This window comes from Ovis canadensis, chromosome 21, assembly GCF_042477335.2.
Source record: "Ovis canadensis isolate MfBH-ARS-UI-01 breed Bighorn chromosome 21, ARS-UI_OviCan_v2, whole genome shotgun sequence".
In the NCBI taxonomy this organism is placed as follows: domain Eukaryota; kingdom Metazoa; phylum Chordata; class Mammalia; order Artiodactyla; family Bovidae; genus Ovis; species Ovis canadensis.
The window spans coordinates 53,484,396-53,556,484 of record NC_091265.1 but is presented as its reverse complement, the minus strand read 5'-3'; the positions used below and the strand labels follow the sequence as shown (position 1 = coordinate 53,556,484).

Genomic DNA, 72,089 nt, shown 5'->3' with positions numbered 1-72,089 from the left:
CATGAAACATGGCACCACATCATAAATGCTGAGAGAAATATAACTGACTCAGAATTCTATACACAAGAAAATTGCATATCAAAAACAAGATAAAATACTTTCTCAGACATACAACAACTACAAGACTGCATCACCACCAACAGATAATGTAAGAAATATTTTTTAAAAGGTCTCAAGTCAGGAGGAATTTAAAACCAAGTGAAAATCTGGATCTACAGGGGAAATGAACAGTACCCAATATGATAATCATGTAATATGTATTAAAAAGTAAATATAGGAACTTCCTTGGTGGTCCAGTGGTTAAGGATCTGCTTTGAAATGCAAAGCATTTACAAATGGAAAAAGTTTGTTCCTTTGCCAGAGAACTAAGATCCCACATGCCACTGAGCAACTAAGCCTGCATGTCTCAAATAGAGTTTACATGCTGCAAGTACTGAGCGTGCCCTCCTCAAATAGAGAGTCCATCCCACAAGGAAGATTCTGCATGCCACACTAAGACCCAGTACAGACAAAGAAGTGATAAATAAATAAATGATTTAATAATTATCATAATTAATCATGATAAGCTGGCAAGTTAAAGATGCATACCGTGGATCTTAAAACTACTTAAAAACAGTTCCAGTTAATAAAGTGGCAAAGGATATAAAAGGGAAATCTAAAAACTAGCCAGTCACAAAGAAGTCAGGGATAAAAAGAGACATGGAAAGAAAGAACATGGGACAAACTGAAGATAAAGAATAAGGTGGTGGAATTAAACCCAACTAGAGTTAACCCCTCAGATGTGAACCCAGACTGAAGATACAACCCAGGGCCCAGACGACAGCAGATCCCCATACACTGCACTGTGCAGCTGAAACAGAGCCTGCCAAGCCCCAGAGCCCCATGTGTTTGGGCACAGAACAGCACCAAAAGTTTATATGGAACTGTAAATTAGAAGACTTCAATCATACAAAGTACATCCTCTGTTTATAAAGAAATGGCATTAGAAATCAATGTACATATATGCAATGGAGTATTACTCAGCCATTAAAAAGAATACATTTGAATCAGTTCTAATGAGATGGATGAAACTGGAGCAGATTATACAGAGTGAAGTAAGCCAGAAAGAAAAACACCAATACAGTATACTAACACATATATATGGAATTTAGAAAGATGGCAATGATTACCCTGTATGCAAGACAGCAAAAGAGACACAGATGTGTAGAGTGGACTTTTGGACTCTGTGGGAGAGGGAGAGGGTGGGATGATTTGGGAGAATGGCATTGAAACATGTAAACTATCATGTAAGAAACGAATCACCAGTCTATGTCTGATGCAGGATACAGGATGCTTGGGGTTGGTGCACGGGGATGGCCCAGAGAGAGGTTATAGGGAGGGAGGTGGGAGGGGGGTTCATGTTGGGAACCTTGTCCTCTGTCACTTGCAGCCATGTTCCCATACACCAGGCCTCAATCTCACCCAATGAAATTGCTATTCAGAGTTGCGATAATACATACAAAAAGGGAAAGAACAGCTCCTTACTCCCCTCTCTTGTTCCTTCACAACATACATTCACTGAAAACCTGTGTAGCAAGTTGGTTACATACAGACGTTCAAGCTGAAAACATTCAAACATGTAAAAGCGCATTTGCATGTGCAATCACATGAGTTAGTTCACAGATCTGACAAACATTGTCGTGGGCGCATCCAAGACAAGTTGATGTGCATTTGTGTACTTTACTGTACAGAACTGTATGGAGTAAAATAGTGCAGGACTTTTATTTCAAGCCTACGCTGTCTGAAAGGAAGCATAAATTAAGTGGTAATGGAGATGGTACTACTACTCTATTTTTAAAGGTGTGCTTAGTTGCTCAGCTGTGTCTGAATTTTCAACATATGAACTGCAGTATGCCAGGTTCCTCTTGCCATGCGGATTCTCCAGACAAGAATACTGAAGTGGGTTGCCATGCCCTATCCAGGTACTGCAAGATTAAAGATGTTTCTTTAATTGTGTTTGTTTTTTATGTATTATTTGTGTGAAAAGTATCATAAAGCTATTAAACTACAGCAATAAAACCAACTGTCTTAGTAGTCTACCTAAGTAACTTCGCTGGACTTATGAAGAAACTGGGATTTATGAACACCCTTTTCAAATGCAACTTGTTCATATACAGGGCACTTACTGTTCTGCTAAGACCTGTGGATCCAAACGTGAAAGCATCCCCTCCAGGTCCAAGGAAATCACATTCTTTGTTGGGATTTTAGAGGAAACGTGAGATCTCCATAATTCTAGCCATTTCAATCTTTTCAAAAGACCTTGATCAGGACACACAAATACTAAAGTAGAAATAGTCATTATGTTTCTACCCACTTCTAGAAAGTGTTGCTAAGTTCTCAATACAGGATCTTGTAATGCTGGGGGACTAGATGGAGAAATGATGTGAACAGAAATAAGGTAGGTGAGACAGGTAGGTCAGAATGTGAGGTAACAAAGACAAGGTATTTAGAAGCTGAAGAATTGAGAGAGATTTGGGACCTGAGTTGCAAAAGCAGTTTTCAAACCAAAATCCTCTCTTGCCTTTATTTAGCAAGTCTACAATACCAGCACAGTGGGTCAGGACCAGTACCAGTCTTTGGTCTACTAGGAACCAGACCCCCACAGAAGGAGGTGAGCTGCAGGCCAGTGAGCGAGTCTTCATCTTTATTATAGCTGCTCCCCATCACTCTCTCATCACCCCCAGAAGGGACAGTCTAGCTTGTTTTCCTGGAACTGTTTGTAGATACATAACCTATGCTTAATAGAAACAAAGATAGTATAAATATTGATGATTATTTTCCTTTCTCAGTGCTCAGAATGGTGAGTTGGTGCCCTTGCAATCTATCACAGTGACAAATTAAATGTTGCCTATTAACATTTGGATACAGTCGGCTTGCTTAAAATCAAATATTAAAGAAACTAAGATCATGGGATCCAGCCCCATTCTTCATGGCAAATAGAAGGAGAAAAGGTGGAAGCACTGACAGATTTCTTCATCTCAGCCTCTAAAACCACTGTGGATGGTGCCTGCAGCCATGAAATCAGAAGGCATTTGCTTCTTGGCAGGAAAGCTATGAGAAACATAAACAGTGTGTTGAGAAGCAGAAACATCATTCTGCCCAAAAAACTGGTAGGTGTTTGGCCTTTTCATTTGGATTCCTAAACTTTCTGTCCAGTCCCCATTGGTCTTTGAAGTCCCTCACCTTTCTGCTCCTTCACGATTCCCAAGATTATTTTGTGCATTTCTTTACCCAGTCCTGAAATCAGCCATCTAAAGATTGTCTGATGGGAAATGTATTCAGAAGCTAGATGTTAGACCTCAGAATAGTCACTGTTATCAAGCTGTCACTGCTTCTAGGCTTTACAGTGGTCAGAGGAGGAAGTACATATTTCCCTTAAAAACTAATACTAAAAGAAATATAATTAGTTGGTACAAACTTATGCTTTCAGTTCAAGATTTAAGACAGCAAGGTTTGAATTAAACTTTTATATATTATGTGTGAACCTCTTTTTCTAGCCACTGAAAGGCTTACTTCAAAACATTAGTTGTAATTATTGTCTTGCTTTTACCTGTTAATATACATATGATTTTTTCAAAATAACAGAAACAATATGAGGAACGATAAGTTGTTGAATTATTGTTCATCGAAGCTACAATGGCAGTGCAGATGCACGGTAGCTGCAATGGCAGCACAGAAGCACGGTGGAGAGGAACTACCCCACGTCCAAATCAGGGGCAGCAGCTGAGAGGAGCTACCCTACTTCCAAGGTAAGGAGCAGTGGCTGTGCTTTGCTGGAGCAGCGGTGAAGAGATAACCCACATCCAAGGTAAGAGAAACCCAAGTAAGATGGTAGGCACTGAGAGAGGGCATCAGAAGGCATACAGACTTAAAACACAATCACAGACAACTAGCCAACCTGTCACACGGATCACAACCTTGTCTAACTCAATGAAACTAAGACATGGCATGTGGGGCCACCCAAGATGGACGGATCATGGTGGAGAGGTCTGACAGAATGTGGTCCACTGGAGAAGGGAATGGCAATCCACTTCAGTATTCTTGCCTTGAGAACCCCATGAACAATATGATAAGGTAAAAAGATTGGACAATGAAAGATGAACTCCCCAGGTTGGTAGGTACCCAATATGCTACTGGAGATCAGTGGAGAAATAACTCCAGAAGGAATGAAGGGATGGAGCCAAAGCAAAGACAACACCCAGTTGTGGGTTGGACTGGTGATAGAAGCAAGATTCAATGTCTTAGAGAGTAATATTGCATAGGAACCTGGATTGTTAGGTCCATGAATCAAGGCAAATTCAGTTCAGTTCAGTTCAGTCTCAGTCCTGTCTGTCAGACTCTGCGAGCCCATGAATTGCAGCAGGCCCAGCCTCCCTGTCCATCACCAACTCACAGAGTTCACTCAAACTCACATCCATTGAGTCAGTGATGCCATCCAGCCATCTCATCCTCTGTCGTCCCCTTCTCCTCCTAACCCCAATCCCTCCCAGCATCAGAGTCTTTTCCAATGAGTCAACTCTTTGCATGAGGTGGCCAAAGTACTAGAGTTTCAGCTTTAGAATCATCCCTTTCAAAGGATACCCAGCACCAATATCCTTCAGAATGGACTGGTTGATTCTCCTTGCAGTCCAAGGGACTCTCAAGAGTTTTCTCCAACACCACAGTTCAAAAGCATCAATTCTACAGTGCTCAGCTTTCTTCACAGTCCAACTCTCACATATACATGACCACTGGAAAAACCATAGCCTTGACTAGACGGACCTTGGAAGTGGTCAAACAGGAGATGGGAAAAGTGAACATAGACATTCTAGGAATCAACGAACAAAGGTTGACTGGAATGGGTGAATTTAAAACAGATGGCCATTATATCTACTACTGTGGGCAGGAATCCATTAGAAGAAATGGAGTAGACAGACATCACAGTCAACAAAAGAATCTGAAATGCAATACTTGGATGCAATCTCAAAAATGACAGTATGATCTCTGTTCGTTTCCAAGGCAAACCATTCAATATCATGGTAATACAAGTCTATGCCCCAGTCAGTAATGCTGAAGAAGCTGAAGTTGAACAGTTCTATGAGGACCTACAAGACATTCTAGAAAACAACCCAAAAAGATGTCCTTTTCATTATAGGGGACTGGAATGCCACAGTAGGAGTCAAGAAACACAGGAGTAACATGTAAATTTGGCCTTGGAGCACAGAATGAAGCAGGGCAAAAGCTAATAGAGTTTTGTCAAGAAAATTCAATAGCAAACACCCTCTTCCAACCACACAAGAGAAGACTCTACACATGGACATCACCAGATGGTCAACACCAAAATCAGATTGATTATATTCTTTGCAGCCAAAGATGGAGAAGCTCTATACAGTCAGCAAATCAAGATTGGAAGCTGATGGTGGCTCAGATCATGAACTCCTGGTTGCAAAATTCAGACTGAAATTGAAGAAAGTGGAGAAAAGCACTAGACGATTCAGGTATGACCTAAATCAAATCCCTTAGGACTATACAGTGGATAGTCCTATACAGTGGATAGATTTATGGGACTAGATCTAATAGACAGTGCCTGACGAACTATGGACGGAGGTTCATAACATTGTGCAGGAGACAGGAATCAAGACCATCCCCAAGAAAAAGAAATGCAAAAAGCCAAATGGCTGTCTGAGGAGGCCTTGCAGATAGCTGTGAAAAGAAGGGAAGCAAAAAGTAAAGAAGAAAAGGAAAGATATACCCGTTTGAATGCAGAGTTCCAAAGAATAGCAAGGAGAAATAAGAAAGCCTTCCTCAGAGATCAATGCAAAGAAATAGAGGAAAACAATAGAATGGGGAAAACTACAGATCTCTTCAAGAAAATTATAGATACCAAGGGAATATTTCATGCAAAGATGAGCTCAATAAATGACAGAAATGGTATGGACCTAACAGAAGCAGAAGATATTAAGAAGAGGTAGCAAAAATACACAGAAGAACTGTAAAAAAAGATCTTCATGACCCATATAATCACGATGGTGTGATCACTCACCTAGAGCCAGCCATCCTGGAATGTGAAGTCAAATGGGCCTTAGGAAACATCGCTATGAACAAAGCTAGTGGGGGTGATGGAATTCCAGTTGAGCTCTTTCAAATCCTGAAAGATGATGCTGTGAAAGTGCTGCACTCAATATGCCAGCAAATTCGGAAAACTCAGCAGTGGCCACAAGACTGAAAATGGTCAGTTTTCATTCCAATTCCAAAGAAAGGCAATGCCAAAGAATGCTCAAACTACCACACAATTGCACTCATCTCACAGGCTAGTAAAGTAATGCTTAAAATTCTCCAAGCCAGGCTTCAGTATACATGAACTGTGAACTTCAAGATGTTCAAGCTGGTTTTCGAAGAGGCAGAGGAACCAGAGATCGTATTGCCCACATCTGATGTATTATCAAAAAACCTAGAAATTCCAGACAAACACCTACTTCTGCTTTACTGACTATGCCAAAGCCTTTGACTGTGTGGATCACAATAAATATGAAAAATTATTAAAGGGATGGGAATACCAGACCACCTGACCTGCCTCTTGAGAAACCTGTATGCAGATCAGGAAGCAAGTTAGAACTGGACATGGAAAAACAGACTGGTTCCAAATAAGAAAGGAGTACATCAAGGCTGTATATTGCCACCCTGCTTATTTAACTTATATGCTGAGTACATCATGAAATCGCTAGGGCTGCAGGAAGCACAGGCTGGAATCAAGATTGCCGAGAGAAATATCAGTAGCCTCGGATATGCAGAAGACTTCACCCTATTGCAGAAAGTGAAGAAGAATAAAGAACCTCTAGATGAATGTGAAAGAGGAGATTTAAAGGTTGGGTTAAAGCTCAACACTTAGAAAACTAAGATCATGGCATCTGGTCCCATCACTGCATGGCCAAAAGATGGGGAAACAGTGGAAACAGAGGCTGGCTTTATTTTGGGGGGGGGCTCCAAAATCACTGCAGATGGTGATTGAAGCCATGAAATTAAAAGATGCTTACACCTTGGAAGGAAAATTGAGACCAATCTAGACAGCATATTGAAAAGCAGAGACATTACTATGTCAACAAAGGTCCATGTAGTCAAGGCTCTGTTTTTTCCAGTGGTCGTGTATTGATGTGAGATTTGGACTATAAAGAAAGCTGAGTCCCAAACAACTGATGCTTTTGAACTGTGGTGTTGAAGAAGATTATTGAGCATCACTTGGACTGCAAGGAGATCCAACCAGTCCGTCCTAAAGGAAATCAGCCCTGCATGTTCACTGGAAGGACTGATATTGAAGCTGAAACTCCAATACTTTGGCCACCTGATGCAAAGAGCTGACTCATTTGAAAAGATCCTGAGGAGGTGGTCCTAAGATTATGAAGGAATAGGATGGGGAGACCCCTTTTTCCCCCACAAATTCATCAAAAGAACATTTAAATGCAGAGTAAATTCCACAAAACAACTCCTGAATACCAACAGAGGACATCAGGCACCCATCAAAGCAGCCCATTGTCTTCAAAAAGAGGTAGGAAAAAATATAAAAGACAAAAAGAGAGACAAAAGAGGTAGAGATGGAGCTCCTTGCTGGGAAGGGAGTGTTAAAAAGAGAGAAGTTTCCAAACACCGAGAAACACTCTCACTGCTGAGTCTGTGGCAAGCTTTGGAACCACAGAGGGCCACATAACTGGAAGGAAAAATAAATGAATAATTAAAACCCACTATGTGCCCACCGTTAACTCCCCCAGTGGAGAAGCAGTGCAGACACCTGCACCAGCCACTAGCAAGTGGGGGCTGCATAGCTTAGAGTAAGGACATGGCCTGAATGTCCCAAGGGCAATCTGATGGAATTAACTTGGGCTAGCAAACCAGACTGTGGGATAGCTTCCACGTGAAAAACCCTAACATAAGACACTGCCACGCCTGCTCACAGAACAAAGGACTGACTAGAGCTATGTGAAAAGCCCTAACCTAAGACTCAGGCAGGCCCGCCTCACAGAACAAAGGACTGAACAGAGCTAGCAGGCTGCAGACTATTCCCCTCTGGTGACAGGCAGCCAGAGCCAGAAGAGGGCAATTGCGGCCCCAGAGAGGCATCATCTACCAAACTGCAAGCAGGCTTCTTTGCTAAAATTTCTTGGGATTCTGGATGGTCAACATCTGCCTGAGAAAGGTGCACCAGTTGTACACCCAGAAAACTGAGTGGCAGGAATGGGAGGAGGCAATAAGTCACAGCGACCGTGCTCCCCAAACATCTCACCACCTGAGCTGCTCGGACCTGGGAAGGGCACAAAACGCAGGCCAATCGAGTCTGTGCCTCTGAGGACAACTGCAGTGCCTGAACCTGAGCGGCTTAGACCTGGGAGGTGCATGCAGCCCAGGGCCAGCCTCAGATGGTTCCCCTAGGAGCAACCTAGAGCATGAACAGTGTGGGCAGGGAGGGCACACGCGCCATGAGCGTGGGCAGGCCCAGTGTGGCTGAGACACTGTGAGCACATGCCAGTGTTATTTGTTAGCAGCATCCCTTTCTCCCCACAGTGTGACTGAACGAGTGAGCCTAAAAAAGTGTCCACCACCACCCACTTGAATCAGGGCGGAAATTAGACTCTGAAGAGACCAGCAAACAGAAGAAGCTAAAACAGAGGGAACTGCCTTGGAAGTGACAGTTGCAATAGATTTAAACCCTGTAGTTAGTACCAACTACATAGGAATGGGCCTATAGATCTTGAGAAATATAAGCCGGACCAAGGAACTATCTGAAAATGAAATGACCATAAACTGCCTACAAGAACACCAGAGAAAGTCCTAGATACATTTTTACTATTTTTACTTTCGTTCTTTATTTTTTAAATCTTTTTAATGTGTAAGTCCTCTACTGCTTCAATTTTCATTTTTATAACCTACGATTACTATGCAAAAAAAAAGCAAGAGAGAGATCCTATCTTTTAAAACAAACTTCATATATACATATATATATACAGTAATTTTTGTGACTTTCTTTTCTTTTCTTTCATATTGTATTTTTGAAAATCCAACCTCTACTCTAGATTTTTAATCTTTGCTTTTTGGTATTTGTTATCAATTTTGTACCTTTAAGAGCCCAATTTTCAGTGCCCATTTTTACTTGGGAGCGAGATTACTGGCTTGACTTCTCTCGCTCTTTGGACTCTCCTTTTTCTCCACCAGGTCGCCTCTGTCTCCTCTCTCCCACTGCGCTTCTCTACCAAACTCTGTGAATCTCTTTGTGTGTTCTGGATGGTGGAGAACATTTAGGGAACTGGTTCAGTTCAGTTCAGTTCAGTTCAGTTCAGTGGTGTCCGACTCTTTGTGACCCCATGAATCGTAGCATGCCAGGCCTCCCTGTCCATCACCAACTCCTGGAGTTCACTCAGACTCATGTCCATTGAGTCAGTGATGCCATCCAGCCATCTCATCCTCTGTTGCCCCCTTCTCCTCCTGCCTCCAATCCCTCCCAGCATCTGAGTCTTTTCCAATGACTCAACTCTTCGCATGAGGTGGCAAAAGTACTGGAACTTCAGCTTTAGCATCATTCCTTCCAAAGAAATCTCAGAGCTGATCTCCTTCAGAATAGACTGGTTGGATCTCCTTGCAGTCCAAGGGACTCTCAAGAGTCTTCTCCAACACCACAGTTCAAAAAATAAATAAATAAACAAAAGCAAAAAAAAAAAAAAAGCATCAATTCTTCGGTGCTCAGCCTTCTTCACAGTCCAACTCTCACATCCATATGTGACTACTGGAAAAACCATAGCCTTGACTAGACGGACCTTAGTCGGCAAAGTAATGTCTCTGCTTTTGAATATACTGTCTAGGCTGGTCATAACTTTTCTTCCAAGGAGTAAGTATCTTTTAATTTCATGGCTGCAGTCACTATCTGCAGTGATTTTGGAACCCAGAAAAATAGAGTTTGTCACTGTTTCCACAGTTTCCCCATCTATTTCCCATGAAGTGATGGGACCTGATGCCATGATCTTCATTTTCTGAATGTTGAGCTTTAAGCCAACTTTTTCACTCTCCTCTTTCACTTTCATCAAGAGGCTTTTTAGTTCCTCTTCACTTTCTGCCATAAGGGTGTTGTCGTCTGCATATCTGAGGTTATTGATATTTCTCCTGGCAATTTTGATTCCAGCTTGTGTTTCTTCCAGTCCAGGGAACTGATTACTGGCTGGATTTGTCTCTCTCCTTTTGATTCCTCCCTTTTATTCTCCTGGCCACCTCTGTCTCCTTCCTCCCTCTTCTCTTCTCTGTATAACTCTGTGAACATCTCTGAGTGTTCCAGACTGTGGAGCATATATAAGGAAGTGATTACTGGCTAGCTTGCTCTCTTCTCTTTTGATTCCATCTCATCTCATTCGGGTCACCTCTAACTCCCTCCTCCCTCTTCTCTTCTCCATGTAACTCTGTGAACCTCTCTGAATGTCCCTCACTGTAGAGAAACTCTTCATCTTTAACCTTCTCATCTTTAACCTTTCCAACTTTAACCTAACATATAGGTTATGCTGTACAGAGAGAGAAGTCTTGAGGCTACTGTACAACTTAGACTGAAAATCAGAAGCAGGAGGCTTAAGTCAAATCCTGAGAGCACCAGAGAACTCCTGACTACAGAGAACATTAATCGACAGGAGCTCACCAAGTACCTTCATATCTACACTGAAACCAAGCACCACCCAAGGGCCAACAAGTTCCAGAGAAAGACATACCATGCAAATTCTCCAGCAATACAGGAGCACAGCCCTTAGATTCAATATACAGGCTGCCCAAAGTCACTCCAAACCCACTAACATCTCATAACACATTACTGGACACTTCATTGCACTCCAGAGAAAAGAAGTCCAGCTTCACCCACCAGAACACCAACACAAGCTTCACTAACCAGGAAACCTTGACAAGCCACACATACAATCCCCCAAAAACTGAAGAAACTCCACAATAAAGAGAACTCCACAAACTGCCAGGATGCAGAAAGGCCACCCCAAACACAGCAATATAAACAAGATGAAGAGACAGAAGAATACCCAGCAGGTAAAGGAATAGGATAAATGCCCATCAAACCACAGAAAACAGGAAGAGACAGGGAATCAACCTGATAAAGAATTCTGAATAATGATAGTGAAAATGATCCAAAATCTTGAAATCAAAACAGAATCACAGATAAACAGCCTGGAGACAAGGATTGAGAAGATGTAAGAACAGGTTAACAAGGACCTAGAAGAAATAAAAAAGAGTCAATATATAATGAATAATGCAATAAATAAGATCAAAAACATGCTGGAGGGAACAAATAGTAGAATAACAGAGGCAGAAGATAGGATTACTGAAGTAGAAGATATAATGGTAGAAATAAATGAATCAGAGAGGAAAAAAAGAAAAACGAATTAAAAGAAAATTAGAATCATAGGTGTCTCCGAAGAAGAAGACAAGAAGAAAGACCATGAGAAAATACTTGAGGAGATAATAGTTGAAAAGTTCCCTAAAATGGGGAAGGAAATAATCACCCAATTCCAAGAAACCCAGAGCATTCCAAACAGGATAAACCCAAGGTGAAACACCTCAAGACACATATTAATCTAATTAATAAAGACCAAACACAAAGAACAAATATTAAAAACAACAAGGGAAAAACAACAAATAACACACAAGGGGATTCCCATAAGGCTAACAGCTCATCTTTCAATAGAAACTCTTCAGGCCAGGAGGGAATGGCAGGACAGACTTAAAGTGATGAAAGAAAATAACATACACCCCAGATTATGGTCCCAGCAAGGATCTCGTTCAAATATAAAGGAGAAATCAAAAGCTTTACAGAAAAGCAAAAGCTGAGATAATTCAACGCCACCAAACCAGCTCTCCAACAAATGCTAAAAGATCTCCTCTAGACAGGAAACACAAAAAGTGTGTATAAACTTGAACTCAAAACAATAAAGTAAATGTCAACGGGATCATCAGTTCAGTTCAGTTCAGTCGCTCAGTCGTGTCCGACTCTCTGTGACCCCATGAATCTCAGCAAGCCAGGCCTCTCTGTCCATCACCAACTCCCGGAGTTCACTCAGACTCGATATCCATCGAGTCAGTGATGCCATCCAGCCATCTCATCCTCTGTTGTCCCCTTCTTCTCCTGCCCCCAATCCCTCCCAACATCAAAGTCTTTTCCAATGAGTCAACTAACCTGATCATACTTATCAATAATTACCTTAAACATAAATGGGTTGAATGCCCCAACCAAAAGACAAAGACTGGCTGAATGGATACAAAAGTAAGACACCTATATATGTTGTCTACAAGAGACCCACCTCAAAACAAGGGACACATACAGACTGAAAGTGAAGGAGTGGAAAAAGATATTCCATGCAAATAGATACCGAAAGAAAGCAGGAGTAGCAATACTCATATCAGATAAAATAGACTTTAAAACAAAGGCTGTGAAAAGAGACAAAGAAGGACACTACATAATGATCAAAATATCAATCCAAGAAGAAGATATTACAATTATAAATATAAAGGTACCCAACATAGGAGCACCGCAATATGTAAGAAAAACGCTAACAAGTATGAAAGGGGAAATTAACAATAACACAATAATAGTAGGAGATGTTAATACTTCACTCACACCTATGGATAGATCAACTAAACAGAAAATTAACAAGGAAACACAAATTTAAAATGATACAATAGACCAGTTAGACCTAATTGATATCTATAGGACATTTCACCCCAAAATAATGAATTTCACCTTTTTCTTAAGTGCACGCAGAACCTTCTCCAGGATAGATCACATCCTGAGCCATATCTAGCCTTGGTAAATTCAAAGAAAATTGAAATCATTCCAAACATCTTTTCTGACCACAAGGCAGTAAAATTACATCTCAATTACAGGAGGAATATTATTAAAAGTTCCAACATATGCAGGCTGAACAACATGCTGCTGAATAACCAACAAATCACAGAAGAAATAAAAAATGAAATCAAAATATGCATAGAAATGAATCAAAATGAAAACACAACAACCCAAAACCTGTGGGACACTGTAAGAGCAGTGCTAAGGGGAAGATTCATAGCACTACAGGCATACCTCAAGAAACAAGAAAAAAGTCAAATAAATAACCTAACTCTACACCTAAAGTAACTAGCAAAGGAAGAATGAAGAACCCCAGTGTTAGTAGAAGGAAAGAAATCTTCAAAATGTGGGCAGAAATAAATGAAAAAGAAACAAAAGAGACTATAGCAAACATCAACAAAGCCAAAAACTGGTTCTTTGAGAGGATAAATAAAATTGTCAAACCATTAGCCAGACTCATCGAGAAACAAAAGGAGAAAAATCAAATCAATAAAATTAGAAATGAAAATGGTGAGATCACAACAGAAAATACAAAGGATCATAAGAGACTACTATCAGCAATTATATGCCAATAAAATGGACAACGTGGAAGAAATGGACAAATTCTTAGAAAAGTACAACTTTCCAAAACTGAACCAGGAAGAAAGAGAAAATCTTAACAGACTTATCACAAGCATGGAAATTGAAACTGTAATCAGAAATCTTCCAGCAAACAAAACTCAGGTCCAAATGGCTTCATAGCTGAATTCTATCAAAAATTTAGTGAAGAGCTAACACCTATTCTACTCAAACTCTTCCAGAAAATCGCAGGGGAAGGTAAACTTCCAAACTCGTTCTATGAGGCAACCATCACCCTAATACCAAAACCTGACAAAGATGCCGCAGAAAAAAAGAAAACTATAGGCCAGTGTCACTGATGAACATACATGCAAAAATCCTTAACAAACTTCTAGCAATCAGAATCCAACAACATATTAAAAAGATCATACACATAACCAAGTGCGCTTTATTCCAGGGATGCAAGGATTCTTCAATATCCACAAATCAATCAATGTAATACACCACATTAACAAATTGAAAAATAAAAGCCATATGATTATCTCAATAGATGCAGAGAAAGCCTTTGAAAAAATTCAACATCCATTTATGATTAAAAAAAAAAACTATCCAGAAAGGAGGAATAGAAGGAAATACCTCAACATAATAGAAACTATATATGACAAACCTATAGCAAACATTATCCTCAATGGTGAAAAATTGAAAACATTTCCCCTAAAATCAGGAACAAGACAAGGGTGCCCACTTTCACCACTACTATTCAACATAGTTTTGGAAGTTTGGGACACAGCAAACAGAGCAGAAAAAGATATAAAAGGAATCCAAATTCCAAAAGAAGTAAAACTCTCACTGTTTGCAGATGACATGATCCTCTATATAGAAAACCCTAAAGACTCGACCAGAAAATTACTAGAGCTAATCAATGAATATAGTAAAGTTGCAGGATATAAAATCAACACACAGAAATCCCTTCATTCCTATAGATTAACAATGAGAAAATAGAAAGAGAAACTAAGGAAACAATTCCATTCACCATTGCAAAGAAAAGAATAAAACACTTAGGAATATATCTATCTAAAGAAACTAAAGACCTATATATAGAAAACTATAAAACACTGGTGAAAGAAATCAAAGAGGACACAAATAGATGGAGAAATATACCACGATCATAGGTCAGAAAAATCAATAGAGTGAAAATGATTATACTACTCAAAGCAATCTATAGATTCAATGCAATCCCTATCAAGCTACCAACAGTATTTTTCACAGAGCTAAAACAAATTATTTCACAATTTGCATGGAAATACAAAAAACTTCAAATAGCCAAAGCAATCTTGAGAAAGAAGAGTGGAACTCTAGAAATCAACCTGCATGACTTCAGGCTCTAGTACAAAGCCACAGTCATCAAGACAGTATGGTACTGGCACGAAGACAGAAATATAGATCCATGGAAAAAAATAGAAAGCCTAGAGATAAATCCACCCATTTATGGACACCTTACCTTTGACAAAGGAAGCAAGAATATACAATGAAGAAAAGACAATCTCCTTAACAAATGGTGCTGGGGAAACAGGTCAACCGTTTGTAAAAGAATGAAACTAGAACACTTTCTAACACCATACACAAAAATAAACTCAAAATGAACTAATGATCTAAATGTAAGATAAGAAATTATAAAACTCCTAGAGGAGAACATAGGCAAAACACTCTCCGACATAAATCACAGCAGGATCCTCTATGATCCACCTCCCAGAATACTGGAAATAAAAGGAAAAATTAAAAAATGGGACCTAATCAAAATTCAAAGCTTCTACACAAGAAAGGAAACTATAAGCAAGGTGAAAAGACAGCCTTCAGAATGGGAGAAAATAATAGCAAATGAAGAAACTGACAAAGAACCTATCTCAAAAAAATACAAGCAATTCCTGCAACTCAATTCCAGAAAAATAAACAGCCCAATCAAAAAATGGTACAGAGAACTAAACAGACATTTCCCCAAAGAAGACATACAGATGGCTAACAAACACAGGAAAACATTGTCAACATCACTCATTATCAGAGAAATGCAAATCAAAACCACAATGAGGTACAATTTCATGCCAGTCAGAATGGCTGTGATCCAAAAGTCTACCAGCAATAAATGCTGGAGAAGGAGTGGAGAAAAGGGAACCCTCTTACGCTGTTGGTGGGAATGCAAATTAATACAGCCATTATGGAGAACAGTGTGGAGATTCCATAAAAAACTGGGAATAGAACTGCCTTATGACCCAGCAATCCCACTGCTGGGCATACACACTGAGGAAATCAGAATTGGAAGAGACACATATACCCTAATGTTCATTGCAGCACTGTTTATAATAGCCAAGACATGGAAGCAACCTAGATGTCCATCAACAGACGAATGGATAAGAAAGCAATGGTACATATACAAAATGAGGTATTACTTGGCCATTAAAAAGAATACATTTGAATCAGTTCTAAAGAGATGGATGAAACTGGAGCCTATTATACAGAGTGAAGTAAGCCAGAAAGAAAAACACCAATACAGTATACTAATGCCTATATATGGAATTTAGAAAGATGGTAATGATAACCCTCTATCAGTTCATTTCAGTTCAGTCACTCAGTCGTGTCCAACTCTTTGCGACCCCATGAATTGCAGCACGCCAGCCCTCCCTGTCCATCACCAACTCCTGGAGTTCACTCAAGACTCATGTCCATCAAGCCAGTGATGCCACCAGCCATCTCATCCTTTGTTGTCCCCTTCTCCTCCTGCCCCCAATCCCTCCCAGCATCAGAGTCTTTTCCAATGAGTCAACTCTTTGCATGAGGTGGCCAAAGTACTGGAGTTTCAGCTTTAGCATCATTCCTTCCAAAGAAAGCCCAGGGCTGATCTCCTTCAGAATAGACTGGTTGATTCTCCTTGTAGTCCAAGGGACTCTCAAGAGTCTTCTTCAACACCACAGTTCAAAAGCATCATTTCTTCAGTGCTCAGCCTTCTTCACAGTCCAACTCTCACATCCATACATGACTACTGGAAAAACCATACCCTTGACTAGACGGACCTTAGTCGGCAAAGTAATGTCTCTGCTTTTGAATATACTATCTAGGTTGGTCATAACTTTTCTTCCAAGGAGCAATCATCTTTTAATTTCATGGCTGCAGTCACCCGAGACAGCAAAAGAAACACAGATCTATAGAACAGTCTTTTGAACTCTGTGGGAGAGGGCGAGGGTGGGATGACATGGGAGAATGGCATTGAAACATGTATAATATCATATATGAAACGAATTGCCAGTTGAGGGTGGATGCATGATACAGGATGCTTGGGACTGGTGCACTGGGATGACCCAGAGGAATGGTACAGGGAGGGAGGTGGAAGGGGGATTCAGGAGGGGGAACACGTGTACACCCATGGTGGATTCATGTTGATGTATGGCAAAACCAATACAATATTGTAAAGTAATTAGCCTCCAATGAAAATAAATAAATTTATATTTTTATAAAAATGAAAAGACCTTAATGTTGGAAAAGATTGAGGGCAGGAGAAGAAGGGGATGACAGTGGATGAGATGGTTCAATGGCATCACCAACTCAATGGACACGAGTGTGTGTGGACTCCAGGAGTTGGTGATGGACAGGGAGGCCTTGCATGCTGCCATGCATGGGCTCACAAAGAGTTGGACATGACTGAGCAACTGAACTGAACTGAAGTTGTTGAATATACTTTCAGATTTCTTTCTGTTTTTCTGTTTTGATTTTCTTTGGTTTTGTTTTTGATGGGCAGGATTTTTGTTTTTCCTTAGAAGATATTCCACTCTGAATGTAGAGTCATAAGTCTGAATTTTAAAGCCACTTAAATAATGTGTTGTTATAGGTAGCTAGTCAACAACCTGATTCAATTAGATTTATTAGTCTTTGTTGTCAATTTGTTCAGTTCAGTTCAGTCCTTCAGTTGTGTCCGTCTCTTTGCAATGCCATTGACTGCATCATGCCAGGCTTCCCTATCCATCACCAACTTCCAGTTCTTGCTCAAGCTCATGTCCATTGATTTGGTGATGCCATCCAACCATCTCATCCTCTGTTTTCTGCTTCTCCTTCTGCCTTCAATCTTCCCTATATCAGGGTCTTTCCCAATGAGTCAGCATGTTTAGTATGCATTCAGTCTCTTTTCAAATCAACTAATATGAATTAAATTCCTCTCTGTCCCCACTGAACTTCCAACTCTAGGCCAGAAACAAAAGCCTGCAGAGACTGAAGGCTGATTCCAGCACATTGTTGTGGAGATTTCATTCCCACTGTTTTCTCTGGAAAAAAAAAAAAAGTAGTTGCTAACATTAAAAGCAGTACATTGTACATAAATATCCAAACTTCTGATTCTCTTGAAAACATGGCCAACTGGTGTGCTTTACAGCATTGGTGAAGTGGAGGAAAGGCTGCTTCCAGTGGTAAAGCCTGTGCTGCCCAGGGTGCAACATAGCCACCTAGTCCTAGTATCATATCTCCTGACTCCTGGGGACATTAGTTTGTGAGAACTAGACTGCTAGCCCTCTTAAGATAAAGACTACTTTTGTCTTGATCAACTTTGACTTTGAAGCCTTTAACCCAGAACCTAGCACACAGTTCTTCCTTGTACATTTTTTGGATGATATAAAATATCTTGTGGATGCATAGGACATTTCTTCCCATACTGAAACTATGTAATTGACGTACTGCTCTGCCCTAAATCTTTGATGCAGACTGGCATCATAGGTGCCCCTGATGTCTGCCATTAGACCCCCTACCTAAAGCCAGTTATATGTCCCTGGGCTGTCCCTGAAGTCTTCACTTTGCCATTTGACAACTTACCCTCCTAGCAATCTCCTCTCTAACACAGACAGCAATGGACATTGCGTGAAGTGGCTAGGAAGATGACATGAAACCAAGAATGTCTAGCATGGCCCCTAGTACCCATTTCATGATGGTCTTAGCAGTTTTTTCTCCAAGTTGTCAAGGATCTCTGTCTTCTTAGATGTCCATGCAGATGAGGTTGGTTTTCCAACCAAGATTCTAGGAAGAGATTACAGTTCAATTCTTTGTATTGTGAGAAGCTTCAAAGTCCACTCGCCAAGGACACTGATGAAGGTAAAGATTTTATCAAGAGCTTTGTGATTTTTTTCAGATCTTTTTAGTGGCCTAAAGGGGAAAACTAGGGTAGGTCAGTGCATATATAACTAGAGGCTCCTGGTCACCACTACATGCTAAGAACTCAAACTTCCCTGAGTACTTGGAGCCAGGAAAGAAGCATGAAGTGGCTTGTGCTCCTTGGGCTGGTGGCCTTCTCAGAATGCATAGTGAAGTAAGTATGAGGACTGTAAGTCACATCATATTCCTTTCTCGGATTTTCCTTTCATCTGCTTATTCTTCCACCCATCAGGTTTAGAAGGCAATGGAATATATCCCTAAGAGTCTTAAAGTTCCACTGTTACTTATTGAATAGTAACTTGCTGTAGGAACTGTGGATCCCAAGGTCTTGGTGTAGATTTGGGTTGCACAACTTGGGGTCCAGTCATGTCATGACCTATTCAAAATGCAACTCCTTGCAACTGTTCAGTGCACAGTCTATGCAGATGTCAATGTGGTCCTGTGGAATAGCACTTTCCTACATTTTATTCAACATGTCCTCTTTTTTCCCTGTCTACTTTAGTGTGTATATGCCTATGTCTGCATCTCTGTATCACTGTCATTTATCTCTCTATCTCTTTGGAAGTCACTGGGAGTGTGGGAGTATGTCTGGGGACACACTGGGAGTATGTCTCTCTGTGTTATTTTGTTTTATTTTTCATTTGACTCTTCCTTCCTTTTTCAGCCTCTGAGTTTGCCTTACTTGTTCCCTATATTTTGGATTCTTCTTTCAACTCTCTCTTCTCTTTCAATGTGGAAAAAGATACACTGTTTTATAAACAGTGTGTTATATCTGACAACCAGTGTGACCACTTCCAACTCAGAAACCTCTTGTATTTCAAATTGCTCCCTTGTAAAAAAAGGATAAGAGTACCCCTTCTAACTCTTTCCTGAGTTTCTGTGAGAAGGTTAGAGTGGGATGGCAACAGCAATGCTAATGGCTGTCTTTGTTGAGACTTCCTATTTATCAGGTACCTTATATCCGTCACTTCACTTATCCCCAAGATATTCTATTTGGAGGGGTTGTATTGTTACACCCATCATTTTACCAAAGGGGACACTGAGACACCACATGGTCATATGGCTTACCCAAGATTGCAGAACAGAACCTGTATTCAAATCTATGTCTTTGCCATGGTATATACATAGAATTCTGATAATGTCCCTCATAAAAATTATTAGAAAATACACAGAGCCATTACAATGACAGTTATACTTAACACTGACAGCTAACTGTAGCATCTTCTTTGTTTTCTTTGTCAAATGCTTGGTGAAAGAATACCTCTAAGGAGAGTGAAGACCATGAGAAACACCGTCAGTGGAAAAAAGATGCTGAACAGTTTCCTGAAGGAACATGCTTACAGACTGTCTCAGATTTCTTTTCGTGCCTCAAATCTGACTATTCACCCTCTGAGAAACATTATGGATGTGAGTATTTTGGGAGGATGGTGCTCCACAGCGCCCCCTGGTGCTCTTGCCCAGTACTGAGGCTCATCTAGAGGTGTCAGGTGGGATGTTGGGGTTGGAGTTCCTGCGGGAGGCAGAAACCCTGGAAAACCGGGAGCCCAACCAGAGGATAAGGCACTCTCATCCTCAACTGTTGGTCTTTGTGACTGAGCCCAGCAATCACCAGGTGGCAGGTAAATATCTATTTCTGTGTCAAAGATGCGTCATTAGTTTAAGGGAGATTGTTCCTTCTAAACTTAGTGAGCCACTTAGTTACAGATGAGGAGTGAACCATCACTGATCAAAAGGTAGAATCAACTGCAAAGCAATTGTGAATCCCCAGGTAGAGGAATTCAGTTTTCACAGATGCAAGAACGATAACAGCAAAAAGCTACTGAACCTGTATTCCGTGTATGGCCATAAAAATCACTGTGGTTACTGTTTTTAGATTAGAAAAGGGGCTTATTTTGTCTTCAAAATGTCTTTAAGAATGTCCATGCCAGCCTGAGAGATGGACAAAGAGTAAATACATGTAAAATGAAAGGGTCACCTATGCTTGTTGATTGGATGTGGTCTGAGTTTAGAGGGAGTGGCTGGGGTTGATCAAGAAGGACTTCCTGGAGAAGGGGGTGCTAAGGCTGGGTTTGAAGAGAGGACAGAGGTTCTCAAATGAAGGCACCAGGACTACCCTGGGTGCCCAGCAGTCCTGGAGGTGCAGTGATTATGCCTCTGGGATCCCATGCAGGAGATACCACTTCAATGCCTGGTCATAGAGTGAATATCCTGCATACAATGTAGTACAGGAAAAATATATCAAATGCAGATACCTCTGTGATGAAAGTCTGTGAGCTGCATGGTGGTTAGAAAGTGATCTCCAGAGATATGAGACACCCAGAGGGAGACATCACTGTGGGAACAGAGGGTAGCCAGTTCTGCACTAACCCACTCACTCCTTCTCCCTGTAGATGCTCTACGTGGGTAACATCACCATTGGAACACCCCCTCAGGAATTCCAGGTTGTCTTTGACACAGGCTCATCTGACTTGTTGGTGCCCTCCATCAACTGCCTCAGCCCAACCAAGAGACCCTGTAGTGAGTAGAGACACCCTGTACCCAGACTATCCTTCACTGGCCTTGCCACCCTGTTTACGACCTTGGCACCTGATGACACTCATCTCTTGTTTCTGCAGGTAAACAAGATAAGTTCAAACATCACCAGTCTTCCACCTTCCGGTTTACCAATGACACCTTCAGAATCTACTTTGGTTCTGGAACAATGAGAGGATTTGTTGCTCATGACACAGTTCGGGTAACAGTGTAACAAATGCTGAGTCAGGACTGGCTATAGAGTGACCACTGCTTGCAAAACAGATGCAGAACCATCTGGCAGGACCCTTCCTAACCTAACTCCCATAGATATTGGCCATCTTATTCCCAGGATCATGTCCCTGGGGAGGCAGTGCCCATGGTGACACATGAGCAAACCGATTAGCTAACCCAGAGAGTGGCTTGAGGTGTGGACTTGCAGCTCCTCTGCCCATGAGCAGTTCAAGGTTCATTTTGCTGTGAGCGAGAAGAAGGGATAAAAGCACTCAAATTTATATTCAAAGACTGTTCCAGGCACTTTCCAGTGATAACTGGTTTAATCCTGCAGCAATCCCACACAGCAGTTACTCTGATTAGCTCATGAGACATATGAGGAATCTGAGGTGCAGCTAGCAAGGGCCTTGCTGAGGTCACACATTGATAAAAGGTGGAGATAGGCTGGCTTTTCAGGACTGAAGTTGCTGTGGGGTGTTTGGGGACAGGATAAAACTGATCTGGGGGCCCTGGGTGCAGTCAAGGACTTCAGGTATACAGAGTGGGAAACTGGAAGCCTGAGAATTCAAGGGGCCTGATAAATGATTTCTCACTCTAGAGGACCCTTGAGAGTCTAATAAACATATGGCCTGCCTCCCCCAAAGTATTTGAATAGTTCCCCTCTCTCTCTCTTTCTCTCTCATACACACTCACAGAAATATACACATATCCCCAAAAGTGAATCCCCCAGGCAATAATTTCATAGAACCCTGCAAGCAAGATTGTGTTTTTGGCTTCTGTCTTCCTGGACAGATGCAGAAGCCACAGTAGCTTACAGAGAATGCAGTCCATTCCTGTCATTAGGTCACAGCGATGCCAAAGAAAAGGCTATCTTGCTCTTGTTTTGTCTGTAAGGTGGCACCAATGGGACCTGGCCCAACCCTTGGTTGTCCCACCTGTACAGAAGCCATCAGGCCAATTTGACTCACTGACATGGTGTTTTTCAGAGGGGCAGATGTTTTAAAATTCACAGCCTCTCTCAAATGGAACCCAAATTCTCCTTCCACCTTGCTCTAACCATCTGTGGACCACCGAAGACAGAGCCCAGCTTCAATTCTTCTCTGAGGATATAATGGCAAGGCACCCCAGCCCAGTCTTAGCTCCACTTTATGTATCTGTAAGTGGGAACACTCTTCTCTCCCACAGATTGGGGACCTTGTAAGTACTGACCAGCCGTTTGGTCTAATCTTTTTGGAAACCTGGCTTGATATCCCTTTTGATGGCATCTTGGGCTTGAACTATCCCAAAATATCCTTCTCTGGAGCCATCCCCATCTTTGACAAGCTGAAGAATGAAGGTGCCTTTTCTGAGCCTGTTTTTGCCTTCTACTTGAACAAGTAAGTCTGAGATGGACAACCTCTTCCTCCAGATTAGGTGTAATATGCTTTTAGTTGCAAGAAAATTGTAGAACACTTGATAAAGAGGTATCTTGAGAGATAATCTAACCCACCATAAATATGGCCCTAGGGCCCTACCTGGCCTCACCCCTGGCATTTATAAATAAAATTTTATTGGAAGACAACCCTGATCCTGGGCTCAAGACCAGTAACTTGGTCTAGGGGAGTGAGTGAGAAAGAAGGCTAACGGAAAGCAACAGAAAACAAGTTGAAGGAAAAGGCATTAGGATTTGCTTATGAATTTGATAAGGAAAGAAGGAGAAGGCTGTTGGATATCTTTCCTTCCTCATTAGCATTTCACTTGAAGCCCAGGATCAGCTACCCAATTTGTAGGAGGCAAAGAAAAACAAAAGTGTAGGACACAAAAGTGTGGGACCCCTTTTTCAAGAAATATTAGGCATTTCAAGACAGAGAAAGCAGAGGTGGGGCCCCTTCTAAGTATGGGGCCCTTTGGACAGTAGATGTCACAGGCCAGTGGAGCCAACTCTGGGTGACCTGAACCCAAACCCTTAGAACTTCCAGGCTTGATTTTCCTGAAAAATGACAAGATGGACAAGGGGAAAGCCAAAATACTTCAGCACCCTGTTCTCTGAGGGTGTTTGAGCACTCTGGTCGCTGGAGGTCCAGGGAGTCTTCAGAAGACTTAGTGGGTGGAGCCCAGCCAAGTGATTCAGCTTCTAACCTCTGTGCCACTCATTAACCAGTAACAGCCAACAGTCTGGATCTCAGTCTTTCCTAGATGCTATTTCTGCATCTGTACATGGGGAACTTATTAGGGCCTTGATGGGTGGACAAGCACAGCTCTCAGACAGTGCTGTTGTTACTGTCCTCCAAGGATCCCCCCACCTCTCTTCTCTCTATAGAGACAAGCAGGAGGGCAGTGTGGTGATGTTTGGTGGGGTAGACCACCGCTACTACAAGGGAGAGCTCAACTGGGTACCATTGATCCACCCGGGCGAGTGGAGTATACCCTTGGACCGGTAAGCCTCTCCCTCTTGAGCCCAAGTGATGCTCCCACTACTGTACACGAACGCAGGCAGAAACACACAAATGCATTCTTAGATGCACAGTCACACAGACATATACACCACCCACAACAACACAGACAGACACACAGACACATGGAAACACACAAGCAGACACATATAAACATACAAAAGAACACATATAAACATGCATAGCTAGTCAAAGACACACAAACACACACAGAGACACATACAAACCCATACAAACAAACACACAAGCACATAGATACACAAACAACCCATGGGTTCATAACCCCCAGGCATTCTGAGCAAGGCTCTGACCAGGGTCCTGAAAGAGTCTAAAGAGGTCTGTTCAGCTGGGAAAGGGCTGCACCCACTGCCCTTTGAGGTGCGGAGCATGGTTAGAGGACTCTACAGTGTAGTGAACAGAGGATCAGGGAGAATTTCACCAGCCTGGACAGAGTTATGATAAGATGATCAACTATCCAGGGCTACCTAGGACATAGGAAGTTCTCAGTACAGATAAATGTCAGTTTAAAAACAGGGACAGTCCTGAGAAAATGGGGAAAATTAGTCTTCTTTGGGAGCAGCTATGCAGCAGTGGAGGGAGTTTGGCTGCAATCTTAAGACATGAAAGCAACTAATAAAAAGACACCCCATGTTCTTGAGCACACAGTGGGGCAGGCGCTATAACAGAGAATCAGGAAGGTGGGATCTAGGAGTGACCTGAGGACAAGAGGCATAATTGATAGGATTCTGTGTGATACCCTCAGACAAAAGCTGACCTATCCTTTGGAGTTTCTGCAGGCTAGTCATGTATTTTCTGGCCAGGGTCTTAGGGTCTGAGCTGGTTGTAGGAGCAGTGCTGGGCGACACCCTCTCCCAGAGGAGCCCCTCTATCCCCCTACTATGAGAATCTGCTGCCCCTGAGAATCTCCACCTTCACTTTGTGTGAGACCCGTTATTTGTTCCTCACCAGATACAGCTCTCTGGAAGTTACTTATTGTTTTCTAAGTCTTCATTCACTCATTGAACAGACAAGCATTTGACATCCACTCTATGCCAGGCACTTTAGGGAGGCAAGGAGAATAAAACTTGCCTTCACATCTAAGAAGGCAGATGTACATGAAGTGACCTGCCCACATAGTGAATTGTGACTTTGGTACGTGCTAGACGTGATGAAGAGAAGGCAATTGCAACCCACTCCAGTACTCTTGCCTGGGAAATCCCAGGGACAGCAGAGCCTGGTGGGTTGCCCTCTATGAGGTCGCACAGAGTCGGACACGACTGAAGTGAGTTAGCAGCAGCAGCAGCAGCAGACATGAGGAAGGGTCTACAGAGAGTGACCAAGACAGGAGACTGATAAACACCAGGAGAAAGACTTCCTGAAAACAATACAATTAAGCTGGAATCTGGAAGATGAGAAGAAATTTGCTAGTCAAAAGGGACTGGAGTTTTCTAGGAAGGAAGACCAGCATGTGTCAAGGTACAAAAGATCCTGGTGTATTCAAGTACTGCATTCGAGGATGTCAAGAAAGGTGTTGGGTCGAGAGCAAAGGAAAAGAGGGACAGAGACGAAGGGCTGTTTAGGGACAGTTGGGAAGGGGGCAACTCTGGGGAGACTCAGAGTGACCTTGATGCCCGCTTTCTTCCATTGTCTCTCAGCATCTCCATGAGAAGAAAGGTTATTGCTTGTTCTGGTGGCTGTGAGGCCCTTGTGGGCACCGGGACATCACTGATCCTTGGCCCAAGAACAGTGGTTGAAAACATACAGAAGCACATCGGTGCCACACGACAGTGTTTCGAGGTGAAGGGTCATGCCCCAGGGTCACTCCCTGTCTCCACACACAATAAGGATCTCCAGGGCCAACCTCTCACCCTCTCTCTCTAACAGTACTTTGTTTCATGTTCTGCGGTCTATGCCCTGCCCTCTATTGTCTTCACCATCAACAGCATCAACTACCCAGTGCCACCTCAAGCCTACCTCGTCAAGGTGAGGGGACAATACTGCGGGTTGGTTCTCTAACTGGAGCTTGCAGGAACCCTTGGTCTGCTGCTGGGAGGAGGCGCCCTCTGGAGGCCATGTACACCATTGCATATGCTGTTGAGCCCTGTGGCTGGGCTAGTGCCTGCCAGAAAATCAATCACTTGAGAGTAAAGGGCCGTCTGGGACACTGATCTTCCTGAAATAAATGTGGAGACACCACATCATGCCAGCATGGTGGGAGTCAGGGAGAGGCGAACTCTAAGGTCCTCAGTCCTCAAAGAGCTGCAATTCAATCTGAACCTTTAGGTGCATGTACATGAAAGTCAGCTTTAGCAGTCCCTGAAATAGGCCATGTTACAAGGAGAATGACTGGGGACAGTCCCAGTGGGATGTTTCAGCATATGTTAACAGTCTCCCTTCCCTTCTCAAAGTTTTCCTGGTTTGGATGATAAATTACATGGTCAGCCTAGTACTCGGCTGCATCTTCTGCCTGCTCTGGCCTGGTGCCTCCTTTGTGAGTTGGGTACCCGACCCCTCAGTGGGGAGTTTGGAAACTAAGGTGAATAAAGGGTGCCCAGTGACTGCTCAGCCCAGGTACAGGGTGGAGGCTTCATGTCAGCTCCCTGAGAGAGTTCAGGGCAGGCTGATGGGCTCAAAGAAGCCTTTGAGGAAGATAGGGAATTTCAGGAATTCTAAAACTGTAAACTCATGAAGCCATGTGGAGGGTTGCTTGGTTCTAGGCAAAACTGAGCTGGATTCCATGCAAATGGCATCTCAAGGTGGTCTGTCTGCACTGGGGCACTGGGGACTTACTAGGTGTGATGAGGGCTACGGACTGACCAGTGGGTTTGGGAACCAGAGTATATTACACAACCAAGCCTGGAGTGGCCAAAGAGGGTGAGTGTGGGCTGAAGGAGGCTTTGCAGAGTTCCTGAGTTAAGTCATCAGGAACATGTTGTGGGCACTGCTCTATTTAAGATGGATAACCAACAATGAGTTACTGTGTAGCACAGGGAACTCTCCTCAGTTATATGACAGCCTGGATGGGAGGGGGATCTTTGGGACCAGGATGCACGGATAAATACGATTGAGTCCCTTTACTGTTCACCTGAAACTCAGAGTATTGTATATCAGCTATACTCCAAAACAAAATAAAGTTTTTTAATAAAGTACAGGTTGTGGGGATGCAGGAGGAGAACTGGCATTCTCTGCAGAGAACATGTATAATATCATATAAGAAATGAATCACCAGTGCAGGTTTGATACAGGATGTTGGGGCTGGTGCACTGGGATGACCCAGAGGAATGGTATGGGGAGGGAGGTGGGAGGGGGGTCAGGATGGGGAACACATGTACGCTCGTGGCAGATTCATGTTGATGTGTGGCAGAACCAATACAATATTGTAAAATAATTAGCCTCCAATTAAAATAAATAAATTTCAAAATAAATGAAAGAAGGGGAGAAGGAGTAAGAAAAGAAAAAAGAAAAAAAATGTTTGAACTAACATTAAAATAAAAAAGAGCAGGAGTCAGAAGGAAGTAAACAGTGAGTGAGGAGAACTATAGACACACTAGTTCTTTTCTAAAAAATTATATTGAAATGTGGCTAATCTTCAGTGTTGTGTTAAGTTGTGCTGCACAGCAATGTGACTCAGTTATACACATAAAATTATTTTTTTCTTTTTTTCATTCTTTTTCATGTGGTTTATCACTGAATATTGAATATAGTTCCTTACGCTCTACAGTAGGACTTTGTTGTTTTTCATTCCTCTGTTTCCCCAACTCCCAGTCCTCCCCTCCCCCACAGCCTTCCTCATGGCAACCTCATGACTTGATCCTCTTTCTTTTGGATAAACTCTCATATCCCCTGCTGCTGAGAAAACCCCTTGATACTTAACAAAAGAGGGAAATAAAAAAGTTTGTCGGGTCTGGATATCGGGGGGAATCGCCGGTAATGGCTCATGCTGACTGGTGTGTGTCTCTGACTCCCCCAGGATTCTAGAGGCCAGTGCTATTCCCCCTTTCAAGTGAACAGAGCGAATCCATCTGCAGAGAACTGGATCCTGGGTGATGTCTTCCTGAGGCGGTATTTCTCAGTCTTTGATCGAGGAAATGACAGGATTGGCCTGGCACGGGCAGTGTAAATGCTGGGAGTGGTTCAGGAATCAGTAAGGCCTATCCTAACACACACTCACTCACCCTTTGGGCACTCCTGCCCATGATGCTGGTGAACTGTATTTGGTGGTCTGCACACCCTATTCTCAGTAAAGAATAAAGGGTTTCACTCTTAATGGTGCTGAAATAAATCGGTGCCTCTGTTTTTGTCCGGGAGTGAATGATCTAGAACCAAGTCTGAATCAAAATTGAGAGGAGCCCTAATCCAACTGGCTTCAAGAAACAGGGAGACTCATTGAAATGATTCTGGGAAACTAGGACGCAAGAATCAGAGCAAATACAAAGATCTCAGTGACTGGACCCAAAAAATCAAAAGTCATCAATTCTCTCTCACCCTCGCTCTTTCCCTTCCCTCTTCTTTGATGGTCGTGGCCTGGCAACTTTCTTCCTTAAGGCTTCTACACATAGTGAGGAAGTCCAAGCTACCTGCCCTAGGATTTTATATCCTGAAGGCATCTCCAGTAAGGAAAGAAAAGATTGAAGACATCAGAGTTCAAAGGTGTTCTCTGAAAGACCCACCTCAGATCACATGTACAGCCCCAGATCAGCTATCCTGGCAGGGACATGGGGTCTTATGATTGGCTTTACATGGTCTTTGGCCCTGACCTGGCAGCACACATAATTGTCAGTTTCCTCAAGAACTACATGACTGAAGCTGGAGAGAGGTAGCCCCAAGGACAGCAACTGGCAGATGGTCTAGGCCATGGAAGAGTTTGTGATGACACACCAACTCCACAACCTCCTCATTCAGAGGAATTATAAGGGGTAATGAAATCTTCTCCTCCAGGGGATTTTGGGTGAGGTACTTCATGCAGAGCTGGTTCGCTCTTGTTCCCACACCCCAGTCACCAGCTCTATGCCACATATGCCTGCTCTGTCCTTTTGAGTCCTACTTGGTAAGTGGTGGCTCCAGTGGATCCCTGAGCCATCCCCCTCCTCCAGGGCCCAGAATGCCTCTTCCTTGGCCTCCAATGCTGTTGGGAAGAATGCAACTCATGCATCACGAGACCCAGGGTACACAGAGCCTTCAGCCTTTCTGAGTTTCCTCCAGGGGTGGAGCTACAAACTGTTTGCTTGGAGCTGCCATGGTTAGGCACTTGTGCAGTGGAAGCATCCATTCTTTCCACCTGGAGGCCCTCAGTAGATGTCTCAGCTGAGACAGCAGGGGTCAGAGGTTGATTTCCTTTCAGATTGACTGGTTTGATCTCCTTGGTGTATAAGGGACTCTCAAGAATCTTCTCAAGCATCACAGTTCAAAAGCTCAATTTTTTGCCATTCCCCCTTTTATGGTCCAAATCACACATCTGTACATGATTACTGAAAAAATCATAGCTTTGACAATAGAGACCTCAGTAGCAAAGTAAGTCTCTGCTTCTTAATACATTGTCCAGGTTTTTCATAGTCTTTCTTCCTTCCAAGGAGCAGGTGTCTGTTAATTTGGGGCTGCAATCAAGGTCCATAGTGGTATGGGAGCCCAAGAAAATAAAATCTGCCTCTGTTTCCACTTTTCCCTCATGTACTTGACATGAAGTGGTTTGACCGGATGCCATGAATGTTGAATATATCTTGGAAATAGTTTTTTGAATGTTGAGTTTTAAACCAGTTTTTGCATCTCCTCTCCTCATCAAGAGGCTCTTTAGTTCTTCTTTGCTTTCTGCCATTAGGGAAGTGTCAACTTCATATCTATGGATGTTGATATTTCTCCCAGCGATCTTTATTCCAGCTTGGGATTTATGCAGTCCAGCATATAGAATGATGTATCCTGTATAGAAGTTAAATAACCAGAGTGAGAATGTACACCTTGTCACACTTCTTTCCCAGTTTTAAATGTTTCAGTTGTTCCGTGTCTGATTCTAACTGCCACTTTTTGACCTACATACAGACTTTTTAGGAGACAAGTAAGGTGATCTGGTACTCCCATTTCCTTAAGAATTTTCCACAGTTTGTTTTGGTCCACACAGTGAAAGAATTTAGCATGGTCAGTGAAGCAGACAGAAAAGTTTTCTGGGATTCCCTTGCTTTCTCTATGATCCAATGGACGTTGGCATTTTGATCTCTGGTTCCTCAAACCAATTTGCATATCTGGAAGTTCTCAGTTCATGGAGAGTTGAAGCTTAGCTTGAAGGATTTTGAGCATTACCTTACTAGCAAGTGAGATGAGCACAACTGCATGATAGTTTGAACATTCTTTGGAATTGCCTTTCTTTTGGATTTGAATGAAAACTGACCTTTCCCAGCACTGTGGCCACTGCTGAGTTTTCCACATTTGCTGACGTACTGAATGCAGCACTTTTACAGCCTCATTCTTTAGGATTTTTAAATAGCTCAGCTGGAATTCCATCAGCTCTCCTATCATTGTTTCTAGGGATGCTTCCTAAGGCCCACTTGACTTCGTACTCCAGTATATCTGGCTTTACATGAGTGAGCCAAGCATCATCTCTATCCTGGTCATTATGACCATTTTTGTTCAGTTCTTCTGTGCATTCTTGCCACCTCTTCTTAATCTCATCTGCTTCTGTTAGGTGTTTGATTTTCTGTCCTTTCTTGTGTGCATCCTTGCATGAAGTGTTCCTCTGGTAACTCTAATTTTCCTGAAGAGATCTACACTCTTTACAATTCTATTATTTTCCTCTAATTCTTGCACTGTTCACCTATGAAGACTTTCTTATCTCTCCTTGCTATTCTCTGGAAGTCTGTGTTACATTCAGTATATCTTTCCCTGTCTCCTTTGCCTTTCATTTCTCTTTTTTTCTCAGATGTTTTTAAGACCTTCTCAGGCAACCCCTTTGCCTTCTCACATTTGTTTATCTTGGCGATGGTTTTGGTGACCACTTCCCATACAATGTTACAAACCTCCATCCATAGTTCTTCAGGCTACCAGACCTAATCCCTTGAATCTATCTTTCATCTCCACTTAGAATCATCAGCCATTTTGTTTAGGTCATATCTGAATGGTCTAGTGGTTTTCCTTACTTACTTCAATTTAAGCCTGAAAACTGCTTGCTTCTGCCTAAGCATTGGTGAGAGATCACCACTCACCACTCCCAGTGGGTGTGGAGGAAACACACAATTTGAGGACTGTTACCCTGGGTTTGTGCTTGGCTTTTCACATGCTTAGCTCTGTGACCTTGATCAAGTCCCTTAACCTCAGTTTTCTCATCTGGAAAATGGGCACCACGATGATAATTCCACCTTATAGATTGCATGCGTGCCTGCTAAGAACAAGTGGCCCTGAGAGTGCTTTCTGGGTTCCTGACTCTGGAACAAATATAAATTATTCTGCCACCTGGGTGTTGGGAGCCAGCGTGAGGAACTCCGCCCATGGCAAAGGTCATGAGGAAGGAAGCTTGACATACGCAAAAGTGTGATCAAGCCTCAGGAAACCCCCTGTTCCTGAGCATCTACCCCAAAACCAGAGTACTTTACGGGGAGCTCTCCCCCATAACCATTTCTCTCAGAGAAGGAGTTAACTTGCAGCTCCAGTTAATAAAAATTCCTGGGCGTGACAAGAGTGTTTCAACTTACGAACTCTGGAGGTTCTCTGGCTTGCCTGATCAGGCTCGTCCGGCCGCATGTGATTGTTTACAGCCTCCCAACTGTGAGAGGCACGGGATGTTTTAAAACTTTCTAAATACAGACTCTTTTGAGAAGTTAGAAGATCATTAGTATAGTATTAGTAGGTTGATTAGGAATTATATTGGTGAAGGGTTTTTTCTTCATTTGTTGTGCCAATAATTACTGCTAATCCCCTGCCCTGGGTGTGACAAGGATGTCTCAGGTCAAACCTCTCTGCTGACAGACTAGCTGGTGTGACAGCCTCTCAGCCATAAACAGCACAGAGAGTTTAGAGTATTAGCATAGGGCTTTTTTCATTGATGAGTCAATGATTGTCATCAGGCCTCCATATCCTTAGGCACCTGGGAATATATTAATCAACGTATTCGGAATATAGAAAAGGAAATATAGTAGTTTTTGATGCTAGCAATACTAGACTTTTGAGTTAATGAATCTTCTCTGTTGTTATAGATCACTGTACTTTGTTATAAATCACTAGAAATCACTGTGTCCTTGCTATGCAAAAATGTAACTTTATCACTATCTTAAGACAAAATAGATCTTAAGGGGAACATTGGTGAAGGGTTTACATTTGTTGAGCCAATACTTGCTGCTAAATCTCCATATTCCTGTCCTTATAATGAATATAACTAGCATATAGGAGAAATAAGTATTAACCTTTAAGATTAATCATGTTAAACCTTAGATTAAGTAAATTCTTTTCTTGATTGTAACTCACTACACCCTCACCCTATAGGAATGCAACTTTATTTGGAGGGTGGCGCCTGATTTAAGAAAAAGTCACCCCTGGAAAAATAAGTTTTCTGGTTAACTGACCAGTATCAGAAAGGGCCATAAAATGTCAGCAGACCTCATGGCTACAAGATGATGAAACTCATAAGACCTTTGTATAATTTTATATGAAGCACCTGATTGTGACAAGGGTCAGGTCTGCTGACCCCCGCGTGACTCTGTATTCATCCCTATGTATAACAAAAAGGTATATAAACAAACCTGAAAAATAAAGAAATTGGATCAGTTTCTGGAAAGACTGATTCCCCCGTATCGTCTCTTTCTCGCTCCCCATTTTCCTGGCTGAATTCCCATCTGAAATGTGGGTACTCACCAAGCCTTCTGCCTGGGCTTCTGAGATCGGACCGGGGAAGCCTCAGTGCCTCCTCTCCTTTGGGAAAATGGAAAGACGCCTGCGGCCTACATAGGTGGTGATTGGTATTCCACGTAAACCAGTTGTTCAGCCTCTTTTCTCCGCTAATTCTCCTACTACACTATCTGTTTCTAATCTCCCTCTATATCTATAATTAAATAAGTTTTTTCCAGGACGCCGACTCCGTCCCCACCTTCGAATTACCCTGGATCCACTGGGGCTGGACCCAGGCACCTGGGGAGAAGGAAATCTTCTGCTTAGAGGTTATGGCTGCCATCCCCAAGGCTAAATATTGATTCAAGCCAAATGACATCTATCTCTGAACCGTGACAGAACTATGACTGACCTGATGCTTCTGTTTTCTGGGCCCCAACAAGAGCTACTGATTGCTGGCTCAGATTACTCTCTTCCTAGCCTTACCAGTCAGCCTTTCCTTGTCAACTACTACTAGCCTGAAATCACACTGCAAGGAAAGTTGTAAGGCTTTTGGTCTCTTTTTGCTTTCCCACATCTCCAGCATAGCAACAAGTAGCTGTTATGGCTTCTTATCATGGCAACAAGTATGGCAACCTGTACAGTCAATCTCAGCCTGTTAAATGAAACTGTCCTCATTTGGCCCCTCATGTTTAAATTACCTACAGTTGCCTTAGAAACCTTACTCTGATGTTTAATGATGAAATATGTGTGGACTTTATCTAGGTTTATTTCTTAAGCATGATTCCAACCGTGCAATGATGTAACCAGACAATTAGTCATTCATTCTCATTTAGTCACATCATACAGTCTTCCTTGACCCAAAACAACATCGATGTGATTTGCCAAAGCAACGTGATACTTTGACACATCCACTCCAGAAGGGACAGTTTTTCTAGATTCGTTTTCCACCCAGTGCAGAATGTCTACCACAAACCTCTCCCTCCAGCAGCTGGTCACTTGGCTTTGGCAGACTCAGCCCACTCCAGATCCCTTCCACATCCCTCAGTAAAATCTAGAGAATAAACTCAGCCAAAGATCTCTCTCCTGCAGAAAACAGTATTGTGGGTTTTTTCAGAAAACAAAGTTTGGTAACACATTCAAAATCTAGTGCTCCTTGCCATGGATTCATGACGTGCACCAGAGGATGGGAAGCCTCCCCTTCCACCTAAATCTTTCTCCACTCCAACAAGGACCAGAGCCTTCACTGGACCCTGTGTCCTCATTGGTATTGTTCAGTTCCTAAGTCATGTCTGACTCTCTGATCACATGTTTGGCCATAAAGCTGGCTTCCCTGTCTTTCACTATTTCCTGGAGTTTCCTCAAACTCATGTCCATTGAGTCAGTGATGCCATTTCACAGTCTCATCCTTTTGACCCCTCTCCTTCTGCCCACAATCTTTCCCAGCATCAGGGTCTCTTCCAATGAGCTGGGTGTTCACATTAGATGGCCTAAGTGTTGGAGCTTCATCTTCAGCATCAGTCCTTCCATTGATTATTGCTCTACCATTTCCAAAACAAAACTCCTGTTTCCAATCATTTAACAATATTGAACACTGATAAAGTTTAATAGAACAGGGATCTTGTCTTCTGGGAAATCCCAGCACTGCCACCGTGTCTTTCTCATACCATTCTCTCCACCTGGCATACAATTGTTTCCCTACAGCTTCTCCAGTTTGAAATGGCCTGCCAACCCATCATTGTTAGCTATCCAGGAATTGTTCCTTCCTCCTTCCCTAAAGACTTCTACTTGCTTCCTGATTGTCCCCTGTACATCAGTTCAGTTCAGTCTCTCAGTCATGTCCAACTCTTTGCTATATCATGGGGTGAGCACGCCAGGCTTCCCTGTCCATCACCAACTCCCAGAGCGTGCTCAAACTCATATTCATCAAGTTGGTCATGCCACCTAACAATTTTGTCTTCTGTCTTTCCTTTTGCCTCCTGCTTTTAATCTTTCCCTGCATCGGGGTATTTTATGATGAGTCAGTTCTACCCATCAATTGGCCAAAGTAATGGAGGTCCAGCTTCAGCATCGGTCCTTCCAATGAATATTCAGGACTAATTTCCTTTAGGATGGATAGATTGGATCTCCTTGCAGTCCAAGGGACTCTCAAGAGTCTTGTCCAACATCACAGTTCAAAAGCATTAATTCTTTGGTGTTCAGCTTTCTTTACAGTCCAACTCTCATATTCACTCATGGCTTCTGGAAAATGCATAGCTTTGACTGTACAGACCTTTGCTGGTAAAGTAATGTCTCTGCTTTTTAGTATGCTGTCTAGGTTTTTCATAGCTTTTCTTCCAGGGATCAAGTGTCTTTTTTTTTTTTTTTTTCCACAGCTGCAGTCACTAACTACAGTGATGTTGGAGCCCAGGAAAATAAAGTCTGTCACTATTTTCTTTGTTTCTCCATGTATTTTCCATGAAACAATGGAACTGGATGCAATGATCTTTATGTTTTGATCTGTACATACCTCATCAAGATCATCCCCCAAAAAAATGAGATGCAAAAAGGCAAAATCGTTATCTGAGGATGCCTTAGAAATAACTTAGAAAACAAAAGAAGCAAAAGGAAAAGAGAAAAAACATACCAATTTGAATGCTAGTTCCAAAAAATAGTAAGAAGAGATTTTTAAAAAGCCTTCCTAAGTGATCAATGAGTATGGTTTCAGTGTGTATGTTCTCTGATGCCCTCTTGCAACACCTACCATCTTACTTGGGTTTCTCTTACTTTGAGTGTGGGGTATCTCTTCATGGCTGCTCCAGCAAAGCATAGCCACTGCTCCTTACCTTGGATAAGGGGTATCTCCTTACCGCCCCTGTTCCTGACCTTCAACGTGGGATAGCTTCTCTAGGCCCCCTGCACAGCCACCACTTCTCGGGTTGCTTCTCCCGGCCGCCAGCCCTGGCCTCGGGCGCGAGGTGGCTTCTCTCGGCTGCCCCTGACCTCGGACGCAGGGTGTCTCCTCCCGGCCACCACTGACCTCAGACACAGGGTAGCTCCTCTCGGAGACCACTGACCTCAGACGCAGGGTAGCTTCTCTCGGCAGTTCCTGTGCTGTCACATCCTGGCACTCTAGGCCGCTGACTCTGACCTTGGACATGGGGTAGCTCCTCTCAGCTGTGCTTAGTGTGCCAGCCCGCAGCTGCCTGCGCCCAATGAAACCAAGCTATGCCTGCGGGACAACCCAAGAGGGGTGGGTCATGGTGGAGAGGTCTGACAGAATGTGGTCCACTGGAGAAGGGAATGGCAAGCCACTTCAGTATTCTTGCCTTGAGAACCTCATGAACAGTATGAAAAGACAAAATAATAGGATACCAAAAGAGGAACTCCCCAGTTCATTAGGTGCCCAATATGCTACTGGAGATCAGTGGAGAAATAACTCCAGAAAGAATGAAGGGATGGAGCCAAAGCAAAAACAATACCCAGTTGTGGATGTAACTGGTGATAGAAGCAAGATCCAATGCTGTAAAGAGCAATATTGCATAGGAACCTGGAATGTCAGGTCCATTAATCAAGGCAAATTGGAAGTGGTCAAACAAGAGATGGCAAGGGTGAACTTCGACATTCTAGGAATCAGCGAACTAAAATGGACTGGAATGGGTGAATTTAACTCAGACGACCATTATATCTACTACTGAGGGCAGGAATCCCTCAGAAGAAATGGAGTGGCCATCATGGTCAACATAAGAGTCCAAAATGCAGTACTTGGATGCAATCTCAAAAAATGACAGAATGATCTCTGTTTGTCTCCAAGGCAAACCATTCAATATCACAGTTATCCAAGTCTATGCCCCAACCAGTAATTCTGAAGAAACTGAAGTGGAACGGTTCTATGAAGACCTACAAGACCTTTTAGAACTAACACCCAAAAAAGATGTCTTTTCCATTATAAGGGACTGGAATGCAAAAGTAGGAAGTCAAGAAACACCTGGAGTAACAGGCAAATTTGGCCTGGGAATGTGGAATGAAGCAGGGCAAAGACTAATAGAGTTTTGCCAAGAAAATGCACTGGTCATAGCAAACACCCTCTTCCAACAACACAAGAGAAGACTAAACATATGGACATCACCAGATGGTCAACACTGAAATCAGATTGATTATATTCTTCGCAGCCAAAGATGGAGAAGCTCTATACAGTCAACAAAAACAGACCAGGAGCTGACTGTGGCTCAGATCATGAACTCCTTATTACCAAATTCAGATTCAAATTGAAGACAGTAGGGAAAACCGCTAGACCATTCAGGTATGACCTAAATCAAATCTCTTATGATTATACTGGAGAAGTGAGTAATAGATTTAAGGGTCTAGATCTGATAGATAGAGTGCCTGATGAACTATGGAATGAGGTTCATGACATTGTATAGGAGACAGGGATCAAGACCATCCCCATGAAAAATAAATGCAAAAAAGCAAAATGGCTGTCTGAGGAAGCCTTACAAATAGCTGTGAAAAAAAAGAGAAGTGAAAAGAAAAGGAGAAAAGGAAAGATTTAAGCATCTGAATGCAGAGTTCCAAAGAATAGCAAGAGAAAAGAAAGCCTTCTTCAGTGATCAATGCAAAGAAATAGAGGAAAACAACAGAATGGGAAAGACTAGAGATCTCCTCAAGAAAATTAGAGATACCACGGGAACATGTCATACAAAGATGGGCTCGATCAAGGACAGAAATGGTATGGACCTAACAGAAGCAGAAGATATTAAGAAGAGGTGGCAAGAATAGACAGAAGAATTGTACAAAAAAGATCTTCACGACCCAGATAATCATGATGATGTGATCACTATTCTCAAGCCAGACATCCTGGAATGTGAAGTCAAGTGGGCCTTCGAAAGCATCACTGTGAACAAAGCTAGTGGAGGTGATGGAATTCCAGTTGAGCTGTTTCAAATCCTGAAAGATGATGCTGTGAAAGTGCTGCACTCAATATGCCAGCAAATTTGGAAAACTCAGCAGTGGCCACAGGACTGGAAAAGGTCAGTTTTCATTCCAATTCCAAAGAAAGGCAATGTCAAAGAATGCTCAAACTACTGCACAATTGCACTCATCTCACATGCTAGTAAAGTAATGTTCCAAATTTTCCAAGCCAGGCTTCAGCAATACGTGAACTGCGAACTCCCTGATGTTTAATCTGGTTTTTGAAAAGGCAGAGGAACCAGAGATCAAATTGCCAACATCCACTGGATCCTGGAAAAAGCAAGAGAGTTCCAGAAAAACATCTATTTCTGCTTTATTGACTATGCCAAAGCCTTTGACTGTGTGGATCACAATCAATTGTGGAAAATTCTGAAAGAGATGGGAATACCAGACCACCTGACCTGCCTCTTGAGAAACCTGTATGCAGGTCAGAAAGCAACAGTTAGAACTGGACATGGAACAACATACTGGTTCCAAATAGGAAAAGGAGTACGTCAAGGCTGTATATGGTCATCCTGCTTATTTAACTTATATGCAGAGTACATCATGAGAAACGCTGAACTGGAGCTGAACTGGAAGAAACACAAGCTGGAATCAAGATTGCCGGGAGAAATATCAATCACCTCAGATGACACCACCCTTATGGCAGAAAGTGAAGAGGGGCTAAAAAGCCTCTTGATGAAAGTGAAAGAGGAGAGCGAAAAAGTTGGCTTAAAGCTCAACATTCAGAAAATGAAGATCATGGCATCCGGTCCCATCACTTAATGGGAAATAGATGGGGAAACAGTGGAAACAGTGTCAGACTTTATCTTTTGGGGCTCCGAAATCACTGCAGATGGTGACTGCAGCCATGAAATTAAAAGACGCTTACTCCTTGGAAGAAAAGTTATAACCAACCTGGATAGTATATTCCAAAGCAGAGACATTACTTTGCCGACTAAGGTCCGTCTAGCCAAGGCTATGGTTTTTCCTGTGGCCATGTATGGATGTGAGAGTTGGACTGTGAAGAAGGCTGAGTGCCGAAGAATTGATGCTTTTGAACTGTGGTGTTGGAGAAGACTCTTGAGGGTCCCTTGGACTGCAAGGAGGTCCAACCAGTCCATTCTGAAGGAGATCAACCCTGGGATTTCTTTGGAAGGAATGATGCTAAAGCTGAAACTGCAGTACTTTGGCCACTTCATGCGAAGAGTTGACTCATTGGAAAAGACTCTGATGCTGGGAGGGTTGGGTGCAGGAGGAGAAGGGAATGACCGAGTATGAGATGGCTGGATGGCATCACTGACTCAATGCACGTGAGTCTGAGTGAAATCTGGGAGATGGTGATGGACAGGGAGGCCAGGCATGCTGCAATTTATGGGGTCACAAAGAGTCAGACACGACTGAGCGACTGAACTGAACTGAAATGATCAGTGCCAAGAATAGAGGAAAACAATAGAATGGGAAATACCAGAGATTTGCTCAAGAAAATTAGCAGTAGGGAAGGATCATTTCATGCAAAGATGGGCCTTACAAAATACAGAAATGTCATGGACCTAAAAGAAGCAGAATATATTAAGAAGAAGTTGGAAGAATATACAGGAGAACTATACAAAAAAGATATTAATGACCCAGATAACCACAATGGTGTGATCACTCACCTAGAGCTAGACATCCTGAAATGTGAACTCAACAGGGTCTTAAGAAGCATCACTATGAGCAAAACTAGTCGAGGTGATGGAATTGCAGGTGAGCTATTTCAAATCCTAAAAGATGATGCTGTTAAAGTGCTTCACTCAATATGCTAGCAAATTTGGAAAACTCAGCAGTGGCCACAGGACTGGAAAGGTCGTTTTCATTGCAATCCCAAAGAATGGCGATTTCAAAAAATGTGCAACTACCATACAGTTGCACTCATCTCACATGCTACCAAAGCAAGTCTTTCTCCAAGCAAGTCTTTCTCCAAGCAAGTCTTCAACAGTGCATGTGCTGTGAAATTCCATATGTTCAAGCTGAATTTAGAAATAGCTGAGGAACCAGAGATCAAATTGCCATCATCCATTGGGTCATAGAAAAAGCAAGAGAATTCCAGAAATATACCTACTTCTGATTTATTGAGCATGCAAAAGCCCTTGATTGTGTGGATCACAACAAACAGTGGAAAACTTAGAGATGGGAATACCAGACCATCTTACCTGCCTTCTGAGAAATCTGTATGCAGGTCAAGAAGCAACAGTTAGAACTGAACATGAAACAGCTGACTGATTCCAAATCAGGAAAGGAGTAAGTAAAGGCTGTATATTTTCACCCTGCTTATTTAAATTATATGCTTAGAACATCATGCGAAATGCCCAACTGGATGAAGCACAAGCTGGAATAATGGTGGCTGGGAGAAATATCAATAACCTCAGATATGCAGAAGACACCACCCTCGTGGCAGAATGTGAAGGGAAACTAAAGAGCCTCTTGATGAATGTGAAAGAGGAGAGTGAAATAACTGGCTTTAACTCCACATTCAGAAAATGAGCTCATGGAATTTCACCCCATCAATTCATGGCAAATAGATAGGGAAACAATGGAAACAGAGAAAGACTTTATTTGGGGGGTTCCAAAATCACTAGAGATGATGACTGCAGCCATGAAATTAAAAGATATTTGCTTGTTTGAAGAAAAGCTATGACAAACCTAGCAGCATTTTTAAAAGCAGAGACATGACTTTGCTGAAAAAGTTCAGTATAATCAAAGCTATTATTTTTACACTTATCATGTATGGATATGACAGTTGGACCATAAAGAATGGTTTTTGATGAAGAATTGATGGTTTTGAACTGTGGTATTGGACAAGACTCTTGAGAGTCCCTTGGACTACAAGGACATCCAACAAGTCAATGCTAAAGGAAATCAATCCTGAATATTCATTGGAAGTAGCGATGCTAAAGCTGAAGCTCCAATGCTTTGGCCAACTGATGTGAAGAACTTACTCATTAAAAGACCCTATTACTGGGAAAGATTGAAGGCAGGAGGAGAAGAGGAAGATAGAGGATGAGATGGTTGGATTGCATCACTGACTCAACGACTTGAGTTTGAGCAAGCTCCGGGAGTTGGTGAAGGACAGAAAAGCCTGGCATGCTGCAGTCAATGGGATTGCAAAAAGTTGGACATGACTGAGTGACTGAACTGAACTAAACATACCCCATAGCAAATGCTAGTTGTAATTGTCATGTTTCTCCAGCAAGATGGGGTTCCCCAAAGCCCCAAGACATATCCCTGGTTAGTCTGCACCCATGCACAGAAATCACTGCTTAGCATTCACAAGGCATTCAGGGAGTTCTGATTGCAGGGGGACCTCCATTTTGGTAAACATAGAGGAACAAAGGACACATTTATCCTCCTGTCTCAAACAACTTGAAAATAGAAGAGATAAATGAAAGAGCAGTTTTTTACATCAAATGTCAGGCAGCAGAGAATGTATTCCTGAGTTGGGGAGCAAGCAAGGTGAGTTCTACAATTGCCCCAACTCTGGAAATAGTTTCCAACACATACATGGAAGGACTATCTAGGCAGAGACAAACGGTCTCCTCAAAAAAAGAGATTTGAGACTCTAGATAGTTATAGCTCACAGGAGAGAGCTACACACAGAGAACTGTGCAAGTGTACAGGTGATACCCTTCCAGTTTACAGCAGAGAGTTGATAGTACTGGTCAGGATTATAGGGAACAATCCTTGAGACTCAAATTGTGCCAAGTCTAATTGTGTCCCCACCCACCAGTGTGGAAATTACTCATAATTCCCATGACATCAGTATGGCCCTGAAGACAATACTGCCTTACTAGTGGGGAATAGTAAACCTGGTCTAAAGGCTGGTCTCATATCATATAAAAAAAACTGAACAGCAAGCCTTCAAAAAATACAATGTTTTCCAAGATATTGACAGTGTTTGCAAACAGTGCCAGAAATGATTTATAAAAATTAAAAATATCCAAAATCCAAAGGGTAAAAATTACCATATCCAATATCCAATAAAATTTCCATAAGAATTGTGAAAATATTTGTCCTAGGTCAACCAAAATATTGTAAAGTAATTACCCTCTAATTAAGACAAATACATAAATTTTAAAAAAAAAATTCCAATGTGTAAAGAAGCAAAGAAATATCCATAATGAGGGAAACATCAATTAGTAAAAATACAGTTAAAATATACATTACATGATTAGCAAGGAAGGACATTAAAATGCTTCCTAGAATAATAATCTTTATATTCATGAAGCTGAAGAATTTTGGGTACATTAAATAGAGACATGGAAAATAAGAAAGAAAAGAATGTGGGAAACAATTAATTGTGCATCACAGATATTCGAAACAACTTTAAGAATACTGAAATATATGTAAATGGAATCCCACAGGAAGTAAAAGAAGCAGAATAGAGAAAAGAACTTCATAATTACTGGCTGAAAATTTTCCGATATGATGAAAGCTTTAAATCCATTAACACAGAAGTTCTATTAATTCAAGGACAAGAAATATGACAAGTATTCAAAGATGCATGATAATTCATTGTTTAAAATAATCAACCAAAGAAATGTAACCAGAAGGAAAAACAGACACAGTAGAACAAAAAATGGGAAAGACAGCAGATTAGGCACATGAAACAATGTTAGCCAGAGGACACTGGCACCACATCTTAAAATGCTGAGAGAAATATAATTGACTCAGAATTCTATACCCAAGAAAAAATGCATATCAAAAACAAGATAAAATACTTTCTCAGACGTACAACTATGAGACTGCATCACCACAAACAGAACAATGTAACAAGAAATGTTTTTTAAAAGGCCTCAAATGTGAGATCTCCATAATTCTAGCCATCTCAGTCCTTCAAAAGACCCTGATAAGGACAAACAAATATTAAAGTAGATACTCATTGTGTTTTTACCCAATTCTAGAATGTATTGCTAACTCATCAGTACTGGATCTTGCAATGCTGGTGGACTAGATGAAGAAGTGAGGTGAACAGAAATAAGGAAGGTGAGACAGGTAGTTCAGAATGTGAGGTAACAAAGACAAGGTATTTAGAAGCTGAAGAACTGAGAGTGATTTGGGACCTGAGTTGGAAAAGCAGTTTTCAAACCAAATTGGGTCATGTGGTATGTATAATCCTCACTTCAGTCTTTAGAAGATCTCTACTGACCAGTCTGCCTCTTTTATCTGGAGCACAGTTCAGGCCCATCTAGCTGTTTCTCATTGCTGTTCTTTCCTCCTGCTTCCCACACTGTGCCCAGACATTCAGCCTGATCCATTCAGAAAAGGTTTGTTTTTTAAGGCAGGCACTGCAGGCTACCTAAAATGATCTATTATCTGCTTCTCTTTCAAAACTGAAAATAGATTGTTATATAGCCATGAGCACAGTAGCCACAGGATTGCATTTCCTGCTCACCCGTGCTCTTAGTCATGACTGGTGACCGAAATGCAAGCAGATATGTAAGAAGGATTTCTATAAAGACTGCTTTCAAGGAGCTGATTTAACTGAGAGATGGGACTCTTCCCTTCCCTACATTCTTCCTAACTGTTGTCTGGATTTTTGTTGTGATGGCTGGAACTCCTACAGTTGTATTGGAAAATCGTGTAACCATGGAAATGGATAACACCCAAGCTCTGGCTGGCCCACCTAAGGCTTTGTTCCAGTGGGAGAGAAAAATCAAGTTTATCTTGCTAAAGTTATAGTTGTTTTAGTTTTTTGCAATGTGCGTCCAAGCGTAATCCTGATACTACTATGTGTTTAATATTATATAGCCTTATTATTTTGTTGGGTTTAGTGAATATATTTATGTTTTATATTTCTCTAATTTTTTATTTTATAAATTGATTCATCAACCACTATACCTAAATTATATAAATGCAAAATTATGATTATAAGCATGGTTTCCTTTAGATTTTGAATTTTTATACTTTCTTATCTTCTTTCATTTCTTGTTTTTGCCATATATTGTACAGCCTGGACCATGGCCTCTCTTATAACCTCATCCATATCCATATCTGCAAGCCAAAACAGACAGAGACCTGTTGGGGAGGAACAAAGAAGAATGAATACAGGGATATGAATGAAGGGTGGTGGCCACTGTTACTCATCATTAATGTTCTTCATTAAGATCACATTTCCTTGCCCTTCCATGTGCCCACCACCCCCAGGTTTGCCGTGACCATGGAAGATACTTGGTCCAGTGGAATTTGAGTAGAGGTGATATCTCACTTCCAAATGGAAGTATTATTTTCTGCCCCACTAGCTGGAATGCACATGTAATGACAGGAGCTGGAGCAGCCATGTTAGACCAGAGGTAAGTAGCACAAGTGGAAGATGTGCCAAGAAAGAAGTGGGCCCTCATCTCTGTGGAGAGACCTGCACTAAGATTATATGACAGAGAATTGAAATTGTATTGTATTTAAGATAATGTTATTTAGGGTTTGATTACAGCCGGTGAACCTGTAACCTAACACTCAGAATAACTGATCTTTGTGTTAGAGTTCTCTTGACATTAGGGTCTGAATGAGACAGTGTCTAGGGATGTATACTTAGAAGTGAGTCAAGAGACAGCTCTGCCCTCTGAAAGCTGTGCTCTAGTGTGGGATTCAGAAACTCAAGCAAGAATAAAGTCACATGGCAGGACAGCTTCAGGATCCTGTAGGAACCCTTGGGAGGGGATCCTCAATCAGTCCTGATCGCAAGAGTTTGCTTGAAGCAGGGACAATCCTCCATCAGTCTCCTGATAAATGGGCCATGGTGCCAAGTTTCATGTAAAAGTGATTTATTTCAAATTCCTTCCAGACTGTTTCCCCTTTTGATCCAGTGCTTAAGATATGCATTTGAGACCTGGTTTGGGAAGATTGCAAGTGTCCCAGGGAAACTATGCCAGAGGGCCACAACTACAGAGCCTGTGGGCCCTAGAGCCTGTTGTCTACATCAAGAGAAGCACAGGATTGAAAAGCCAGTGCACTACCATTACAGAGTAGCCCCTGCTCGCTGCAAATGGAGAAGTTCTGAGCGACAATACAGACCTAGTGCAGCCAAAATTTAAACAAAAAAAAAAAAGAAAGAAAAAGAAATCTCCCAGAGAAACCAGTGAGGTCTCAGGGGAAGCAGGACATGAAAAAGGAAGAAACCAGTCTGGGTCTGATTTCATTCAAGTCATGTAGAGGGAAGCTACAGCCTGTTTTCACAGGGAAATTGGGACATAAGTTGTGCTTCAAACGTACCCCAACCCAAGGCTAGGGAGCTGGGATTTCACTCTTTCACTAGCGCCTCCCTCTCATGCTTCAACTAATACCCAGCTGGTGTCTCCGAGCCCTTGTATTAGATCCTCCAAAAACAAATCAAAGGTGACACTAGAAGCAAAAGACACCAAAGCTCAGGAAAATGCAACCTCAGATAATGTCTAGATTTCTGCACCCAGTCTGCCATCTCCAGCATCATATCTGAAATCCTGTGAGTCTAAAGAATTCCATGGGTCTCTACATATAAGCATTTTCTTTTAGTCCCTAAAAATCATAAGGGTGATTGTAATTCTCTCAAGGCCTTTGAATCTTCAAGGTCTATTTGGAGCATCAAAGTGGGTACACATCCCCTGCATTCAGGCTAGTCTCAGAACCCAAGCTCATTCTGCCAGGGGTTCCCTGGAAACACAAGGCAATTATCTAAGTTGCCATACGGCTAAGAGAATACTTCTTGCTGTGAATTCAGGTTCATGTTACCCAGTCAGCCAAGGGCCTGTCTTGTGTGAAGGAGGAGCGGGAGCTCAGGGGATCTGAGTTGGGAGTGAGTCAGTCACCACCTGAACGACTGCCTCCTAGGGTGACTCCAGCTGGGGCTCTCCCACTGTGCCTGGAACCCAGAAGAAACAGCCCTGAGCATTGCTTTCCTGCTGCTACATGGAGGCAGGTCTGCTGATAAAATCGGAACCAGACGTGAGGGGCAACGGGAAAAAAACTTCCACTCTGGTGCTTGCAGACATCTGAGAGCTACCCAGCAGTGGATGCAATTGAGCTTTCTCTCATCTTTCCCTTCCTGGAAGTCTCCTAGCCTTGGAACCATAGTTCCTGGGTCCCAAGTCTTTACTAACTTACCTGCAGCCTTAAGGTGAGTCATACGCCCCAAAGTTCAGTTTCCCATCTCTTCGATGAGGGAGACTGGACTTGCTCCAGAACACTTGTTCCAGACTGAAGCTCAGTGCCAATTAGTGAACAAGTGGATCAGAGGTGGGTGTTGCTGAGGATGCTGAGGCTGCCTCTGGTGAGCAGAGGGCTGTAAATATCTGGTGATGTTCATGGGTCCTGGTCTCAGGATTGGGAGTGGTAGACCACTTGGCACACAGCTGCTGTGACACCAAGGACCTTAGAGGCCTTGCCCACTGGAACTTACCATCATTTGGGTTCTGTGGAATGAGATCAGGTAGTTATAAGTCAGAAGTTACCAGTGGGGAAGCTTGTAGATTCTTCAGGAAAAACCCAAATTAGGCTGATGAACCATCTCCCCCAAAAAACTCTGGGAACTAGATATACCAGGACTCTTAGACAAATTTTGTAATATTTTAAATACTATTTAAAGTAGGTCATCTTTTGAATGATCTGCCATTTGTTCTCTGGCTTGGGATGATACCTGCAGTCAGAGTGGAATCAAAGGGACTCTGGGGTAGGCTGTTCCTCTCCCTGTGACTCAGTAGCAGTGAGGACAGCTCTCTCCCCTTCACATCTGGAGCAGGAATTCCAGCAGGAAGAACGTGACCTCCAAGTTTAACTGGAAGACTCAAGAAGGTCTGGCCCTCAGGTAGGCACTATTCTTTTCCCACTGCTTCTTCCTTCCCTCCTGGGTCCTGTGCAAGCTGCCCACCTCCTGGTTTCTGGGTTCTGAATTTTCCCTCCCTTCACTTGCAGATGCCTATGCAGTCCCACTTGTAACTCTCTCCCTACCCAGGCCCAATCCCCCACCCGTAGATCACACTAAAGGAGGGAAAAACAAGATGGGTCTGCCCAGTTCATTCTTGCTAAAAATGTCTGCATTCCTTCTGCTTCCATATCCTGTCCTGAATCATGAACATCTCCAGCTAGATGACTCAGCTTAGCAGAGGAATGGAGATGCAGATGGTGGAGGGGGGAAGTTAAGGGTGTCAGGTGCAGGGGGCAGTTTTCAGATGACAAGAGATGAGTTGGAGTAAGGAGCATGTGGTCCTCCAACCACTCATTCATTGGGGACCTGCCTGAATCTGCTATCTTGGACTCCTCAGGATATCACTAGGACAGAAATTTCAAAATGGAATTTCTGTAAATTTCTTACTGCAAAACAATTTCAAACATAACAAATATAAGAAAGAAGAATGTCATGAACCCTATATTTCATCATTCAGCATCAATAACTAAAAACTAACCTCTTAGTCCCACAGGTTGTCATAGACTGGAGACTGCAACATCAAGGTGATGGCCAGTTGAGTTCCCGGTGAAGACATTCTTGACTTGCATCAGTCTTACTCTTCTTGCTATGTTCTCACATGTGGTGGGGGAAGGGAAGGAGGAAGAGGAACAATAAGAGAGAAAAATATGGAAAAGCTAATCCCATCATGAGGGACCACCATCAAAACACCATGTCAACCTGGATACCTCCCGAAGGCCCTACTTCCTAATACCATCACATTGGGAGTCAAGGATGGACACAATTCAATCCATAGCAGCTATGCATCACATAGCAGCTATCTGTTTTTAAAACAATACAGACCCTCATTTCATTCTCTCTTTTACTCCTTGTTCATTTTTCTGAAGTATTTTAGGGAAAAGAACATTTCACAAAATGTACCTAATGAATATTTGTGGTAGAATGATAGGATATGAAAAAAAATGCTTTTTTTTTTGTCCTAATAAAATGAATATTTTATATCCAGTCCATGTGCAAATTTCCCTGATTCTCAAAAAGCAGATGTCTTTTCACAGTTTATTGAAAGAATGTACTCATATATTGTACTTGGTTGTTCTCCTTTAGGAAGAAATAACTATTCCTCTCTCAAATTTAATGCCATTTATTTGTTCAGAAACTGGGTGGAAGTAGGGTGGTTTGTCCTCCAGAAAGTCCCACTATTCGGTTTAGAGCAGGAGTCCACAATACCAGCACAGTGGTTCAGGACAAGTACCTGTCCTTGATCTATTAAGAACCAGACCTCCATAGCAGGAGATGAGCTGCAGGCCAGTGAATGAGGTCTCATCTGTATTATAGCTGCTCTCCATCACTTTCTCATCACCCCCAGAAGGAACAGTCTAGCTTGTTTTCCTGGAACTGTTTGTAGTTACATAACCTATGCTTAATAGAAACAAAAATAGCATAAATATAGATGATTATTTTCCTTTCTCAGGGCTCCGAATGGTGAGTTGGTGCCCTAGGAATCTATCACAGTGACAAACTGGATGTTGCCTATTACCATTTGGACACATTCAGCCAGCTTAAATTTAAAAATTAAAAAACTAAAATCATGGGATCCAGCCCCATCCTTCATGGCAAATAGAAGGAGAAAAGGTGGAAGCAGTGATAGATTTCTTCACCTTAGCCTCTAAAACCACTGGGGATGCTGCCTGCACCCATGAAATCAGAAAGTTTTTGCTTCTTGGTAGGAAAGCTATAAGAAACATAAACAGTATGTTGAGAAGAAGAAACATCACTCTGCCCAACAAACTAGTAGATGTTTGGCCTTTTCATTTGGATTCCTAAACTTTCTGTCCAGTCCCCATTGGTCTTTGAAGTCCCTCAGCTTTCTGGTGCTTCAAGATTCTAAAGATTATTTTATGCATTTCTTTACCCAGTCCTGTATCATCCATTGTTTAAGATCGTCTGATGGGAAATTTATTTAGAAGCTACATGTTAGACCTCAGAATAGTCACTGTTATCAAGATGTCATTGCTTCTAGGCTTTACAGTGGTCAGAGTAGGAAATACACATTTCCCTTAAAAATTAAAATAAAAAGAAATATAATTAGTTGATATAAATGTAGGCTTTCGGTTCAAGATTTAAGACAGCAGGGTTTGAATTAAACTTCTTTATGTTATGTGTGAACCTCGTTTTCTAGTCACTGAAAGTCTTACTTGAGAACAATACTTTTAATTATTGTTGTGCTTTTACCTGTTAACATCCATACGATTCTGTCACAATAATAAAAACAATATGAGGATCAATACATTGTTGAATTATTGCTTGCCTTAGCTGCGATGGCAGTGCAGAGATGTGGCGGCTGCAACAGCAGCACAGAAGCGTGGTGAAGAGGAATTACTCCATGTCCAAATCAGGGGCAGCAGCCGAGAGGAGCTACCCTACTTCCATGGGAGGGAGCAGCGTGGGCGTTTTGCTGGAGCAGCCATGAAGAGATACCTCATGTTGAAGGTAAGAGAAACCCAAGTAAGAAGGTAGGTGTTGAGAGAGGGCATCAAAAGGCACACAAACTGAAACCACATTCACAGACAACTAGCCAATCTGTCACAAGGACCACAGCATTATCTAACTCAATGAAACTAAGCCATGCCATGTGGAGCCACCCAAGACGGATGGGTCATGGTGGAGAGGTCTGACAAAATGTGGCCCACTGGGAAAGGGAATGGCAAACCACTTCAGTATTCTTGCCTTGAGAACCCCATGAACAGTATGATAATGCAAAAAGATAGGACACTGAAAGATGAACTCCCCAGGTTGGTAGGTGCCCAATATGCTACTGGAGATCAGTGGAGAAATAACTCCAGAAAGAATGAAGGGATGGAGCCAAAGCAAAGGCAACATCCAGTTGTGGGTGGTACTGGTGATAGAAGCAAGATTCGATGTCGTAGAGAGCAATTTGCATAGGAACTTGGATTGTTAGGTCCACGAATCAAGGCAAATTTGAAGTGGTCAAACAGGAGATGGCAAGAGTGAACATAGACATTCTAGGAATCAGAGCGGACTGGATTAGGTGGACTGGAGTAGGTGAATTTAACTCAGATGACATTATATCTACTATTGTGGGCAGGAATTCCTTAGAAGAAATGGAGTTGATATCACAGTCAACAAGAGTCTGAAATGCAGTATTGGATGAAATCTCAAAAATGACAGTATGATCTCTGTTCATTTAGAAGGTAAACCATTCAATATCACAGTAATCAAAATCTATGCTCTGATCAGTAATGCTGAAGTTGAACAATTCTATGAAGACCTACAAGACCTTCTAGAACTAACACCCAAAAAAAGATGTCCTTTTCATTATAGGGGACTGGAATGCAAAAGTAGGAAGTCAAGAAACACCAAGAGTAACACGCAAATTTGTTCTTGGAGTACAGAATGAAGCAGGACAAAGGCTAATAGAGTTCTGCCAAGAGAACGCACTGGTCATAGCGAACACCCTCTTCCAACACAAGAGAAGACTCTACACATGAACATCACCAGATGGTCGACACCAAAATCAGATTGATTATATTCTTTTCAGCCAAAGATGGAGAAGCTCTATACAGTCAGCAGAAACAAGACTTTGAGCAGATGGTGGCTCAGATCATGAATATATTATTGCCAAATTCAGACTGAAATTAAAGAAAGTAGAGAAAAGCACTAGACCATTCAGGTATGACCTAAATCAAATCCCTTAGGACTATACAGTGGAAGTGAGAAATAGATTTAAGGGACTAGATCTAACAGACAGAGTGCCTGATGAACTAAGGACAGAGGTTCATGACATTGTACAGGAGACAGGAATCAAGACCATCCACAAAAAAAAAAAAAATGCAGAAAAGCAAATAGCTGTCTGAGGAGGCTGTACAGATAGCTATGGAAAAAAAAGGGAGGCAAAAAGCAAAGGAAGAAAGGAAAGATATAGCAATTTGAATGCATAGTTCCAAAGAATAGCAAGGAGACATAAGAAAGCCTTCCTCAGCAATCAATGCAAAGAGATAGAGGAAAACAACAGAATGGGAAAGACAAGAGATTTCTTCAAAAAATTAGGGATACCAAGGGAATATTTCATGCAAAGAGGAGCTCAATAAAGGACAGAAGTGGAATGAACCTGACAGAAGCAGAAGATATTAAGAAGAGGCGGCAAGAATACACAGAAGAACTATTTAAAAAAAGATCTTCATGACTCAGATAATCACGATGGTGTGATTACTCACCTACAGCCAGACATCCTGGAATGTGAACTCAAATGGGCCTCAGGAAGCATCACTATGAACAAAGCTAGTGGACGTGATGGCATTCCAGTTGAGCTATTTCAAATCCTGAAAGATGATGCTGCAAAAGTGCTGCACTCAATATGCCAGCAAATTTGGAAAACTCAGCAGTGGCCACAGGACTGGAAAAGTTCAGTTTTCATTGCAATCTCAAAGAAAGGCAGTGCCAAAGAATGCTCAAACTACAGCACAATTGCACTCATCTCACACACTTGTAAAGTAATGCTTAAAATTCTCCAAGTCAGGCTTCAGCAGTACATGAGCCATGAAATTCCAGATGATCAAGCTGGTTTTTGAAAAGGCAGAAGAACCAGAGATCATATTGCCAACATCCAGTGAATTATCAAAACAACAAGAGAATTCCAGAAAAACACATTCTTCTGCTTTACTGAGTATGCCAAAGCCTTTGACTGTGTGGATCACAATAAAATATGGAAAATTCTGAAAGAGATGGGAATACCAGACCACCTGACCTGCCTCTTGAGAAACCTATATGCAGGTCAGGAATCAACAGTTAGAACTGGACATGGAACAACAGGCTGGTTCCAAATAGGAAAGGAGTATGTCAAGGCTGTATATTGTCACCCTGCTTATTTAACTTATATGCAGATTACGTCATGAAAACGCTGGGCTGGAGGAAACAAGGATGGAATCAAGATTGCTGGGAGAAATATCAATAACCTCATATATACAGATGACACCACCCTTATGGCAAAAAGTGAAGAAGAATGAAAGAACATCTTGATGAAGGTGAAAGAAGAGAGTGAAAATGGTGGCTTAAAGCTCAACATTTAGAAAACTAACATCATGGCATCTGGTCCCATCACTTCATGGGAAATAGATGGGGAGACAGTGGTTGACTTCATTTTTCTGGGCTCCCAAATCACTGCAGATGGTGATTGCAGCCATGAAATTAAAACACACTTACACCTTGGAAAGAAAGTTGTGACCAACCTAAACTGCATATTGAAAAGCAGAGTTATAACTATGTCAACAAATGTGTGTGTAGTCAAGGCTATGGTTTTTCCACTGATCATGTATGGATATGAGAGTTGGACTTAAAGAAAGCTGAGCCCTGAAGAACTGATGCTTTTGAACTGTGGTGTTGGAGAAGACTCTTGAGTGTCCCTTGGACTGAAAGGAGTTCCAACCAGTCCATCCTAAAGGAAACCAGTCCTGAATGTTCACTGGAAGGAATGATGCTAAAGCTGAAACTCCAATACTTTGGCCACCTGATGCGAAGAGCTGACTCATTTGAAAAGGCCCTGATGTTGGAAAAGATTGATGGCAGGAAGAGAAGGGGATGACAGAGGATGAGATGGCGGATGGCATCACAAACTCAATGAACATGAGTATGTGTGGACTCCAAGAGTTGGTGATGGACAGGGAGGCCTTGCATGCTCCTGTACATGGGCTCACAAAGAATTGGACACCTCTGAGCAACTGAACTGAACTGAAGTTGTTGGATATAATTTCAGATTTCTTTCCTTTTTTCTTTTCCTTTTCATTGGTTTTGTTTTTGATGGGTAGTATTTTTGTTTTTCCTTAGAAGATATTCCAATCTAGGCATTCCTAAGATGGCGGAGGAATAGGACAGGGAGACCACTTTCTCCCCCATAAATTCATCAAAAGAACATCTGAACGCTGAGTAAATTCCACAAAACACCTTCGGAATGCCCGCAGAATACATCAGGTGCCCAGAAAACAGCCCATTGTCTTTGAAAGGAGGTAGGAAAAATTATAAAAGACAAAAAGAGAGACAAAAGATGTAGGGATGGAGCTCCGTCCTGGAAAGAGAGTCTTAAAAAAGAGAGAATTTCCAAACACCAGGAAACACTCTCACTGCTGAGTCTGTGGTGAGCCCTTGAACCACAGAGGGCAACATAACCGGGAGGAAAAATAAATACGTAATTAAAACCCACTTAGGTGCCCATCAGTAACTCCCCCAGTGGAGAAGCAGCACAGTCGCCTGCATCCACCACTAATAATCTGGGTCTGGGCAGGAAGGTGCATGTTGCATTGCTTAGAGTAAGAACCATGCCTGAATGCCCTGAGGGCAATCTGAGGGAACTAACTTGGGCTAACAAACCAGACTTTGGGAGAGCTACCATGTGAAAAGCCCTAACCTAAGACACTGCCAGGCCCGCTCACAGAACAAAGGACTAAGCAGACCTAGCCTGACCCATCCACCTACCTGGTGACTGGCAGGCAAGGGCAGCCAGAGCCAGAAGGGGGCAATCACGGCCCCAGAGAGACATTACCTACCAAACTGTAAACAGGCTCCATTGCTAACCAAGACTTCTTGGGTTTCTGGATGGCCAACATCCGCCTAAGAATGTGCGCCAGTTGTACACCCAGAAAACCAAGTGACATGGACAGGGGAGGTGATAAGTCACAGTGACCATGCTCACCAAACACCTGGTCACCTGAGCTGCTCGGATCTGGGAAGGACACAAACCACAGGCCCAACCGAGTCTGTGCCTCTGAGGACTACCTGAGTACCTGAACCTGAGTGGCTTAGACCTGGGAAGTGCATACTACCCAGGGCTGGCCTCAGACAGTTCCTGGCAAAGCAACCTAGAGCCTAAGCAGTGTAGACAGGGAAAGCACACACGCTGTGAGCGAGGGCAAACCCAGTGTGGCTGAGACACTGCAAGTATGCGCCAGTGTTATTCTTTTGCAGTGTCCCTCCCTCCCCATAGCACGACTGAACAAATGAGCCTAAAAAAGTGTCCACCACCACCGCCTGTGTCTGGGCTGAAATTAGACACTTAAGAGACTAGCAAACAAAAGAAGGTAAAACAGACGGAACTTCCTTGGAAGTGACAGGGGCAATAGATTACAACCCTGTAGTTAGTACCGACTACATAGGAAAGGGCCTATGGATCTTGAGAAATATAAGCCAGATCAAGGAACTATCCAAAAATGAACTGACCCCACACTGCCCACAACAACATCAGAGAAAGTCCTAGATATGTTTACTATTTTTACTATCATTCTTATTTTTTTTTATTTTTAAGTCCTCTATTACTCCTTTAATTTTCATTTTTATAACCTATTATTACTTTGCAAAAAAAAAGAGAGAGGGAGAGATAAACCCTATTTTTTAAAGCAAACTTCATATATATATATATATATATATAATAATTCTTGTGACATTGATTTCTTTCTTTTTTTATTCTTTAATATTAGATTTTTGAAAATCAAACCTCTACTCTAGATTTTTAATCTTTGCATTTTGGTATTTGTTATCAGTTTTGTACCTTTAAGAACACAATCTTTTTTACTTGGAAGCGAGGTCACTGGCCTGATTGCTCTCTCCTCCTTTGGACAATCCTTTTTCTCCACCAGGTCGCCTCTATTTCCTCCCTCAGCCTTGTCTTCTCTACCCAACTCTGTGAATCTCTTTGTGTGTTCCAGACTGTGGAGAACATTTAGGGAACTGATTACTGGCTGGATCTGTCTCTCTCCTTTTGATTCCCCCCTTTTATCTGCCTGGCCACCTCTGTCTCCTTCCTCCCTCTTCTTTTCTCTGTGTAACTCTGTGAACATCTCTGAGCGATCCAGACAGTGGAGAGCACATAGGGAAACGATTACTGGCTAGCTTGCTCTCTCCTCTTTTGATTCCCCCTCTTCTACTCCTGGTCACCTCTATCTCCCTCCTCCCTCTTCTCTTCTCTATGTAACTCTGTGTACCTATCTGGGTGTCCCTCACTGTGGAGAAACTTTTCATCATTAACCTAGATGTTTTATCATCAGTTCTGTATAGATGGAGAAGTCTTGAGATGACTGTAAAAATAAGACTGAAAACCAGAAGCATAAGGCTTAAGTCCAAATCCTGAGAACACCAGAGAACTCCTGACTCCAGGGAACATTAATCGACAGGAGCTCATCAAATGCCTCCATACCTACACTGAAACCAAACAAGGGCCAACAAGTTCCAGAGTAAGACATACTATGCAAATTCTCCAGCAACATAGAAACATAGCCCTGAACTTCAATATACAGGCTCCCCAAAGTCACTCCAAACCCATGGACATCTCATAACTCATTACTGGACACTTCATTGTACTCCAGAGAGAGGAAATCCAACTCCACCCACCAGAACACCAACACAAGTTTCCTAAAGAGAAAACCTTGACAAGCCACCCGTAGAACCCCACCCACAGTGAGGAAACTCCACAATAAAGAGAACTCCACAAACTGCCAGAATACAGAAAGCCCCCCCCCCAAACACAGCAATATAAACAAGATGAAGAGACAGAGGAATATGTAGCAGGTAAATTAACAAGATAAATGTCCACCAAACCAAACAAAAGAGATAGGGAATCTACTGGATAAAGAATTCCAAATAATGATAGTGAAAATGATCCAAAATCTTGAAAACAGAAAAGAATAACAGATAAACAGCCTGGAGACAAGGACTGAAAAGGTGCAAGAAAGGCTTAACAAGGACTAGAAGTAATAAAAAAGAGTCAATATATAATGAATAATGCAATAAATGAGATCAAAAACACTCTGGAGGGAACCAACAGTAGAATAATGAGGCATAAGATAGAATTAGTGAGGTAGAAGATAGAATGTTAGAAATAAATGAATCAGAGAGGAAAAAAGAAAAATGAATTAAAAGAAATGAGGACAATCTCAGAGACCCCTGGGACAATGTTAAATGCCCCAACATAAGAATCATAGGAGTCCCAGAAGAAGAAGACAAAAAGAAAGACCATGAGAAAATACTTCAGGAGATAATAGTCAAAATCTTTCCTAAAATGAGGAAGAAAATAATCACCCCAGTCCAAGAAACCCAGAGAGTCCCAAATGGGATAAACCCAAGGCAAAACACCCCAAGACACATACTAATCAAATTAACAAAGATCAAACACAAAGAACAAATATTAAAAGCAGCAAGGGAAAAACAACAAATAACACAAAAGGGGATTCCCATTAGGATAACAGCTGATCTTTGAATAGAAACTCTTCAGGCCAGAAGGGAATGGCAGGACATACTTAAAGTGATGAAAGAAAATAATCTACAGCCCAGATTATTGTACCCAGCAAGGATCTCATTCAAATATGAAGGAGAAATCAAAAGCTTTACAGAAAAGCAAAAGCTAAGAGAATTCAGCACCACAAATCAGCTCTTCACAAATGCTAATGGATCTTTTCTAGACAGGAAACACAAAAAGCGTGTATAAATCGACCCAAAACAATAAAGTAAGTGACCACGGGATCATATTTATCAATAATTACCTTAAATTTAATGGGTTGAATGCCCCAAACAAAAGACAAAGGCTGGCTGAATGGATACAAAAACAAGACCCCTATACATGTTGTCTACAAGAGACTCACCTCAAAACAGGGAACACATGCAGACTGAAAGTGAAGGGCTGGAAAAACATATCCCAAGCAAATAGAGACCAAAAGAAAGCAGGAGTAGCAATACTCATATCAGATAAAATAGACTTCAAAATAAAGTCTGTGAAAAGAGACAAAGAAGGACACTACATAATGATCAAAGGATCAATCCAAGAAGAAGATATAACAATTATAAATATATATGCACCCAACATAGGAGCACCACAGTATGTAAGACAAATGCTAACAAGTATGAAAGGGGAAACTAACAATAACACAATAATAGTGGGAGACTTTAATACCCCACTCACACCTATGGATAGATCAAATAAACAGAAAATTAACAAAGAAACACAAACTTTAAATGATACAATAGACCCACCACAAAACAATGAATTTCACCTTTTTCTCAAGAGCACACAGAACCTTCTCCAGGATAGATCACATCCTGGGCCATAAATCTAGCCTTGGTAAATTCAAAAAATTTGAAATCATTCCAAGCATCTTTCAGTAAGCAGTAAGATTACATCTCAATTGCAGGAGAAAAACTATTTAAAATGTCAGTATATGGAAGCTGAACAATATACTGCTGAATAATGAACCAATCACAAAAGAAATCAAAAAAGAAATCAAAATATGCATAGAAACGAATGTAAATAAAACACAACACCCCCAAACCTGTGGAATACTGTAAAAGCAGTGCTAAGGGGAAAGTTCATAGCATTAATAGCATACCACAAGAAACAAGAAAAAAGTCAAATAAATAACATAACTCTATACCTAAAGCCCATCTTTGCATGAAATGTTCCCTTGGTACCTCTAATTTTCTTGAAGAGATCTCTAGTCTTTCCCATTCTGTTCTTTTCCTCTATTTGTTTGCATTGATCACTGAAGAAGGCTTTCTTATCTCTTGCTATTCTCTGGAGCTCTGCATTCAGATGCTTATATCTTTCCTTTTCTCCTTTGCTTTTCACCTCTTAGAGAAGACTCTTGAGAGTCCCATGGACTGCAAGGAGATCCAACCAGTCCATTCTGAAGGAGATCAACCTTGGGATTTCTTTGGAAGGAATGATGCTAAAGCTGAAGCTCCAGTACTTTGGCCATCTCATGCGAAGAGTTGACTCATTGGAAAAGACTCTGATGCTGGGAGGGATTGAGGGCAGGAGGAGAAGGGGATGACCGAGGATGAGATGGTTGGATGGCATCACGGACTCGATGGACATGAGTCTGAGTGAACTCCGGGAGATGATGATGGACAGGGAGGCCTGGTGTTCTGTGATTCATGGGGTCCCAAAGAGTCGGACACGACTGAGCGACTGAACTGAACTGAACTGACACCTAAAGCAATGAGAAAAGGAAGAAATGAAGAACCGCAGGGCTGGTAGAAAAAAAGGAATCTTAAAAATTCGGGCAGAAATAAATGCAAAAGAAATAAAAGAGACCATAGCAAAAATCAACAAAGCCAAAAGCTGGTTCTTTGAGAGGATAAATAAAATCGACAAACCATTAGCCAGACTCATCAAGAAACAAAGGGAGAAAAATCAAATCAGTAAAATTAGAAATGAAAATGGAGAGATCACAACAGACAACACAGAAATACAAAGGATCATAAGAGATTACTATCAGCAATTATATGCCAATAAAATGGACAACGTGGAAGAAATGGACAAATTCTTAGAAAAGTACAACTTTCCAAAATTGAACCAGGAAGAAATAGAAAATCTTAACAGACCCATCACAAGCATGGAAATTGAAACAATAATCAGAACTCTTCCAGCAAACAAAAGCCCAGGTCCAGAGGGCTTCACAGATGAATTCTACCAAAAGTTTAGAGAAGAGCTAACATCTATCCTACTCAAACTCTTCCAGAAAATTGCAGAGGAAGGTAAACTTCCAAATGCATTCTATGAGGCCACCATCACCCTAATACCAAAATCGAACAAAGATGCCACACACACACACACACACACACAAACTACAAGCCAATATCACTGATGAATATAGATTCAAAAATCCTTAACAAAATTCTAGCAATCAGAATCCAACAACACATTAAAAAGATCATACACCATGATCAAGCGGGCTTTATCCCAGGGATACAAAGATTATTCAATATCCACAAATCAATGAAAGTAATACACCACATTAACAAATTGAAAAATAAAAGCCATATGATTATCTCAATAGATGCAGAGAAAGCCTTTGAAAAAATTCAACATCCATTTATGATAAAAACTCTCCAGAAAGCAGGAATAGAAGGAACATACCTCAACATAATAAAAGCTATATATGACAAACCCACAGCAAACATTATCCTCAATGGTGAAAAATTGAAAGCATTTCCCCTAAAGTCAGGAACAACACAAGGGTGCCCACTTTCACCACTACTATTCAACATAGTTTTGGAAGTTTTGGCCACAGCAATCAGAGCAGAAAAAGAAATAAAAGCGATCCAAATTTGAAGAGAAGAAGTAAAACTCTCACTGTTTGCAGATGATATGATCCTCTACATAGAAAACCCTAAAGACTCCACCAGAAAATTACTAGAGCTCATCAATGAATATAGTAAAGTTGCAGGATTTAAAATCAACACACAGAAATACCTTGCATTCCTATACATTAATGAGAAAATAGAAAGAGAAATTAAGGAAAGAATAACATTCAGCATTGCAACGAAAAATAAAATAAAATACTTAGGAATATATCTACCTAAAGAAACTAAAGAGCTATATATAGAAAATTATAAAACAGTAGTGAAGGAAATCAAAAAGGACACTTATAGATGGAGAAATATAGCATGTTCATGGATTGGAAGAATCAATATAGTGAAAATGAATATGGATTCAATGCAATCCTTATCAAGATACCAATGATATTTTTCACAGAGCTAGAACAAATAATTTCAAGATTTGTATGGAAATACAAAAACCCTTGAATAGCCAAAGCAATCTTGAGAAAGAATGGAACTGGAGGAATCAACCTGCCTGACTTCAGGCTCTACTACAAAGCCACAGTCATCAAGACAGTATGGTACTGGCACAAAGACAGACATATAGATCAATGGAACAAAATAGAAAGCCCAGAGATAAATCCACACACCTATGGACACATTATCTGTGGACAAAGGAGGCAAGAATACACAATAGAGTAAAGATGATCTCTTTAACAAGTGATGCTGGGAAAACCTGTCAACCACTTGTAAAAGAATGAAACTAGAACACTTTCTAACACATACACAAAAATAAACTCAAAATGGATTAAAGATCTAAACGTAAGGCCAGAAACTATAAAACTCTTATTGGACAACATACGCAAAACACTCTCCAACATAAATCACAGCAGGATCCTCAATGACCCACCTTCCAGAATATTGGAAATAAAAGGAAAAATAAACAAATGGGATCTAACTAAAATTAAAAGCTTCTGCACAACAAAGGAGACTATAAGCAAGGTGAAAAAACAGCCCTCAGAATAGGAGAAAATAATAGCAAATGAAGCAATGGACAAAAGATTAATCTCAAAAATAAACAAGCAACTCCTGCAACTCAATTCCAGAAAAATAAATGACCCAATCAAAACATGGGCCAAAGAACTAACCAGACATTTCTCCAAAGAAGACATACGGATGGCTAACAAACACATGAAAAGATGCTCAACATCACCCATTATCAGAGAAATGCAAATCAAAACCACAATGGGGTACCATTTCACACCTGTCAGAATGGCTGCAATCCAAAGTCTACAAGCAATAAATGCTGGAGAGGGTGTGGAGAAAAGGGAACCCTCTTACACTGTTGGTGGCAATGCAAACTAGTACAGCCTATGGAGAACAGTGTGGAGATTCCTTAGAAAACTGGAAATAGACCTGCCATACGACCCAGCATTCCCACTGCTGGGCATACACACCAAGGAAACCAGAATTGAAAGAGACACATGTACCCCAATGTTCACTGCAGCACTGTTTATAATAGCCAGGACATGGAAGCAACCTAGATGTCCATCAGCAGATGAATGGATAAGAAAGCTGTTGTAATACACACAATGGAGTATTAATCAGCCATTAAAAAAATACATTTGAATCAGTTCTAATGAGGTGGATGAAACTGGAACCTATTATACAGAGTGAAGTAAGCCAGAAAGAAAAACACCAATACCGTATACTAACACATATAAATGGAATTTAGAAAGATGGTAACGGTAACCCTGTATGCGAGACAGCAAAAGAGACACAGATGTATAGAACAGTCTTTTGGACTCTGTGGGAGAGGGCGAGGGTGGGATGATGGCGGATTCATGTTGATGTATGGCAAAACAAATACAATATTTAAAAAAAAGAAAAAGAAGAGATATATGTATATGTATAACTGAATTACTTTGCTGTATACCTGAAACTAATACAACATTGTAAATCAACTCTACTCCAATATAAAATAAATTTTTAAAAAAAAGAAAATATTCCACTCTGAATGTAGAGTCATAAGTCTGAAGTTTAAAACCACTTAAGTGATGTGTTGTTATAGGTAGCTAGTCAACAACTTGATGCAATTAGATTTATTAGTCTTTGTTCTCAATTTGTTCAATTCAGTTCAGTCCTTCAGTTGTGTCCATCTCTTTGAAACACCATAGACTGCATCATGCCAGGCTTCCCTATCCATCACCAAATCCCGGAGCTTGCTCAAGCTCATGTCCATTGACTTGGTGGTGCCATCCAACCATCTCATCCTCTGTCTTCCGCTTCTCCTCCTGCCTTCAATCTTTCCTAATATCAGAGTCTTTTCCAATGAGTCATCATGTTGAGTATGCATTCAGTCTCTCTCTTTTTTTTATTTTATTTTTTTTACTTTACAATATTGTACTGGTTTTGCCATACATCAACATGAATCCGCCACGGGTGTACACGTGTTCCCCATCCAGAACGCCCCTCCCACCTCCCTCCCCGTACCATCTCTCTGGGTCATCCCAGTGCACCAGCCCCAAGCATCCTGTTTCCTGCACCGAACCTAGACTGGCGATTTATTTCTTATATGATATTATAAATGTTTCAATGCCATTTTCCCAAATCATCCCACCCTCGCCCTATCCCACAGAGTCCAAAAGACTGTTCTATACATCTGTGTCTCTTTTGCTGTCTCGCATACAGGGTTATTGTTATCATCTTTCTAAATTCCATTTATATGCATTAGTATACTGTATTGGTGTTTTTCTTTCTGGCTTACTTCACTCTGTATAATAGGCTCCAGTTTCATCGACCTCATTAGAACTGATTCAAATGTATTTTTTTAATGGCTGAGTAATACTCCATTGTGTATATGTACTACAGCTTGATCATCCATTCATCTGCTGATGGACATCTAGGTTGCTTCCATGTCCTGACTATTATAAACAGTGCTGCAATGAACATTGGGGTACACGTGTCTCTTTCAGTTCTGGTTTCCTCGGTGTGTATGCCCAGCAGTGGGATTGCTGGATCGTATGGCAGGTCTATTTCCAGTTTTTTAACGAATCTCCACACTGTTCTCCATAGTGGCTGTACTAGTTTGCATTCCCACCAACAGTGTAAGAGGGTTCCCTTTTCTCCATACCCTCTCCAGCATTTATTGCTTGTAGACTTTTGGATAGCAGCCATTCTGACTGGAGAAAAACGGTTCCTCATTGTGGTTTTGATTTGCATTTCTCTCATAATTTCTCTGATAATGAATGATGTTTAGCAAAGTCTGTGAAAAGAGACAAAGAAGGACACTACATAATGATCAAAGGATCAATCCGAGAAGAAGATATAACAATTATAAATATATATGCACCCAACATAGGAGCACCACAATATGTAAGACAAATGCTAACAAGTATGAAAGGGGAAATTAACAATAACACAATAATAGTGGGAGACTTTAATACCCCACTCACACCTATGGACAGATCAACTAAACAGAAAATTAACAAAGAAACATAAATTTTAAATGATACAATATACCAGTTAGACCTAATTGATATCTATAGGACATTTCACCCCAAAATAATGAATTACACCTTTTTCTCAAGTGCACACGGAACCTTCTCCAGGATAGATCACATCCTGGGCCATAAATCTAGCCTTGATAAATTCAAAAAAAAAAAAAAAAAGAAATCATTCCAAGCATCTTTTCTGACCATAATGCAGTAAGATTAGACTCAATTACAGGAGGAAAACTATTAAAAATTCCAACATATGGAGGCTGAACAACATGCTTCTGAATAACCAACAAATCACAGAAGAAATCAAAAAAGAAATATTTCCGTCTCTTTTTAAATCAACCAACATGAATTAAATTCCTCTCTGTCCCCACTTCACTCCCAACTCTAGGCCAGACAGAGACATAAAAATGCGCATACAGACAAACACACAAGCACATGTATACACAAACAATCCATGGGTTCATAATCCCCAGGCCTTCTGAGCAAAGCTCTGACCAGGGTCCTAAAAGGGTCTAGAGAGGTCTGTGCAGCTGGGAGGGGGCTGCACCCACTGCCCTTTGAGGTGGGGAGCATGGTTAGAGGACTCTACAGTGTGGTGAACAGAGGGTCAGGGAGAATTTCACCAGCCTGGACAGAGTTATGATAAGATGACCAACAGTCCAGGGCTACCTAGGACATAGGAAGTTCTCAGTACAGATGAATGTCTGTTTAAAAACAGGGAAAGTTCTGAGCAAATGGGGAAAACTGGTATCCTTAGGGAGCAGCTACCCAGCAGTCAAGAGAGGTTGGCTTCAGTCTTAAGATGTGAAAGCAACTAATAAAAAAGACACCCCATGTACATGGGCACACAGTGGAGCAGGGGCTATAACAGAGAATCAGGAAGGTGGGATCCAGGAGTGACCTGAGGACAAGAGGCATACTTGATAGGATTCTGTGTGATACCCTCAGACAAAAGCTTACCTTTCTTTGGAGTTTGTGTGTGCTAGTCATGTATTTCCTGACCAGGGTCTCAAGGTCTGAGTTATTTGTAAGAGCAATGCTGGCAGATACCCTCTCCCAGAGAAGCCCCTCTCTCCCACCACTGTGAGAATCTGCTGCCCTGGTGAATCTCCATCTTCATTCTGTGTGTGACCCGTATTTGTTCCCCATCAGCTACAGCTCTCTCAATGTTTCTCATGGTTTTTTGAGTCTTCATTCACTCATTGAACAGACAAGCACTGGGCATCCACTGTGTGCCAGGCATTTGAGGGAGACAATGAGAATAAAACTTGCCCTCTAAGAAGGCAGATGTACATGAAGTGACTCAGCCACACAGTGAATTGTCACTTTGGTACATGCTAGAAATGAGGAGGAGAAGGCAATGGCAACCCACTCCAGTACACTTGCCTGGAAAATCCCAGGGATGGCGGAGCCTGGTGGGCTGCCCTCTATGAGATCACACAGAGTCAGACACGACTGAGGTGACTTAGCAGAAGCAGAAGCAGCAAACATGAGGAAGGGTCTACAGAGAGTGACCAAGACAGGAGACTGATAAACATCAGGGGAAAGACTTCCCGAAAACTATACAATTAAACTGGAATTTGGAAGAAGAGAAGACATTTGCTAGTCAAAGTGGAGTAGAGTCTTCTAGGAAGGAAGACCATCTTGTGTCAAGGTGCCAAATATCCTGGTGTTTTCAAGTACTGCATTCGAGGATGTCAAGAAAGGTGCTGTGTTGAGAGCAAAGTAAAAGAGGGCAAGAAACAAAGTGCTGTTTAGGAGACAGTCGGGAAGGGGGAAGCTCTGGAGAGACTCAGAGTGACCTTGATGCCTGCTTTCTTCCATTGTCTCTCAGGATCTCCAGGAAAATAAGTTATTGCTTGTTCTGGTGGCTGTGAGGCTCTGTGGACACTGGGACAGCAAACATTCTCTGACATAAATCACAGCAGGGTCCTCTATGACCCACCTCCCAGAATATTGGAAATAAAAGAAAAAATAAACAAATGGGACCTAATTAATATTAAAAGCTTCTGCACAACAAAGGAAACTATAAGCAAGATGAAAAGACAGCCTTCAGAATGAGAGAAAATAATAGCAAATGAAGCAACTGACAAACAACTAATCTCAAAAATATACAAGCAACTCCTGCAGCTTAATTCCAGAAAAAAAAATGACCTAATCAAAAAATAGGCCAAAGAACTAACCAGACATTTCTCCAAAGAAGACATACAGATGGCTAACAAACACATGAAAAGATGCAAATCAAAACCACAATGAGGTACCATTTCACAGCAGTCAGAATGGCTGCTATCCAAAAGTCTACAAGCAATAAATGCTGGAGAGGGTATGGAGAAAAGGGAACCCTCTTACACTGTTGGTGGCAATACAAACTAGTACAGCCACTATGGAGAATAGTGCGGAGATTCCTTAAGAAGCTGGAAATAGAACTGCCTTATGACCCAGCAATCCCACTGCTGGGCATACACACTGAGGAAACCAGAATTGAAAGAAACATGTGTACCCCAATGTTCATTGCAGCACTGTTTATAATAGCCAGGACATGGAAGCAACCTAGATGTCCATCAGCAGATGAATGGATAAGAAAGCTGTAGTACATATACACAATGGAGTATTACTCAGCCATTAAAAAGAATACTTTTGAATCAGTTCTAATGAGGTGGATAAAACTGGAACCTATTATACAGAGTGAAGTAAGCCAGAAAGAAAAACACCAATACAGTATACTAATGCATATAAATGGAATTTAGAAAGATGATAACAATAACCCTGTATGCGAGACAGCAAAAGAGACACAGATGTATAGAACAGTCTTTTGGACTCTGTGGGATAGGGCGAGGGTGAGATGATTTGGGAAAATGGCATTGAAACATGTATAATATCATATAAGAAATAAATCGCCAGTCTAGGTTTGATGTAGGATACAGGATGCTTGGGGCTAGTGCACTGGGATGACCCAGAGGGATGGTATGGGCAGGAAGGTGGGAGGGGGGTTCAGGGTTGCGAACATGCGTACAGCTATGGCGGATTCATGTTGATGCATGGCAAAACCAATACAATATTGTAAGGTAATTAGCCTTCAATTAAAATAAATAAATTTAAATTAAAAAAATAAAAGCAAAAAAATTAATTAATTTTTTTAAAAGAAAGATTATTGCTTGTTCTGGTGGCTGCAAGGCCCTTGTGGACACTGGGACAGCACTGATTGAAGGCCCAAGAAGACTGGTCAATAACATACATAAGGTCATCGGCGCCACGCCACAGGGTCCCAAGCTAAAGGGTCATGCCACAGGGTCAATCCCAGTCTCCACACACAGCAAGGATCTCCAGGGCCAACCTCTTTCCCTCTCTCTCTCTAACAGCCCTATGTTTCTTGTTTTGCAGTCAATACCCTGCCCTATATTATCTTCACCATCAACTGCATCAACTATCCCGTGACAGCTTGAGCCTACATCCTCAAGGTGAGGGGACAGTTCTGAGGATTGGTTCTCAAACTGGAGCTTGCAGAAACCAATGGGCTGCTGCTGGGATTAGGGCGCCCTCTTCAGGCCATGTTACACCATTGCAGATGCTGCTGAGCCCTGTGGCTGGGCCAGTGCCTGCCAGAAAAAAAAAAAAAAAAAACCACTTGAGAGTAAAGGGCCATCTAGGACACTGATCTTCCTGAAATAAATGTGGAGGCACCACACCATGCTGTCATGGTGGGAGTCACAAGGAGACAGGAACACTGAGGTCCTCAGTCCTCAAAGAGCTTCAGTTCAATCTGAGCCCTAAGGTGCATGAACATGGAAGTCAGCTCTAGCAGTCCCTGATATAGGCCATGTTACAAAGAGAATGGCTGCGGACAGTCCCAGTGTGATGTCCCAGCATAAGTTAACAGTCTTCCTTCCTTCCTCAAAGTTTTTCTGCTTTGGATGATAAATTACATGGTCAGCCTAGTACTCGGCTACATCTTCCCCTTGCTCCAGCCAGGTGCGTCTCTGTGAGTTGGGATACCCGACCCCTCTGTGGGGAGGTTGGATACTAAGGTGAATAAAGGGTGCACAGTGACTGCTCAGCCCCTGCACAGAGTGGAGGTTTCATGTCATCTCCCTATGGAAGTTCAGAGCAGGCTGATGGGCTGAAAGAAGGCTTTGAGGAAGGGAGGAAATTTCAGGAATTCTAAAAAGACAAACTCATTGAGCCATATGGAGGGCTGCTTGGTTCTAGGCAGAACTGCACTCTATTCCATGCAAATGGCATCTCAAGGTGGTCTGCAACGGGGCACTGGGGACTTACTAGGGGTGTTGAGCACTATGGGCTGACCAGAGTACGTTACCCAACCAAGCCTGGAGTGGCCAAGGAGGGTGAGTGCGGGCCAAAGGAGGCTTCTCAGAGTTCCTGAGTTAAGTCTTCAGGAACGTGTTGTGGGCACTGCTCTATTTAAGATGGATAACCAACAATGAGTTACTGTGTAGCACAGGGAACTCCACTGAGTTATGTGACAGCCTGGATGAAAGAGGTATCTTTGGGACCAGGATACCTGGATACACAGGTTTGAGTTCCTTTACTCTCCACCTGAACTCAAAATATGGTGTGTGTTTTTTACTTTTTTTAATTTTACTTTATAATTCTGCATTGTAAATCAGCTATACTCCATACAAAATAAAGTTTTTTAATAAAGTATGGATTGTGGGGATGCAGGAGGAGAACTGGCATTCTCTGCAGAGAAAACAAGGAGCAGGAGTCAGAAGGAAAGAAACGGAGTGAGGAGAACTATGGACACACATGTTCTTTTTAAAATATAATATTGAAGTATGGCTAATCTTCAGTGTTGCATTAAGGTCTGCTGCACAGCAATCTGACTCAGTTTATACACATAAAAAATATCTTTTTCTTTTTCATGTGCTTTATCAGTGGATATTGAATATAGTTCCTTACACTCTACAGGACTTTGTTGCTTTTCCTTCCTATTTCCCCAAATCCCAGTCCTCTGCTCACCACACCCTTCCTTATGTCAACCTGATGTCTTGGCCCTCTTTGGTTTTGGATGAACTCTCATATCCCCTGCTGCTGAGAAAACCCCTTGATACTTACCAAAAGTGGGAAATAAAAAGTTGGGCTAGGTCTGTATATTGGGGGGAGTCACTGGTAAGGGCTCATGCTGACTGGTGTGTGTCTCTGACTCCCCCAAGATTCTAGAGGCAACTGCTATGCCACCTTTAAAGAGAACAGAGTGAGTCCGTCTAGAGAGACCTGGATCCTGGGTGACGTCTTCCTGAGGCTGTATTTCTCGGTCTTTGATTGAGGAAATGATAGGATTGGCCTGGCATGGGCAGTGTAAAAGCTGGGAGTGGTTCAGGAATCAGTAAGGCCGCTTCTAACACACACTCACAATTAGGGTACTCCTGCCCAGGATGCTGGTGAACTGTATTTGGTCTGCACACCCTATTCTCAGGAAAGAATAAAGGATTTCACTCTTAATGGTGCTGAAACAAACGGATGCATCTGTTTGTGTCTGGGAGGTGTACAATGATCTGGAAGGATCTAGCACAAAGTCTAAATAAAAGCTGAGAGGAGTCCAACTCCAACTGGCTTCAAGAAAAAGGTAGACTGATTGAAATGATTCTGGGAATCAGGACACAAGAATCAGAGCAAAGACAAAGATCTCAGTGACTGCACCCAAGAAATCAGAAGTCATCAATTCTCTCTTACCCTCGCTTTTCCCCTTCACTCCTCTTTGATGGTCTTAGCCTGGCAGCTTTCTTCCTTAAGGCTTCTACACTTAGTGAGGGAGTCCAAGCTACCTGCCCTAGGGTTTTAAATCCCAAAGGCATCACCTAGTAAGGAAAGAAGATTGTAGACATCAGAGTTCAAGGGTTTTTTTCTGAATGACCCACTTCAGATCACATGTACAGCCCCAGATCAGCCATCCTGGCAGGGACAAGGGGTCTTATGACTGGCTTTACATTGTCTTTGGCCCTGACACAGCAGTACACATGATTGTCAATTTCCTCCAGAACTACGTGACTAAAACTGGGGAGAGGCAGCCCCAAGGATAGCGACTGGCAGATGGTCTAGGCCATGGAAGTTTGTGATGACACACCAACTCCACCACCTACTCATTCAGAGGAATTATAAGGGGTAATGAAATAGACTCTCTTTGTCCTATTTCAGATGATCCTATCACTGGGCTTCTCCTCCAGGGGATTTGGGTGAGGTAATTCATGCAGAGCTGGTTCCCTCTTGTTCCCACACCCCAGTCACCAGCTCTATGCCACATATGCCTGCTCTGTCCTTTCCAGTGGATCCCTAAGCCATCCCCCTCCTCCAGGGCTCAGAATGCCCCTTCTTTGGCCTCCATTGCTGCTAGGGAGAATGCAATGCATGTACTGGGGGGCCCAGGCTACACAGGGCCTTCAGGCTTTCTGAGCTTCCTCCAGGGGTGGAGCTACAAACTATTTGCTTGAAGCTGCCATGGATAGGCAGTTTTGCAGTGGAAGTGTCCATTCTTTCCACCTGGAGGCCCTCAGTAGATGCCTCAGCTGAGACAGCAGGAGTCAGACGTTGAAATCCTTTCAGATTGACTGGTTTGAACTCCTTGTTGTATAAGGCACTCTCAAGAATCTTCTCAAGCACCCACAGTTCAAAAGCTCAGTTTTTTGCCATTCACCCTTTCTTATGGTCGAGATCGCACATCTGTACATGATTACTGGCAAAATCATAGCTGTAACACTACATACCCCTGTAACAAAGTGAGTCTCTGCTTTTTAATACACTGTGCAGGTTTTTCATAGCCTTTCTTCCTTCCAAGGAGCAAGTGTCTTTTAATTTTGTGGCTGCAGTCAAGCTCCATAATGATTTTGGAGCCCAAAGTGAAAGTGAAGTGAAAGTGAAGTTGCTCAGTCGTGTCCGACTCTTTGTGACCTCGTGCACTGTAGCCCACCAGGCTCCTCTGTCCATGGGATTCTCCAGGCAAGAATACTGGAGTGGGTTGCCATTTCCTTCTCCAGGGGAATCTTCCCGACCCAGGGATAGAACCCAGGTCTCCCGCATTGCAGGCAGACGCTTTAACCTCTGAGTCACCAGGGAAGCCCAAGAAAATAAAATCTACCACTATTTCCACGTTTCCCTCATCTATATGCCATGATGTGGTGGGACCGGATGCCATGAATGTTGAGCATATTTTTGTGAATAGTTTTCTGAATGTTGAGTTTTAAGCCAGTTTTTGCATCTCCTCTCCTCATCAAGGAGAGGAGATCTTCTTTGCTTTCTGCCATTAGGGCAGTGTCATCTTCATATCTATGGGTGTTGATATTTCTCCCAGCAATCTATATTCCAGTTTGGTAATTATGCAGTCCAGCATATTGGATGATGTCTCCTACATAGAAGTTAAAAAAACCAGAGTGAGAATGTACACCTTGTCACGCTTTTTTCCCAGTTTTAAATCTTTCACATATTCTGTGTCTGATTCTAACTGCCACATTTGACCTACATACAGACTTTTCAGGAGACAAGTAAGGTGATCTGGTACTCTTATTTCCTTAAGAATTTTCCACAGTTTGTTGTGGTCCACACAGTGAAAATCTTCAGCATAATCAGTGAAGCAGATGGAAATGTTTTCTGGGATTCCCTTGCTTTCTCTATGATTCAGTGGACGTTGGCAGTTTTATCTGTTTCCTCAAACCAGTTTGTACATCTGGAACTTCTCAGTTTATGTAGTGTTGTAACTTAGCCTGAAGGATTTTGAGCATTACTTTGCTAGCAAGTGAGATGAGCTCAGTTGCATGATAATTTGAACATTCTTTGCAATTGCCTTTCTTTTGGATTGGAATGAAAACTGATCTTTTCCAGCACTGTGGCCACTGCTGAGTTTTCCAAATTTGCTGACATATTGAATGCAGCACTTTTACAGCCTCATTCTTTAGGATTTTTAAATAGCTCAGCTGGAATTCCATCAGCTCTCCTATCATTGTTTGTAGTGATGCTTCCTAAGGCCCACTTGACTTCATACTCCAGTATATCTGGCATTACAAGAGTGACCCAAGCATCATCGCTATCCAAGTCATTATGACTGTTTTTGCACAGTTCTTCTGTGCATTCTTGCCACTTCTTCTTAATCTCATCTGCTTTTGTTAGGTCTTTGAATTTTCTGTCCTTTCTTGTGCCCATCCTTGCATGAAGTGTTTCTCTGGTAGCTCCAATTTTCCTGAAGCAACCTATACTCTTTACAATTCTATTACTTTCTGCTAATTCTTGCACTGTTCACTTATGAAGATTTTCAAATCTTTCCTTACTATTCTCTGAAATTCTGCTTTCCATTCTGAATATCTTTCCCTGTCTCCTTTGTCTTTCATTTCTCTTATTTTCTCAGCTGTTTTAAGGCCTCCTCGTGCAACCCCTTTTCCTTCTCACATTTGCTTTTCCTGAGGATGGTTTTGGTGACCACCTCCCATACAGTGTTACAAACCTCCATCCATAGATCTTCAGGCTACCAGACCTAATCCCTTGAATCTGTTACTCATCTCCACTATGAATTCATAATGTATTTAATTTAGGTCATAGCTTAATGGTCTAGTGGTTTTCCTTAATTACTTCAATTTAAGCCTAAATATTGCTTGCTTCTGCCTAACCATTGGTGCCAGAACACCATCCACCACTCCCAGCAGGTGTGGAGCAAAAACACACAAATTGAGGACTGTTACCCTGGGTTTGTGATCAGCTTTTCAAATGCTTAGTTGTGTGACCTTGATCAAGTCCCTTAACCTCAGTTTTCTCATCTGGCAAATGGGCACCATGATGATAATCCCACCTTTATATTGCATGTGTGCCTGGTAAGAACAAGTGGCCCTGAGAGGACTTTCTGAGTTCCTGACTCTGGAACAAATATGAATTACTCTGCCACCTGGGAAGAAGGAAATCTTCTGTTTAGAGGTTATGGCTGCCATCCCCAAGGCTAAATATCGATTCAAGCCAAATGACATCTATCTCTGAACCATGACACAGAACACTGACTGAGCCAATGCTTTTGTTTTCTGGGCCCCAACAAGAGCTACTGATTACTGGCTCAGACTACTCCCTTCCCAGCCTTACCAGTCAGCCTTTCCTTGTCAACACCTTCTAGCTTGAAATCACACTGCAAGGAGAGTTGTAAGGCTTTTTTTTTTTTTTTTTCAGTTTTCTACATCTCCAGCATAGCAACAAGTAGCTGTTATGGCTACTTGTCATAGCAACAACTATGGCAACCTGTACAGTCCGATCTCAGCCTGTTAAATGAAACTGTCCTCATTTGACCCCTCATGTTTAAATTACCTACAGTTGCCATAGAAACCTTCCTATGCTTGCTGTTTAACAACCAAATATGTGTCAACTTGATCTATGATCTATGTTCATCAGTAGTTTTCATTTTGTAACATCTTTGTCAGGTTTTTCTATTAGGGTGTTGGTGGCCTCATAGAATGAGTTTGGAAGTTCACCTTCCTCTGCAATTTTCTGGAAGAGTTTGAGTGGGATAGGTTTAGATCTTCTCTAAATCTTTGGTAGGAGAAGGCGGTGGCACCCTACTCCAGTACTCTTGCCTGGAAAATCCCATGGATGGAGGAGCCTGGTAGGCTGCAGTCCATGGGGTTGCGAAGAGTCAGACATGACTGAGCGACTTCACTTTCACTTTCACTTTCGTGCATTGGAGAGGGAAATGGTAACCCACTCCAGTGTTCTTGCCTGGAGAATCCCAGGGACGAGGGAAGCTGGTGGGCTGCCATCTATGGGGTCGCACAGGGTCGGACACGACTGAAGTGACTTAGCAGCAGCAGCAGCAGGTTTAGCTCTTCTCTAAATTTTGGGTAGAATTCAGCTGTGAAGCTGTCTGGTCCTGGGCTTTTGTTTGCTGGATGATTTCTGATTACAGTTTCTATATCCATGTTTGTGATATGTGTGTTACGGTTTTCTAATTCCTCCTGGTCCAGTTTTGGAAAGTTGTGCTTTTCTAAGAATTTCTCCATTTCTTCCAAGTTGTCCATTTTATTGGCATATAATTGCTGATAGTAGTCTCTTAGGATCCTTTG

The 72,089-nt window shown here is 41.9% G+C and overlaps 1 pseudogene; it reads left to right on the top strand.

Annotated features, from left to right (window-relative positions):
* The first annotated feature begins 18,681 nt into the window (after nt 1-18,681).
* Nucleotides 18,682-67,369, top strand: LOC138426698 (pregnancy-associated glycoprotein 1-like; annotated as a pseudogene).
* Nucleotides 67,370-72,089: the final 4,720 nt, after the last annotated feature.